Below are 72,089 nucleotides of genomic sequence, written 5' to 3'. Positions count from 1 at the left end.
GTCACTGAGAGAATTTGTGACCAAGAGACCAGCTCTGCAAGAAATACTAAAGGGAGCACTAGAGTCAGATACGAAAAGACAGAAGAGAGAGGTATGGAGTAAAGTGTAGAAAGAAGGAAAATCAGATATGATATATATAATACAAAAGCCAAAATGGTAGAGGAAAATATTATCCAAACAGTAATAACACTAAAAGTTAATGGACTGAATTTCCCAACCAAAAGACATAGAATGGCAGAATGGATTACGACCCAGCAATACCACTGCTAGGTATCTACTCAAAGGACTTAAGGGCAAAGACACAGACGGACATTTGCACACCAGTGTTTATAGCAGCATTATCTACAACTTCAAAGAGATGGAAACAGCCAAAATGCCCATCAACAGACGAGTGGCTAAACAAACTGTGGCGTATACCTACGATGGAATATTATGCAGCTTTAAGACAGACTAAACTTATGAAGCATGTAATAACATAGATGGACCTAGAGAACATTATGCTGAGTGAGTCTAGCCAAAAACTAAAGGACAAATACTGTATGGTCCCACTGATGTGAACCGACATTCGAGAATCAGCTTGGAATATATCATTGGTAACAGAGACCAGCAGGAGTTAGAAACAGGGTAAGATAATGGGTAATTGGAGTTGAAGGGATACAGACTGTGCAACAGGACTAGATACAAAAACTCAAAAATGGACAGCACAATAATACCTAAGTGTAATGTAACTAGGTTGGAACACTGAATGAAGCTGCACCTGAAATATGGTTTTTTGTTTGTTTGTTTGTGTGTTTGTATCTTTTGTTTTTGTTTTTTTCTTTTTCCTTTTTATATATATATATTATTAGTATTATTATTTTAATTCTCTTCTCTATATTAACATTCTATATCTTTTTCTGCTGTTTTGCTGGTTCTTTTCCTGGATCGATGCAAATGTACTGAGGGGTGATGATCATGCATCTATGTGATGATGCTGAGAATTGCTGAGTGCATGTGTAGAGTGGAATGATTTCTAAATGTTGTGTTAATTTCTTTTCTTTTTTTGATTAATAAAAAAATTAAAAAAAAAATATTAGCAAATCGAATCCAACAGCACGTTACAAGAATTACACACCATGACAAATTGGGGTTTGTACCAGGAATGCAAGGATGGCTCAAGACAAGAAAATCAATTAATGTAATACAACACATTAACAAATTAAAAGGGAACAACCACATGATCATCTCGATTAATGCTGAATAAGTGTTCAACAAAATTCACCATCCTTTTCTGATAAAAACAATCCAAAAGATAGGAATCAAAGGTAATTACCTCAATACGATAAAGGGAATACATGAAAAACTGATAGCCAGCATTGTACTCAATGGAGAGAGACTGAAAGCTTTCCCCCTAAGATCAGGTACAAGGCAAGGATGCCCACTGTTTATTCAACATTGTGCTAAAAGTTCTAGCTAGAGCAATCAGGCATGACCAAGAAATAAAAGACATCCAAATTGGAAAGGAAGAAGTAAAACTCTCATTATTTGCAGATGATATGAAACTATGCTTGGTGGGTGCTGATAAATCTACAGTAAAGTTACCTAAGCTAATAAACAAATTTCATCTAGCAAGCCATCTAGCAAGGTGGCTAGATGTAAAACTAATGTGCAAAAATCAGTAACATTTGTATACATAAGCAATGACCTAGCTGAGGAGTCAGTTAAGGAAAAAAATCCATTCAAAATAGAAACTAAAAGAATCAAATAATTAGGAATGAATTTTATTAGGGATGTAAAGGACTTGTACACAGAAAACTACATAACGCTAAAAGAGATCAAAGGAGACACAAATAGGTGGAAAGACATTCCCTGATAATGGATCGGAAGGCTAAATATAGTTTAGATGTCAATTCTCCCAAAATTGATCTACAAATTCAACATAGTACCAATCAAAATTCCAACAACCTACTTTGAAGATTTGGAAAAGCTAACTACCAAATTCATCTGGAAAGGAAAGAGACCCCAAATAGCTAAAAGCATCCTAAAAATGAAGAACGAGGTGGAATTATTAACATGCTCTGACTTTCAAACCTATTATAAAGCCACAGTTGTCAAAACAGCATGGTACTGGCACAAAGAAAGAAACATTGACCAATGGAATTGAATCAAGAGTACAGAAATAGACCAGGAAATTTATGGTGAACTGATTTTTGACAAGGCCTCAAATCCTCTGCACTGGGACAAAATAGTCTTTTCAATAACTGGACATGGAAGAACTGGACATCAATAGACATGAGAGTGAAAGAGGGCCCCTATCTTATACCTTGCACAAAAATTAACTCAAAGTGGATCAAACACCTAAATATAAGAACTAGCACCATAAAGCTTCTAGAAGAAAGTGTACAGAAACATCTTCAAGACCTCATAAAAGGAGGTAGCTTCCTAACATTTACACCCAAAGCATAAGTAACAAAGGAAAAAATAGTTAAATGGGAACTCCTCAAAATCAAATGCTTCTGCATCTCAAAAGACTTTGTCAAAATGGTGACAAGGCAGCCAACTCAATGGGAGAAAATATTTGGAAATTACATATCAGACAAAGGTTTCATTTCTTGTGTATTTAAAGATATCATAGAACTCAACAACAAAAGAGCAAATAATCCAATTATAAAATGGGCTAAAGATATTAATAGGCATTTTTCTGAAAAGCAAATACAAATGGCTCAAAAGCCCATGAAGAGATGCTCATTTTTGCTGGTTATAAGGGAAATTCAGATCAAGACTACAATGAGATACCACCTCACACCTGTAGGAATGGATGCTATTAAACAAATAGAAAACTATAAATTTTGGAGAGGATATGGAGTGTTCTAGTTTGCTAGCTGCTGGAATGCAATATACCAGAAAAGGAATGACTTTTAAAAGAGAGAATTTAATAAGTTGTTAATTCACATTTCTAAGGCCGAGAAAATGTCCCAATCATAACAAGTCTATAGAAATGTCCAATCAAAGGAATCCAGGGAAAGATACCTTGGTTCAAGAAGGTCGATGATGTTCAGGGTTTCTCTTTCAAGTGAGAAGGCACATGGTGAACACAGTCAGGGCTTCTCTCTTGACTGGAAGGGCACATGGTGAATATGGCATCATTTGCTAGCTTTCTCACCTGGCTTCCAGCTTCATGAAGCTCCCGGGGAAGCGTTTTCCTTCTTCATCTCCAAAGGTTGCTGGCTGGTGGACTCTCTGCTTCATAGTGTTGCTCTCTCTAAATCTCTCATTCTCCAAAATATTTCCTCTTTTATAGGACTCCAATAAACCAATCAAGGCCCACCCAAATGGGTGGAGACATGTTGTCTCCTAATCCAGTTTAACAACCATTCTTGACTAAATCACATCATCCAGGGAGATAATCTCATTACAGTTTCAATAATACAGTATTGAATACAGATCATTCTACCTTTATGAAATGGGATTTATATTAAAACATGGCTTTTCTTTAGGGGGCATACTTCCTCTCAAACCAGCACACGGAGAAACTGGGGCACTTATGCACTGCTGGTGGGAATGTATAATGGTGCAACCACTATGGAAGACTGTTTGGCGGTTCCTTAGGAAACTAAGCATTGAGTTGTCCTGTGATCCCCCAACAGCACTACTTGGTATATACACAGAAGAGCTGACAAACAGATATTTGCAACCCAATGTTCATAGCAACATTATTCATAATTGTCAAAAGATGGAAACAAACCAAATGCCCATCAACAGATGAGTGGATCAACACAATGTGGTATATACATATGATGGAATATTACGCAGCAGTAAGACAAAATGATGTCCTGAAGCCCATGACAGATGGATAAGACTTGAGGACATAATGCTGAGTGAAATTAGCCCAAAACAAAAGGACAGATACTGTATGATTTCACTTTTATGACCAGCAAAAAGGTATAATCAGGCTTATAATACAGAATATAGGGGACTTAGAGATACATAGAAGCAGATGGGTGAACTGTTAGCTAATGAGATTGAACTCCAATGGAAGGGAATAGATAGGATGATGGTGATTCTCTAGTGGGTCTATAAGTAATATTACCATATTGAAGATGAACAAGATTGAAAGAGGTTGTATAGACCTACATGTCCCACTGAATCACACTAGAAACATGAATGAGTTTTCATAAGAGTTACTTCAAAGATATGATTCTTGTATAAAAGTATTCAATTCCAGGGTACAGGGAAAAAGTGCTATTGCATTCTAGGGTCTATGTTCAAAAGGAAACCATCAGCATTACCACAGCAACAACAGAGGTAAATAATGGGGTGATGGACAAGAGTTAAGAGGATGTTTAGATTTCCTATTTGGTGAGGGTGTGCTTATTGGTTTTCTAACTCTTGGAAACAATGAAATTATCTAAAATTGAGAATGTTGATGGACTGTGGACTTTGGGACCTCTACATGATGCCCAATGAATGCAGGTGGTTGAAGGATGCACTGACAGAGAAGTAGATTGGCAATAAATGGTGTATACTTATGAATGAAGGTTGTGCTGCTACAAACAGGAACAATGTCATGAGGCATGCAACGATGTGAATGAACATGTGGGAATTTGGTGAGACAAAATAAGTCAGGAACAAAAGAACAACAATGGTCAGGTCACCTTTAGACAATGCTTATAAGAAACAGAGGCCTGGATTGTAAGCGTTTAGAGCAGACACATTAAGTCCAAGTGGTGATTATGATTTCTGGATTTTGAGAGGCTGTTTCATATATATAACCTGATATTTAGAGATAAGAATGAAGCTGAATAGCCTGGAGTGAAAGTAATTCAGGACATAGGGATAAGGAAGACAGTCTATGTTTTAGAACCACACATACTCTTTGAGACCAATGGAAAAAAGATTTATTTGATCTGTAACTGAAATTTTCTGTAGTGCATAATCCAATTCAACCTATCTGTATAGCTCATTTGAACAACTAAAATACAGGAGCATACAATGAGAAAAAGGTCCTTTAATCCTGTATAGATTATTGTAATGTCTGTATACATTCTAGAGTATATTAAGCATCTAAGCAGAAACTATTGGCAAAGTCCCCCGAGGGAGAGGAGAAAGAATATAGAACTATTAAACCTTACCAACACAGAATCTCCTGATACTGTGTCAAACCTTATGGATGCCCAAATCTATGGGCCATGCCCTCGATCATGAGGTTTACTCTTGTGAAGCTTATGTAGGTAGTGCAGAAGCTTAGACTACCTATAGGCATGCCTAAGAGTTACTACGGAGGACCTCTGTTGTTGCTCCGATGTGTCCTCAGTCTCTCTAAGCCCAACTCTGCAAGTGAAATAATTGCCCTCCACCCTGTGTGGGACATGACATCCAGGGGTGAAAGTCTCCCTGGTGACATGAGTGGGAGGGGACCCCCAGGGATGAACCCAGACTTGGCACCATGGGATCAGCAATCACATCTTGACCAAAAGGGGGAAAAGAAGTGTAACTAATATAGTATCAGTAGCAGAAAGAGTTCAAGTGGAATTAAGAGGCTTCTTTGGAGGTTGCTCTTATGCAAGCTTCAGGTAGACATTGCTACCTGTCATAACCTGCCAACCCCCAACCAGAACCATTCCAGCCAATCCTAAAGAACACCTAGGGCAATATATAAGATTCCATAAGAGTTCCAGGCACTAGAGTAGCTTTCCAGAAATCTACAATCTCCAGATGGGTCCCTGGTCCAGATAAGTTCTGAAACCTAGCCCAGCCTCTCAAGAACATCAGATAGTTCCATCTTCTTACTCTATATTAGTGACAGACCCATCCTAATAGTAAAAATTTAGAATTGCCATAGCCCAAACAACCCAAAAAAGAGGTATGGAAAGATCAAAGGTGATGGTGGAATTATGCAGAGAAGATAGGACTTAACAAATGAATACGAATGCTGAATCATTAATTTGATATCTCTTTTAGTTTCTGGTATTTTAGAGCAGCTAGAAGCAAAACCTAAAATTGTGAATTTGTAACCCATGTCAAATTCTGACATATGTGCTAGAACTAACTCTGGTGCTGTGCTTTGAAATTTATAGCTTTTTTGAATATATGTTGTTGTTCATAAAAAAAAGAAGGAAAAAAAAAGTCAATTGTGATGATAAGAAAGTATTTAAGCCATCTAGCCTCCTATATTCTAGAAGGAAAAGTATGAGAGAATCATATGGTAGCCCATGATAGACTCTGGGATCTGTCCTGTAACCACTTGTTGAAGAGTGCATTGAAAACTATTGCTTTTTATTACTTTGCTTTGTATATATTTTATACTATACAATTTAAAAAGTTGAAACGAAAAAATAACAAATATACTGTAGTACAATTAAAAATGATCTTAAAAAATAAAATAGAAAGATGATATAATTCAATTTCTTAACTTGGATTGACCATTTAGCACTTGTTACTTGAGTCAAAGGCAGATTAGTACATGCTAAATTGCATTTTAACAACTGATCTTCAAGATGATTGCAATGTCTGGCATAGCTTTTTTCACAACTGAGAATATCTCATCTACATTTACAGAAAGAAGTAAGCATCAATTCATTCATAGGAGTGGTGATATTCTTTACATAGATATGTTAATAGAACTTGCATTACAATGCATATTTAATATAAGTTCAAAATTGAAAAATGCATTAAGGAAACTTTCTAAAAATTATACTGAATTTGGCAAACACTGTCCTGCTGAATGTCTTATGTCAATAATTTCAGGAATACAACTTTTTCACAATATGTGCTAGAAATATATACAAATGAGGAAAATAACATGCATGGGTGAAAAAAAATGCATGGGCAAATAATCTAGAATCTTTATTTCCTCTGTTTTCATATGATATTTTAATTAAAAATAGTAAGATATTTATGTCCATTTTATTATTTGTCAAAGTGGCTATTGCTCAATAGACACAGAGTTAGTGTTTTGAAATGGAAGAAACACATTCTCTAAGATGATTCAAGAAAATTCCATTGCTTTTAGTAATCATTATTTATTCTTGAAAAGGACAGTCAATGCTATTACATAGAATTATCAGCTTTGATATTTTTATTTAAAACATGAAGACAGAAAATCAGAATTTTGGAATAGATCTCATACACTTTGGTTGTTTCCGATATGGTCAAAGGAGCATTTTCATCTTTCTTGGTATTGTCATCCTCTTTTCAGTTGTGCTGGTGCGAAATAAATACTAATTCAACTCACCCAAATGGGGACTGGATTCCACACTGCAATGTGCTCTCAACTCAAAGTAAAACAATTCTTGTCATATTCAAACATTCCCATTTTGGGGCCTTGGTAGAAATAAAATATTCCTTTATTTCATGTTCTTTTAATCAATATTTACTTATCTTTCCAACATAAGTTACACTGTAATCATTAGCAAAATGGACTATTTGTCCATGGACATATATACATGGGTCAGTGGTTCCAGCTTCTCTTTAATACAAGCTGTCATGTATTTTAACTTGTATGTTTTAGATTTTTGCTCCTTAAGCTGTTTTTTTTCTGTAACATCCGTCTCCTTATTGCCATTGGTGTCCTGAGTCCATTCCCATTACAGGTGTATCATCCGCTTAAGGGACTTCATACTCTGTTGCATCCATTCATGGACATTCTAGCTTCCTGTGCCCATATGTTTGCTCTAGTACTGCAGGTGAGCTCCATTAATGGTTGTTCCTCCAACCTCCAACCTGGCTGTGGTAAGTCTGTTGTATGGAAACATTCTCTCCCCTGATATGAGGGCACCTTCCCTATACTTCTGGGATTCTAAACTATGATTACACATTTTCTGAACTAATTTATCTAAACCTTGAGATACCAAGAGGCCAAGGAGGCCATGAAGAGATTTTGAGGTAATGAAATTTGTAACATCTGATTTTAAGAACTCCACATTGATTTAGTTCGTGGCACATATAATGGCTCAACTAATCTTCTGCCTGTAAAGACATGAATCTATTAGGTCCTTTTCTGATTTCCTGGGGGATGAGTTCCCAGAGATGGAATACCATGCAGTGGTTTGGCTGAACATCTGTTTCCTATGAAGATTAAGTATATGGCGCATGAATCCTGACAGCCATCTCTGAGGAAGACATGTGTGGAAATATCACTGCACTAGAAAGGATCTCTTGAAGATCCTGTAGTCCAACGACTTGGACCCATTTACACTTTCCTCAAAACCCAGAAGTATTTTGAGGATTTGTATGCGAAGTATTGCCTGCCTGGACTGAAAGGGATAGAGATGGAAAAAAAGGAAGGAAAATGACTTTAGAGCAGAACCATGGAAGCAGAGATCTATGCAAAGAAATTTACTAGGTTCAAAGAAGGGGGACTTTCACCTTGGTGTAGTGGAGGGTGTGGAGTGTGTGGTGCCCAAGACACAGTTGTGGTGAGACACAGGCTGTCATCTCAGTTCTTGTAGAAACCATCTGTTCTAGTTTGCTAGCTGCCGGAATGCAACACACCAGAGATGGACTGGCTTTTAATAAAAGGGGATTATTTTGTTAGTTATTCAGAGGAAAGGCAGGTAACTTTCCACTGAGGTTCTTTCTTACATGGAAGGCACAGGATGGTCTCTGCTGGTCTTCTCTCCAGCCCCCTGGGTTCCAACAGATTTCCCCAGGGTGACTTCTTTCTGCATCTCCAAAGGCCTGGGCTGAGCTGCGAGTGCTGAGATGAGGAATGCCAAGCTGCTTAGGCTGCGCTACATTGAGCTCTCTCATTTAAGCACCAGACAATTAAGTCAAATGTCACTCATTGCAGCAGACATGCCTCCTAGCCAACTGCTGATGTAATTAGCAACAGATGAGGTTCATGTACCATTGGCTCATGTCCACAGCAACAAAACTAGGTACGTTCACCTGGCCAAGTTGACAACTGAATCTAACTACAACACTATCACCCTTGATTCAAACTACTTGATTTGGGACTTATGGCTTCTAAAACTGTGAATTGAAAACTTCTTTACATGTCAGCGCATTGTGAACTATTGTCATAGCACCACTACTAAACTAAGGAAAAAACAACAATCATAAGGCATTGGGTAATAGCTACTGAATTAAATATGGAGTTTTTGTTAATCTGGCAAGGAAGTTGGCTGTTTAACATTTGCTATAGTTATTTATTCCAGAGCATTCAAATTTCTATATTATTCTTATTACTGTCTCACATGTTGTCTTTGGGTTTCCTAAGAACTTCTGAGATAAAATCTGCAGCATTCAGTATTTCAATAGTAAGCTACAAGAGTGAATCCCTATTGATTCATTGTTTATTAGCAGCAGAGGGGAAGCATTATAAAATTTTATCATTAAATCTCAGTCTTCACAAGGCTTTAGACTAGTTAATCCCATAAATAACAAAGTAAGGTTAGTGGTTGTGAAATTGAGTGAAGCCCATTAAACTCTGTGGTATGTCTCTAATAAACGTGTTCTTTTTGTATCATTTGTATTGTTTTAAATATGGATAACATAGGCATACCAGCCATCTCAAATTTTAACCAATTGTTATCCATAATACCTATATTTTTATTCACCACACCCCTAAGCTTATACTCTTTACACTTGAAGTAGGGTGTATGCACTACTTTGGGAGAACACAGCGCTCTCTGTCCTTAGATAATGTTTATCCTCCAGAGCAAAAACTTTGTACCACTTCTCTGGTGGTAAGAGTGGGGAAGGCGGACTACTTACTTCAGAGTGACAACACTGCTCTATGAAATGGATGCTGAGCAAGAGAGGTAGGACCTCTTCTTTTCCACTTGTCTTGGCTAGTATGGAATGGCAGATGTATGAACAAGCAAAGGCAAAACAGGTCAGTCTGTTTGGCCTCGGAGGGGCTTTCACCTCATGAGTGGAAAAAACAGATCCTAGCTCTCCTTGCTTGGAATAGAGCATCTGCAACATGGTGCTGCAGTGAGATGGGAAATTCTGGCAGCTACCGTACTGTGGAAAAACATTGCCCAAGTTTGGGATCTGGGGGATGAAGGAACCCCATATTCTCGCATACAGAAGGCTTTATGAGAGAATTTTAAACCAAAGGTCAGCTTGAGGGAGGTGAGAGTAGGTTTTCAAGCACATGCTCTAAACCCTTGCTGTCCTTAATGATAGTTATCAAATATCTTGAATAAATAATTCTCCATTTGCTTATATCAAAACACCTTTTTCAGATGCCTTAAATATTTAAATATCTACACAAAACCAGTTTACATCAAAGAGATTCATTACAAGCACAAAGAAATTCACAAGTTTATGCATTCTAGAAAACATTGATTTTACACTTTTCAGGTACTGAGTGGTATGTGAATTTATCTAAATAAAACTGCTTTTAAAAAGCACATGCAAAAGAAAAAAAAAAAAAGGAGACTTCCAGAGAAGATGGCGGATTAGTAAGATGCGCGGATCTTAGTTTCTCCGCCAGGACAGCTACTAGGGGAGTAGAAACGATACAGAACAGCTCCCAAAGCCACGACAGAGATAAAAAAAGACAGCAGACCCCTTCCTGGAATGGCTGGCTGGCTGAGAGAACCGCTCTGGTGAGATCACCGAGGGGCGCGGGCTTCACCGGGTGGGGCAGCAAGTGACCGGAGTCACTCCCTTCCCCCTTCCCGGACCAGCTGGGAGAATTGGACAGCGGTCCCCTCAAACCGCGGCAACTGGCGCCCACACCATGCACGGCCCCCCTGGACCAACTGAGAGAATTGGATCAGAAATCCCCAGGCCACAGAGAACAGCGACGGGGGGGGCCTTTCCAAACCCGTGACTCCCTGGGAATGTGCACTCTCCCGGGTGGGCCGCTGTGGCTGGCGCCCTCCCGCCAAGCTTGGCGCCCTGGGCCGACTAGGAAATTTGGATGGGCGCTTTCCCGGGCTGCGGCGGCCAGCGATCCTCCCCACGTTCGGACCCCGGGCTGGCTGGCACTCTACCAAGCCGCTTCGGCTAGCGAACCTCCCAGACGGCGAGAGTTTTCCAAAGTTAAAGGACCCACAGCATCTTCTACAGGTGGGACCCGCAGACAAACGTGTGCCACGAGCGCCACCTACTGGGCAGGAAAGAAAAACAGAACCCAGAGATTTCACATAAAAATCTTACAACCTTGTTGGGTCCGACACCCAGGGAAATCTGACTAAATGCCCAGATGCCAGCAGCAGAAGATAACTGTCCACGCTCAGAAGATTGAGAATATGGCCCAGTCAAAGGATCAAACCAATAGTTCAAATGAGATACAAGAGCTGAGACAACTAATGCTGAATATACGAACAGAAATGGAAAACCTCTTCAAAAATGAAATCGATAAATTGAGGGAGGACATGAAGAGGACATGGGCTGAACATAAAGAAGAAATAGAAAAACTGAAAAAACAAATCACAGAACTTATGGAAGTGAAGGATAAAGTAGAAAAGATGGAAAAAACAATGAATACCTACAATGATAGATTTAAAGAGACAGAAGATAGAATTAGTGATTTGGAGGATGGAACATCTGAATTCCAAAAACAAACAGAAACTATTGGGAAAAGAATGGAAAAATTTGAACAGGGTATCAGGGAACTCAAGGACAATATGAACCGCACAAATATATGTGTTGTGGGTGTCCCAGAAGGAGAAGAGAAGGGAAAAGGAGGAGAAAAACTAATGGAAGAAATTATCACTGAAAATTTCCCAACTCTTATGAAAGACCTAAAATTACAGATCCAAGAAGTGCAGCGTACCCCAAAGAGAATAGACCCAAATAGGTGTTCTCCAAGACACTTACTAGTTAGAATGTCAAAGGTCAAAGAGAAAGAGAGGATCTTGAAAGCAGCAAGAGAAAAACAATCCATCACATACAAGGGAAACCCAATAAGACTATGTGTAGATGTCTCAGCAGAAACCATGGAAGCTAGAAGAGAGTGGGATGATATATTTAAATTACGAAAAGAGAAAAACTGCCAACCAAGACTCCTATATCCAGCAAAATTATCCTTCAAAAATGAGGGAGAAATTAAAACATTCTAAGAAAAAAAGTCACTGAGAGAATTTGTGACCAAGAGATCAGCTCTGTAAGAAATACTAAAGAGAGCACTAGAGTCAGATACAAAAAGACAGAAGAGAGAGGTATGGAGAAGAGTGTAGAAAGAAGGAAAATCAGATATGATATATATAATACAAAAGGCAAAATGGTAGAGGAAAATATTATCCAAACAGTAAAACACTAAATGTCAATGGACTGAATTTCCCAATCAAAAGACATAGATTGGCAGAATGGATTAAAAAACAGGATCCTTCTATATGCTGTCTACAGGAAACACATCTTAGACCCAAAGATAAACATAGGTTGAAAGTGAAAGGTTGGGAAAAGATATTTCATGCAAATAACAACCAGAAAAGAGCAGGAGTAGCTACACTAATATCCAACAAATTAGACTTCAAATGTAAAGCAGTTAAAGGAGACAAAGAAGGACACTATATACTAATAAAAGGAACAATTAAACAAGAAGACATAATCACAAATATTTATGCACCGAACCAGAATGCCCCAAAATACGTGAGGAATACACTGCAAACACTGTAAAGGGAAATAGACTCATATACCATAAGAGTTGGAGACTTCAATTCACCACTCTCATCAATGGACAGAACATCTAGACAGAGGATCAATAAAGAAATAGAGAATCTGAATATTACTATAGATGAGCTAGACTTAACAGACATTTATAGGACATTACATCCCACAACTGCAGGATACACCTTTTTCTCAAGTGCTCATGGATCATTCTCAAAGATAGACCATATGCTGGGTCACAAAGCAAGTCTTAACAAATTTAAAAAGATTGAAATCATACACAACACTTTCTCAGATCATAAAGGAATGAAGTTGGAAATCAACAATAGGTGGAGTGCCAGAAAATTCACAAATACATGGAGGCTCAACAACACACTCCTAAACAACGAGTGGGTCAAAGAAGATATTGCTAGAGAAATTAGCAAATACCTCGAGGTGAATGAAAATGAAAACACAACATATCAAAACTTATGGGACGCAGCAAAGGCAGTGCTAAGAGGGAAATTTATTGCCCTAAATGTCTATATCAGAAAAGAATAAAAGGCAAAAATTCAGGAATTAACTGTCCACTTGGAAGAACTGGAGAAAGAACAGCAAACTCACCCCAAAGCAAGCAAAAGGAAAGAAATAACAAAGATTAGAGCAGAAATAAATGAAATTGAAAACATGCAAACAATAAAGAAAATCAATAAGGCCAGAAGTTGGATCTATGAGAAAATCAATAAGATTGATGGGCCCTTAGCAAGATTGACAAAAAGAAGGAGAGGATGCAAATAAATAAGATCAGAAATGGAAGAGGAGACATAACTACTGACCTCACAGAAATAAAGGAGGTAATAACAGGATACTATGAACAACTTTACGCTAATAAATACAACAATATAGAGGAAATGGACGGGTTCCTGGAAAGACATGAACAACCAACTTTGACTCAAGAAGACATAGATGACCTCAACAAACCAATCACAAGTAAAGAAATTGAATCAGTCATTCAAAAGCTTCCTAAAAAGAAAAGTCCAGGACCAGACAGCTTCACATCTGAATTCTATCAAACATTCCAGAAAGAATTAGTACCAACTCTCCTCAAACTCTTCAAAAAAATCGAAGCGGAGGGAAAACTATGTAATTCATTCTATGAAGCCAACATCACCCTCATACCAAAACCAGGCAAAGATATTACAAAAAAAGAAAACTACAGGCCAATCTTTCTAATGAATATAGATGCAAAAATCCTCAACAAAATTCTAGCAAATCGTATCCAACAACACATTAAAAGAATTATACATCATGACCAAGTAGGATTCATCCCAGGTATGCAAGGATGGTTCAACATAAGAAAATCAATTAATGTAATACACCATATCAACAAATCAAAGCAGAAAAATCACATGATCATCTCAATTGATGCAGAGAAGGCATTTGACAAGATTCAACATCCTTTCCTGTTGAAAACACTTCAAAGGATAGGAGTACAAGGGAACTCCCTTAAAATGATAGAGGGAATATATGAAAAACCCACAGCTAATATCATCCTCAATGGGGAAAAATTGAAAACTTTCCCCCTAAGATCAGGAACAAGACAAGGATGTCCACTATCACCACTATTATTCAACATTGTGTTGGAGGTTCTAGCCAGAGCAATTAGACAAGAAAAAGAAATACAAGGCATCAAAATAGGAAAGGAAGAAGTAAAACTATCACTGTTTGCAAACGATATGATACTATATGTTGAAAACCCGGAAAAATTCACAACAAAACTACTAGAGCTAATAAATGAGTACAGCAAAGTAGCAGGTTACAAGATCAACATTCAAAAATCTGCAGCATTTCTATACACTAGCAATGAACAAGCAGAGGGGGAAATCAAGAAACGAATCTCATTTACAATTGCAACTATAATAATAAAATACCTAGGAATAAATTTAACCAAAGAGACAAAAAACCTATATAAAGAAAACTACAAAAAACTGCTAAAAGAAATCACAGAAGACCTAAATAGATGGAAGGGCATACCGTGTTCATGGATTGGAAGACTAAATATAGTTAAGATGTCAATCCTACCTAAAGTGATCTACAGATTCAATGCAATACCAATCAAAATCCCAACAACTTATTTTTCAGAAATAGAAAAACAAATAAGCAAATTTATCTGGAAGGGCAGGGTGCCCCGAATTGCTAACAGTATCTTGAGGAAAAAAAACGAAGCTGGAGGTCTTGCACTGCCTGACTTTAAGGCATATTATGAAGCCACAGTGGTCAAAACAGCATGGTATTGGCATAAAGATAGATATATCGACCAATGGAATCGAATAGAGTGCTCAGATATAGACCCTCTCATCTATGGACATTTAATCTTTGATAAGGCAGTCAAGCCAATTCACCTGGGACAGAACAGTCTCTTCAATAAATGGTGCCTAGAGAACTGGATATCCATATGCAAAAGAATGAAAGAAGACCCATATCTCACACCCTACACAAAAGTTAACTCAAAATGGATCAAAGATCTAAACATTAGGTCAAAGACCATAAAACAGTTAGAGGAAAATGTAGGGAGATATCTTATGAATCTTACAATTGGAGGCAGTTTTATGGACCTTAAACCTAAAACAAGAGCACTGAAGAAGGAAATAAATAAATGGGAGCTACTCAAAATTAAACACTTTTGTGCATCAAAGAACTTCATCAAGAAAGTAGAAAGACAGCCTACACAATGAGAATCAATATTTGGAAACGACATATCAGATAAAGGTCTAGTATCCAGAATTTATAATGAGATTGTTCAACTCAACAACAAAAAGACGGCCAACCCAATTACAAAATGGGAAAAAGACTTGAATAGAAACCTCTCAGAGAAGGAAATACAAATGGCCAAAAGGCACATGAAGAGATGCTCAATGTCCCTGGCCATTAGAGAAATGCAAATCAAAACCACAATGAGATATCATCTCACACCCACCAGAATGGCCATTATCAACAAAACAGAAAATGACAAGTGCTGGAGAGGATGCGGTGAAAGAGGCACACTTATCCACTGTTGGTGGGAATGTCAAATGGTGCAACCACTGTGGAAGGCAGTTTGGCGGTTCCTCAAAAAGCTGAATATAGAATTGCCATACGACCTGGCAATACCATTGCTGGGAATCTACTCAAAGGACTTAAGGGCAAAAACTCAAACGGACATTTGCACACCAATGTTTATAGCAGCGTTATTTACAATTGCAAAGAGATGGAAACAGCCAAAATCTCCATCAACAGACGAGTGGCTAAACAAACTCTGGTATATACATACGATGGAATATTATGCAGCTTTAAGACAGGATAAACTTATGAAGCATGTAATAACATGGATGGACCTAGAGAACATTATGCTGAGTGAGTCTAGCCAAAAACTAAAAGACAAATAATGTATGGTCCCAATGATGTGAATCGACACTCGAGAATAAACTTGGAATATGTCATTGGTAACAGAGTTCAGCAGGAGTTAGAAACAGGGTAAGATAATGGGTAATTGGAGCTGATGGGATACAGACTGTGCAATAGGACTAGATACAAAAATTCAAAAATGGGCAGCACAATAATACCTAATTGTAAAGTAATTATGTTAAAACACTGAATGAAGCTGCATCCGAGCTATAGGTTTTTGTTTTGTTTTGTTTTGTTCTTACTATTATTACTTTTATTTTTTTCTCTATATTAACATTCTATATCTTTTTCGGTTATATTGCTAGTTCTTCTAAACTGATGCAAATGTACTAAGAAACAATGATCATGCATCTATGTGATGATGTTAAGAATTACTGATTGCATATGTAGAATGGTATGACGTCTAAAAAAAAAAATGGTCAGCACAATACTGCCTAATTGTAATGTAATTATCTTGGAACGCTGAATGAAGCTGCATCTGATCTATAGTTTTTTTTTGTTTGTTTTTTTTCTCTTATATATTTTTGTACTTTTTATTTTTATTTGTGTTTTCTCTCTGTGTTATCACTTTATTTCTTTTTCTGTTGTAGTGCTATTTCTTTCTCTAAATCGATGCATATGTACTGAGAAATGATGACCATACACCTATGTGATGATATTAAGAATTACTGATTGCATATGTAGAATGGATTGATTTCTATTGTTGTGTTAGTTAATTTTTTTAATTAATAAAAAAAAAGAATTACTGATTGCATATGTAGAATGGTATTATTTCTAAAAAAAAAAAAAACAATTGACAGCACAATACTACCTAATTGTAATGTAATTATGTTAAAACACTGAATGAAGCTGCATCTGAGCTATAGTTGTTTTTTTTCTTATATATTTTTGTATTTTTTATTTTTATTTTTATTTTTTCTCTATATTATCATTTTATTTCTTTTTCTGTTGTCTTGCTATTTCTTTTTCATATGTACTAAGAAATGATGATCATACATCTATGTGATGATATTAAGAATTACTGATTGCATATGTAGAATGGAATGATTTCTAAATGTTGTGTTAGTTAATTTTTTTTAATTAATAAAAAAAAAAAAAAGTAGGCAGGTCATGGTGGCTCAGCAGACAGAGTTCTTGCCTGCCATGCTAGAGACCTGGGTTCGATTCCTGGTGCCTGCCCATGCAAAAGAAAAAGCTTATGTAAGGCATTTATGTACATGTGTGTTATAGGTGAGCGTATATAGATTTATGTATTTATTCATTATTCATATGAATAGTAAAAAGAACAAATGATGGCAAAGCAATAGCATTGACATATGAAGACAAATTTATTAAAGTACAATGTCATAAAGTTGATTAATACAATAGAGTAGGAGATTTAGGAAATATTTCTGCACAAATATTTTAAAAATCATTTTAAAATAAATCAGCAATGCAAATTGAGAGATAAACTTTTCAAATCATGGTACCAAAGTAATTTTATAAACCATTGGAATAAAATATGAAACACTAAATATATTTGTCTTATGTAATGAAACCAAATGCTGTAATTTTATATGTAATATAAATATCAAAATATTTTTTCTAAATACAAATATAGGACATAACTTTGTGATCAATGTGTAGAAAACACCTTCATAACAGGACAAACACTATTAATTTCAAAGAAAATCTTTGAGAAATATTATCTGATAAAATTTTAAAATTCTATTTTTTGAAAGTCACCTACAAAAATTGCAAGTCACAGATAAAATAATTTATTTTTGCACATACAAAATAATGAATTCTCATAACTAAAATATGTAAAATAATATTCAAAATTCAAGAACAGCCATCATCACATACATTGTCCCAGAAGCCTACCATACTGCGCTGCAGGATGAAATGACCGACACACCCAAGCTCAACCCCCTCATCTACAGTCTTTGAAACAAAGACGTGGCTGCAGCCCTCAGGAGAGTGCTGAGAAGGTGAAGCTCCTTGAAATGCTGGTATCTATTCAGAAGGAGATAGGAAAGTACAGACCTTGTATACAGAACAGCATTATTGTACAAAGAGTGACAAGATACAAAAGCCAAACTACTACTTTTCTGGAGACAACATATGAGCAAATTCCTTCAACCAATTTTTGTTTACAAAAATTGATAATGGATCAGATCACACCTTCCTGCTGAGGTTCACTTGAGCTTCAGATGTCTATTAAAAAGAATGGTCTATGTCAAAAAGACACCGAAATGTGATGAAGAAAATGTTTTCCTGATAAATATTCAGAAGTGAAAATAATGCATTCAAATATATCACTATTTTATATATATTTCCAAATTAAATGTTACAGATTATGTACATGTAAGATGTGGCAAAGTGGATTTATTCCAATAACACACATTTTTGCAAAACTATTTTGTGCCATCCAGTTCACAACAAAACTTAAGATAATAGTTTTATAATTCTAAATTTTTGAAGTAGCTTCGTAAGTGTAGAAGGAAGCTTGCTAGAATTGTAATAAACATTTTCTTATTTACTATATACCATTGAGATGGCATATGTGTTTTGTAACATTATTTGGGAATGTTTTCAGAAGTTCTTAGGAAGCCCAGAAAACCACACGTGACACAGAAATAAGAAAAATATAGAAATTTGAAGGCTCTGGAATAAATAGCTATAGCAAATGTTAAACAATGTCTTTGCCAGATTAACAAAACCTACATATTTAGTTCAGCAGCTATTACCCAATGCAAAACAATTGGGTTTTTTCTTGGTTTGGTAGAGGTGCTATGACAATGCTACACAATGGCTGGCATATAAACAAGACTTTTTTAGTTCACATTTTTAGAGGCCAGAAGTCCCAAATCAAGGAGCTCAAATCAAGGGTGATGGTTTCTATGAGCACTGAGGTGTCAGCTTGTGTCTTAAGCACTGCATCCTCTGAGCACCAAGGTGGAAGGCCCCCTCCTTTGGACCTGATAAATTTCTACCATCTACTGGGTTTGGTGCTGATTATCAGTTTCCTCCATGTTTTGATGAACAGCTAAAAATCATGCCAAAATTTCTGGTGCAGCATTATTTATAGAACCATACAGAGCTGTTTCATTGCATCTGTACCTTCTTGTGTATCTTTTCTAACCTAATCCCTTTAGAAGCCTCACTCAGTAGTTCAGGAGAGAAATATGAGTGATTCACAGAGGGAAGGTGTGCTAGTTTGGAAAGATGTATGTACCTTAGAAAAGCCATGTTTTAATCAAAATCTCATTTTGTAAAGGCAGAATAATCCCTATTCAATTCTGTATATTTGAAACTATAATCAGATCATCTCCGTGGAGATGTAACCTAATCAAGAGTGGTTGTTAAAATGGATTAGAGTAGATGTGTCTCCACCTATTTGGGTGGGTCTTGATTGGTTTACTGAAGTCCTATAAAAGAGGAAACAGTTTGGAGAATGAGAGATTCAGAGAGAGCAGAGAATGCTTCAGCCCCACAAAGGAGAGAGTCCAGAAACCAGCGAACTTTGGAGATGAAAAAGGAAAATGCCTCCCGGGGAGATTCATGAAACAAGAAACCAGGAGAGAAAGCAAGTATAGCTAGCTCCGTGTCCGCCATGTGCCCTTCCAGCTGAGAGAGAAGTTCTGACTATGTTCACCATGTGCCTTGTCACTTGAGAGAGAAACCCTGAACTTCATCAACCTTCTTGAACCAAGGTATCTTTCCCTGGATGCCTAAGATTGGGCTTTTATATAGACTTGTTTTAATTGGGACATCTTTCTTGGTCTTAGAACTGTAAACTTGCAACTTATTAAATTCCTCTTTTAAAAAACTATTCCATTTCTGATATATTGCATTCCAGCAGCTAGCAAACTAGAACAGAAGGGGAAAAGGAGACAAAGAGAGAATGATTAACAAAAGATTCACTAGTTAATAACCTCTCCTTAAGATATATAGACACAGTAGGTTTCTGGTAAGGGTCCAGTGATGTTTAAGGTACAGGCTAGGATGAGTAGGCATATTTCGTTGACAAGCCTGAGATTATGAGTGGAACCTTTTTTGCTTACAACAAGAGTTTCCACATTCAGTTTTATTTCCCCAAGGGAAGACTTCAATGGTATCAGACAACACCTCTGGGAACACAGACTTTGGCACTGATAGTATCCAGTGCCCAGAGGTAATTTTAATGATATAATTAGCTCTAGATGATTAAAAAAAACAAGGGACAAGTACAATCTGTCCATGAACAAAAATTTTGTATATCAGAAATGGTAATACTTTTGAACCAATGAAAATATATGTTGAAGATTAAAGAGACAATAATTTAAACAGAAAGTGAATCACAGTTCTAACATTCTGAGGGCTTCTAAGGTGAACTATCTGTGGATCCTAGAAACCAGGGAGCAGAGGATACACACAGTTCAAACTTAGCCAGCACACCAGGTGTTCCTGCTTCTCTTCATGGTTTTCCTTTCAGGAAAAGGGTCACGTACACTTCTAATGGTTTCAGTGAGAAAACGGTCTTTCTGAAACTGCCCCAAGTACCTTTATGGGCCTGTCATCCAAGCCCAGCACAGGGGCTGGTAAAGCTCTAAGACCATCAGTACATCGCTTTGTCTTTGATGCCTCAATTTCTGGATCTTTTTCACATATTAGCCACAGTGTCCACCATCATGTACCATCTGAGAAGAAGAACGTGAAAAAGAAAATTAAACTAATACCCGACACAAAGTGTCTGTTAGAAATGCTGCAATTTCTATTGTTCAGCCTTTATAGTAATGCTTTGAGTGAATCAGTCAGATCCTGTAAAGAATGCAGAAGCCATAACATGTTTCCTAGAAGCAGCGACTCAACTGTCACTGTTTTCCAGTGTAATTCTACTCTGCTTAGATAACACACTTTGTGATTTAAAACTGATCAATGTACACTTGAAAAAAATGTGCATTCTGCATCATTGGGAGTTAGGCAATTGTAATATTTTATAACTTTGCTCATAGTTGTTTCACATTACTTTTACTGGCTGAATTGTATTTAAATATCCAGCTATGATTTAAAGAAAATTCTTGTGTTATGTCGTTTTATCCAGTATATATTTTGAAGCTATGTTACTGGGTACATATACAATTAGTATGGTCATATCTTCCTGTTTACCAACTTCTTTCCGTGATGCTAAATAACTTTTAATATTGAGGCATAGTCCTTGCATATAGGTCTAAAATGTTTGGCAAGAACATAGCTGCACAGCCATACCAGCCTTTGGTTTGTGCTTGCACCATATGTTTTTCCATGTTTTAAAGTTTTTTTTCAACGTGCATATTTGTATTTATTTTAAGTATTATTTATTATAAGCAGCATATCATTTTTAGGTCTCATATATCCTTGAATCCACTTAAACAATCTTTTTGTTTTTAATTGTATTTTTCAGTTTATTTACTTTAATATTATTACAAAATGTTGGGATTCTGTCTATGTGACTCATCTGTTCATTATTATATTTTAAGCTATATTTTCCTTTTACTTTTTTCTTGTCTAGTGTTATGATGAAGTACTAGGCTTCACTTTGTAGTTATCCCATAAAGATTTCTATATCCTTCTTCAACTTTTTACAATCTAGCTTACCTTGTTATTTGCAATTTCTAGAATCCATGTTTTTCCCTTTTCCACTATTCTTCATTCCCTACCTCTACCAGTACATCCATCTGGGATTGTTTTCCTTCAGCCTCTGGAACATCTGTTTACATTTCTTTTACTATAGGAATTTTGACATTACAGTTTTTTCTGTTTTACAAAATATATCTTTATTTGTTCCCACATTAAAATATTACTGTAGATATTTATTGCTTTAATTTCTGTAATTTATAAGTTCAAATAATCTTGACTAAACTTCAGTTTCATAAAAGTAGACTTAGGAAGTATGTTTTCTTCTGCAGCTGATTTTTTTTCTACCATAATATTTCCCGGATTCTTCCATGTATTTGTTGACTAGGTGGTTTTCCTTTTCCATATCAAGAGTATTCCTCATTTTATCTACCAATTCTCTTGATAATAGATATTTAACTACTCCATAGTTTAGCTATTAGGAAAATAAATCATCTATAAAAATTGGTGCATATGTCTTTTGGTAGCCATATGCTTTCATTTCTCTCGAGTGTATAATCAGATTTTAAAAACTGCGTCATATAGATAGGTATGTGCATGATTATAATTGATATTACCAAATAGTTTGTCAAAATTGATGTAAAGTTTATGCTTACACCAATCCTGTAAGAAAATTCCACTTGCTTCTCATATTGGTCAAAACTTTTACTGAGAATGGCATTGTGGAAAATGATAGAGTTGGGCTCCCCAAGAATGAATCCCTCCACTGAAGCAGTCATTAAGCTTGCAAAATGATCAAAATTAATTTTTTCATTTCTCTGGATATTGATCTTAAAATATGTTAAATCAATCTGGGGAAATGATTAATGATGAAAGAAGCTATGGAATTTTGTTTTTCTTAAAAAACAACAGTGTGCTGACTTATTAACCTGCTACCGTTTACCATTCCAAAATCTGGAAGAAGATATGAGCATAGTCGTCTGTATTCTTCTGGCAGATTATTGATGCCAAAGGGTTAAGATGGATTTGAATCTCATAAAAAAATGTGATTGTGCATTTGGACTTGTCTCTGGTTCCTTGATGAATTTGACTTTTTTTTTGCTCCCTCAGAATTGAGTGGCTTCTTCAGAGACAACTACTGAGCATTTAAAGATATATACTACCTGTAGCCTTTTGAGGCAAAGAAAGGCAATTGGAGTGTGGTGGTTTGGAGCAACTCTCCCCAGTAAAACATGTTATTAATTTTACTCCATCCCTTTGTGTGTGAAATCTTGCAAAAAGTAATTTTTGATGCTGTTACAATCCAATTAAAGTATAGCCCACCTTAATCAGGATGGGTCTGACTCCTGTAACTGAAGGCTTATAGGGAAAACCATAGAGGAAGAAAAACAGGGGGTGCACCCAGAAGCTGAAAGTCAACAGAACCTGGAAGAGAAGGAAGAAGGCTTGAGAGGCTGCCATGTGGACGTCCACATGACAGAAAAGCCAAAGATGAGGGATTGTGAGTAGCCATTCTTAGAATGACACAGTGCTCTGGGAGAAAGCACCGCCTTGATAACACCTTGTTTGGGAATTCTTCTAACCTCAATACAGTGAGCTAATAAATTCTTGTTATTTATAACAACTCACAGCAAGGAATTTGATTTAGTAGGCAGGAAATTTAATTGGATTTTGTACTGTACAATGGGGTACTGCTATTTCAAATAACTGAAATGTGGGAAGAACGTTGAATTCGGTAATGAAAAGAGGCTGGAAGAATTGTGAGGTGCGTGATAGAAAAAACATAGATTGTTTTGAAGAGACTGCTCATAGAAATATAGATGTTAGGGGTACTTTCAATGAAGCCTTACAAAGAAATCATGAATGAGTTATTGGAAACTGGAGGCAAGGTGATCCTTGTTTTAAAGTGGTACAGAACTCTGTCAATTTGAGTTCTTTAGTCAGTTGGAGGGCAAGACTTACAGCTTACAGTGAAATGAAAGAAGAAAGTGTTAGCTGAGTACTGAACTCCTAAGCACAAGGAAACCAGAAACTAATGGTTTGGGAAATTCTAATCCTATCCAAATAGTGTACATTCAGGCTAGGACCAGAAGTAGGTATATCAGGGACATCCATGAGCTTTTGGGAACTGAGTCCCTGGGGAATAGGGATCCATTTGAAGATTAAACTGGACACAGATCTAGTTAGTCATTTCAGTGTAACTAAGAACTGGAAATGCTGTTATGAATGAAGGATGTGTGGGAAGTTCTAGTGCCTGTTTTGGACCCCTGTGAATTACACAAAAAGTTGACAAAAGCTTTTGAAAAGTGTATATGAGCAGAACCACTCCCAGCCTGGACTAAAAGGAAAAAGAAGGTGAAGTGAAAAATCAACTTCAAAGGCAGACTCATAGTAGCCAAGATCTGGGCCAAAGTGATCTCCTTGGACCAAGAGTGTAGGCTCACCCATGTGTGTAGAAAGGATAGATTCATTTCTGCATTAGGAGATACCAGGCTGTGTGTCCCAACACATCGATGAGACAGGCCTTATGACCTATTGTTAAGGGAGAATGCTTTTAGACTACTGCTCAGAGATGATGGAGACAGTCCCAGCTTTTCTAGAGAGTCCAAGCACCACACCACTGCTCATACAGGTGAGAACTGTATCTTGGCACTTGCAGAGAACCTGGTCATGATTCTAGTACTTAGAGAAGGTGGCGCCTTTACCCCAATGTTTGTGGATATCACTGTGAAAGTTCTTGAAAGGGGTGTGGATGATGCTTCATCAGACCTAGAGAACAAATTATAAATTTACAAATGACTCTGAGACTTTGAAATCTATTTGAGATTGCCCTGCTGGGTTTTGGAATTATTCTGAACCTATGAACCTTGTTTTCCTACCAAATTTTCTCTTCTGTAATGGAATTTTCTATCCTATGCCTGTCCTCCCATGCCTATCGGAAACAGATAATATGTTTTTTACTTGTCATAGTGTCATAGCCAAAAGGCAATTGTGCTCCAGGACAGACCACAACCACAAGTGATTTTGGTGAAACTTTGAACTTAGCATTGTAACTGAAATGACTTAAAGCTTTTGGGATGTTGTGATGAAATTAATGCATTATTACAGTGGAAAGAACAGTGTATTGGGAGTCTTGAGGGTGAAAAGTGGTGGTTGCTGCTACACCCCAGAAAACCATGTTCTTAAATTAATAATATTTGTTGATATGAGCCCATTATAAGTACGACCTATAGATGAAGTTACTGTGTTAACATGTGGCTCAGTTTTTTTTTTTAAGGTGAGTCTTAACTGTATTACTAAAGACCTGCAGGGAAAATAACACACAGAGAGAAAGCAGAGGTAACAGCCAGAAGCTTAAATCAACAGAACCTGGAAGAGAAAAGACAAGTGAGGCCACCAGGTGAATTACCATATTATAGGAAAGACAAGGCTCAAGGATTGCTGGGCGCCAGCCCCAAAGCCTCACAGAACGCATGACCTGGATGATGCCTTGATTTTGGACTTCTCCTCATTTAAAAACCAAGAAAGAATACATTGCCATTGACTTGACATAGCTAGTCAATCATCATATGGTCACAAAAGCCTGCAAATAAAGATGCTGACAAGGAGGGTCATTGTGGGAATAAGGGCTTTAAAGGGATATCAAACATGTTGAGGAAGTAAAATAAAATTCACATGTTCAGAAAATACTTGATAGAATCTTAGGCTTTCATCTTCAACCAATCTTTGGGCTCTGTCCCAGCAAGAAGGGAAAGCTATGGCAGAGTTGTAGGTGGCCAGAAAAATTGGTGGAATGCAGCTCTGAAACTCAGAATTATTCCATGTAGAAACTGCTAATGAAGCTGAAAAAGAGATAAGATTTCAAATAGAGATATGAATTAATGGAGCTAGTTAGGACTAAACAAATCAGAATTGCAAGATAAAGGATGATATTGTCTGTATTAAAAAATTTCAACTTATGTGTCATACAAAAAAGAAAGAGATGCTTATTTGGTCCAAAACTTAAATTTTCTGTAGCACACTAATTTAACCTGCCTGTTCAGTTTATCTAAACAAACTAACTACATAAAACCTAGAATATGGAATGAGATCTTATTATTCTGTAGAGTTTAATGTAATAACCAGATGTGTTCTAGAGTATATATTTGGACAGAAATAGAAAAATATTTGCAAAGTCCCTGTGATGATTTCACATGTTAGAGTACCCCAGAAAAGCAAGGTTCTTTCGATACTAATTCACCCTTGTGGGGGAAGTCCTATTGCTTCATTAGAATCTTTTTGAATAAATGTTTCCATGGAGAGGTGACCTGCCACGTCCTCTTTTTCCTCCCTGGTTTGACAAGGTTCCCTGGAAGGAAGGGCGGTGGCAAGGCCTTCAACGCCCCAAAAGAGGATGAGGCATAAAATGGTGTAATAGAAAAATACTGGGATTAACGACACTAATTGTGTGTTTCTTGTTGCTGGTTGTGCTCCAAGCATTATATCAAAATGAATCAGAAAGCAAAAGAATTGGAAAAAATGATACAAATTGTACAAATTGCAAAACTTTATTAATGACTGTTTGGGAAAAATTAGGTTGGGATACCCCCATTAAGCATGTCATGCTGCAGATGCAGCAGGCAGAAGTGCTTTTAGAACAAGTCACAGAAAAGTGCCCCATAGAGAGTAAACAATTACAATTAAAAAACCCTGCATTGAGCCATCCTAGAAATTTACTCCCCCACCACGGCGCCAGTCCATTGCTATGAAACAATAAAAAATCTAAATAAACAATGTAACCTTTTAATCAAAACAAGCTAACCTTTAACCAGATTAAAATAGGTCTTGACATATAGCCTCACCTGTAGAATAATAGAAACAGAAAGTCTAAACTCAAAAAACTGCAAACACAATGTCTGCGGTTTAAGCCAATATCTTGCTGCTATTGAAATCTTGTGTAAATGTTCCTAAGAAAATCAGAATGTGTACTTTCGCTTTGCTTCCCTGAACCTGTAACTTTACCTAAAATGTAAGCCATGACACAACCATGATCCTGTGATACCTGTTTTCTTGCCAAGAATAAGGGTATAAAATCAGTTAAGCAAAAATAAATCTAAGCAACTCTTCCCAGAAAAAAATTCTCTAAGCTGTCTCTTGGTGTTCTCCTTGCGCTGACGACCCTCCACACCTTCAAGCCCATTCCCTCTGCTATGGCTGGACCGCGGCAGTGACCCAACTAACTTTTGATTAGGTGGTCTCCCAGGACATGTCTCTGCCCATTCAAGTTGGGTCAAATCCACTTACTAGAGTTTTTTTAAGAGAGAAGCATTTTGGAAAAAGTTCAGAGCTGAAACAGATGGAGATGTTGGAGATGTAAAAAAGAAAATGCCTGTGGGGAAGCTGTTTGAAACCAGGAGCCAAAGGACCAGCAGATGCCAGCCACATGTCTTCCCAGCAGACAGAGATGCTTCAGATGCTATTGGTCTTTCTTAAGTTAAGGTATCTTTTTCTGGATGCCTTAGTTTGGACATTTTTACGGCCTTAAATCAGTAAACTTTTAACTTAATAAATTCCCTTTATAAAAACCATACCCCTTTCCAGTATATTAATACTGACAGCATTAGCAAACTAAAGCAGACATTGATGCCACAGAAATGAGATGCTGTGGTTTGTAAACACCAGACATGTTGGAATGGATTTTGAAATGGATAAGGGAAAGTTTCTGAAGGAATTGTGATATTTTTTGGTAAAGATGGCCTGAATTGCTTTGAAGAGACTATAGAACTATGGACTCCAAAGATACCTCCAATGAAGCTCTAGACAGAAAGTATGCCTCTGTTATTGCAAACTGGAAGGAAAGCAATCCCTTTTTTAAAATGGCAGAGAATTTGGCAAAATTAAGTGCTGGTATTGGAAGGAAAGCTGAATTTGAGAGTCATGAACTTAGATATTTAGCAGAAGAGATTTCCAGACTAAATGTGGAACATGCAGCCTTATTTCTCCTTGCGGCCTATAGGAAAACATGAGAAGAAAGAGATAAGATGACAACTGAATTCTCGGGCACAAAGAAACCAGAAAATGATGGTCTGGAAAATTCTGGGCTGCAGAAAAATGAGACCCCAAATATTAGTGCTCCATATGAGGATTTAACCAAATATGGAACCAGTTAGCCACTTCAGAAATATCCAGAATTGGAAATGGAGTTACCCAGAAAGGGTTTATGGAAGGTCCTATTATCTGATAAGAGTATTCTGTGTATACTGCATGGAAAACTGATGAGTTCTTGTGAGACCTGTATAAATGAAACCACTGTCAGTATAGAATAAAAGGGACAGAAAAGGGACACATTGAAGGACAGATGAATGCAAGCTAAGAGCTGAAGCCAAGAAGTCATTGGCTAGGAGAGAAAACCCACCCATGCACTTGTACTGTGTGTTTGCCTAGAAGCCAGAGGTGGGCCTTCTGTCTTGATGTTCAAGAAGAGTTTTGGTGCTGCCGGTCTCAGAAAGGGTGGAGTACATTTTTGGGAATGGGGAGAGCCTGGTTGCTGCCCCAACGTTCTGAGGGAGTTGATAATGTGCACCAAAATGGAAAAGTGCCTGAATGCTGTTCTGATGCTTAGAGAAGGTGGAATCGAGGAAAAGGTGGTCTCCCAAAGTTTCCCAGGGTTGCGACTCTTACTCTACTGTTTGGAAAGAGCAGAATCATTGTGTAGGCCCTTAGAAAGGACTATAAATTGCCCAAGCTGTGGAGGCCTGTGTCCCTCCCCCGGGGACATGGCAAGCTGGTTCCCTAGGGGAAAGGAAACAGACTTTACTAGCAGCAAGGGCTTAGCTCAATGAAGATCCAACTGCAATTCTGAATACTGAAATGGGACCCCAGCACAGATAAACCTGGAATAAGACTAAAGCAACTAAGAATATTTACCCTGGAAAAGAGGGAGTGGGACTGATGGAAACAAACAAACAAAGAGAAGCTTTAAGGGCTGGGCTCCAAGAAAAGGGGGCACATAGAGTCTGAAGATATATACTGCTATATACCAACACAAGCTCTTGATTGACAAACAGGAGGAGCAGGGGTCTGGCTTTGAAAAGGCTTTTTTATTATTATTATTTTTATTTCTTCACAGCTCATTAGGTAGAACTGCAGGCATGCTCAGGCTCCACACTGCCCCGGGCAAGGACAGAACAAAGACTTGTTCAGGAGACAAAGTAACTAGTCAGGTGAAAGGAGTTAATTCCCCAAAGGGCTTATCTTCCCCAAGAAAAGGGGGGTGGGGCCCAGCCCAAGTGGAGTCCCTTCTTTAGGAAATACAGGCACCAGGGGCTGGAAACAGAAGCAATCAAACTCTGCCTACTCCTTCACCTCATCATCAACCACGTCCCCAGCAGGGAGAATCTGCTGAAATTAAAGTCATTGCATCACTCTTAGCTGGTGGGAAGCCACAGGCAGATAAGCACAATGTGCTGGGCAGGATAGAATAAGCACAGATATTACAAGTTTCATAAGAAAGTCTGACAACCAGCTAGGTCTTGCCCCCAGGATAAGCTGATGCCACCTATGCTGTCCTCCTGAGATGTGGGCCTGTTCAGTCTCAGAAAATCTGACTGGGGTCTATAATATCTGAGGACACGCTCCTCACGTAAAAGACTCCATATAGGCAAGACAAGAAACAGAAAAAACAAGAACAAAAACATTCTCATTAGTCAAGCATAACCTATGCTAGACGTCTAGAATAAGTTGAACTAAATGTCAAAGAACATATAGTAAACAAAACAATCCAGCAAGAAAACCCTAGAGAAAGAGTGTTTCAAAGTGTTTTCAAACAGTGAAAACAACCAACAGCACTAATTGTGAAATCAAATGCCTAGATGCCAGAAAAAAATACATACTAAGAAAATCAAAGATATGGCCCAGGAACAAACCAAGACTTCATTTGAGATGCAGGAGTTGGAACAACTAATTCAGGATGTTTGAATAGACATGTAAAATCTCATAAAAAATCAAATCATTGAGGAGGGGGGATATAAAGAAGACATTGGGTGAACATAACTCAAAATCTTTAAAAAACAAATTGAAGAGCTTTTGGGAATGAAAGGCACAACAGAAGAGATGAAAAACACCAATGGAAATCTATAACAATGGATTTAAGAGGCAGAAGAAAGGATTAGTGAACTAGAGCACTGGACATCTGAAATATGACATGCAAAAGAAAATATAGGAAAAAGAATGTAAAAATATGAGCAGAGCCTCAGGGAATTGAATGGCAACATGAAGCACATGAATATAGATGTTTTGGTGTCATAGAAGAAGAGAAGGGAAAAGGAGGAGAAAGACTAATGGAGGAAATTATCACTGAAAATTTCCCACCTCTTATGAAAGACATAAAATTACAGATCCAAGAAGTGCAGCATACCCCAAACAGAATTTATCCAAATATACCTACTCCAAGACACTTGCTAATCATATTGTCAAATGTCAAAAACAAAGAGAGAATTTTGAAAGCAGCAAGAGAAAAGCAATCCATTACATACATGGGAAGGTCAATAAGATTATGTGTGAATTTCTCACAGAAACCTGCATCCTTCAGGGACCGAAAGGTATAATAACCTTCCATGGCCACTGAAATCTGTATATCCAAACCTACAGCAATACATCAGCCTGGACTTTTCCTCTTTAAAAGTAATTTTGAGGACAGTACACTGGTGGTTCGGTTGGAGAACTCTCACCTGGTGTATTGGAGACTCGTGCTCAATTCCTGGAGCCTGCCCATGTCAAAAAAAAAAAAAAATGAATAAGGTAATTTTGATTGTTTTCATTTTAACTTTAACTGTTATCATTTAATTGATGTTACAAGTAATGATCTTATTGAACTTTGTTATTTCTATAATTTTTAGAATTCATAAAATTCTAAATTTATAAATTTAGTGGTGGGATAAACTGGTTTGGCAAGAAAGATGATGACCTACTTCTAAGGGAGTGTAAATTATTTCAATTCTGGCAATTCAAAACCAAACAGAAACTCAGAAAAAAATCAAGCACTGTTAGTGCCAACTTTCACAATGAAGAAATCTAAGCTTTACAGGAATATTTTACATGCTCAGAGCAGGGAAGCAGCAGTCAGGAAAGTCAGCCAAGATGATGGTTGCCTTGCCAAGTGATCTGTCCCCCAAAACAGGCTCACCCATAACAACTGATCACTGCTGAACATGAGGATCACTGCTGAACACAGATTCAGGTATAAACATCCTTATTCTCAAAGTTTATTCCTGCAAGAATCTATTTTCCAAAGAATACCCCCACAATTGAAATTGTTTTTAATTTGTGTAGGAATTCACTCACTCCAGGGTAAAGCTGGGATATTTTCCATGGGTGTAGTAAGACAGACCCTCCTGAAAACCCCTGATTTCCAGACTTCTGATGCTTTATGGTAGGTGGGGAAAGGCAGTGCAATCATTCATCCTGCCCAATAATCATGTCATCAGCCACAGCACTTTCAAATCCAGGAATCTCAGATGCAGGGTTTTGCAAAGGCTAGAAACACAGGACCCAACAGAGGAAAAGGTTCTCCTCTTCATACTGGCTGGATCCAGCATGCATCCAGAGGCTGAACTGTGCCTTACCACCAACCCTGAAAGGCCCAGCATCACTCAGTGAAGGATGTGGAAGTTGTGAGACACGAAAATCAGGATAAAGGGCATTTAACTTGAGGGAAATTGGCCTGTCAATGAGGCTGTTGAGCTGAGATTCCAGAACTCAGAGAGGGCTAAATCAAAGTCAAGCACCCTCTCAAATTCCAAACCAAGGGAATGGAGCAAAGGGGTAAACTACCTGTCAGGAATGTGGGTTCCTTGTGACTCTCCCAGTGGAATTTCCTATACCCCAACAGAGTGTTTCCTTCTCCCAAAATACCAACTTCAAAACAGTAAACACTAACAGTTTATGTTTGGGAGATATGTCTATATAGACATACCCTGTGGTTACTTAAATGGGTGAGTCCCATGGCATAATGGGTGTCATCATGGTAGCCCTACAATCATTGGTAGCAGAGTGGGTGCTTGCCCAAACACCTTCTGCTGTTCAAGATGAGCCTAATAAGAGAAAGAAAAAGGAAATGAGAACTGGATATACACACAGACCTCCCTGTAGAGGACTTTCATTGCTGGAAGGCCCGAGGCAGGGAGCCTGGAAACACCACGGCTCACATGGATAAACATAGGTTGGTTTATGATGGCCAGCTTTCCAGCCCTGAGTTGCCTACAGACACCATCCCTCACAAAACAACACTTGTTTCCCAGCGTTTTCTTCAATGGACATCACCCCCCACCCCACTCACTGGATCCATCCCATCCAGCCTGAGGTGTCTTCAATCTTGCCAGCCTGGTGTCGGAAGGTCTGTGCAGTGTCCACTGAACTTGGATCCTGGTGGCGTCCCTCCCTGGGTGCAGACTCTTGCGGCTCCAATCATAGTACATCACACTTTCTTTAGTATTGCCTTAGATAAGTCAACTTGCTTTCACCTTTACTTAGGAAGGATAACCAAGGACTTTCACCATGCTCCCACAAGGCTTTTTACATGGCCTGACTGTTTGCTACAGCCTAGTGACAAAATGCTTGTTCAATTGGGAGAATCACAGATTTGTGACTTTATTTCATTATATTGATGATATTATGTCGACCAGTAATTCTCTTTCAGAACTAAAAGAGGTGTCAGAAATGTTAACAGCATATCTTGAGAGCCAGGGATGGACAATCAGTTGTGACAAGCTTCAAGGCCCTGGCTGCTCTGCCAGATTCATGGGTGTTGTATGTGGGTACAATGAAAATTATTGTAATCATTGGGAAGGTATAATTTTTTCTATGTCTCTTATGTCAAAACAATTAGTGGCCCTTCCATCTCTGTGAATTTATCGCAGGCCTATAATTCCCCTTTTAGCTCAAATATTAAAACTGTTGTATCTGCTAATTAGAAAAGGTCATACTTCCGAAGGGAAGGACCTCCACCAGGTTGTTTTGATAAAGAAAAAAGGGTAATAATACCGGTTCAATCACTGAGGTCAGTAGAACCTGATTTTTCCTGTGAATTGGATGTGGCTAGCACTGGCTTTGGCTTTTGGTGGGGTTTGGGGCTGAGGCAACATTCTGGTATGAGTACCCCTAGAGTTCTGGTCACAGTTTTGGAAAGGGGCAGAATTAAGGTGTAGCCCTTAGAAAAGCAACTGTGTGCTGCTTATAATGCTCTATTATAAGTGGAAGGTCTGATGCACAAATGTCTTGTCATCTTTATGATCACCTTCCCTATATAGGGATTGATTATGGACACGATCAATAAGCCACACTTTGGAAGTGTGCAATTAAGTACCTTAACAAAATGGAAAACTTACTTGTTGCAATGCATTTTTCAGTACCAGCCCTCCAATGCCAAGGTGGAATTTTAAGACAGTGTCACAGGAAGAAGATTCAATGGTTAAAATTACTGCACCTGAAATAGCTGTTGAAATACCCACTACAGGGAGTACACAAATGATTCCAGAATCTTCTCAGTATACTTATGGACTTGCTAGTGGGCACTCTCCCACATGGACAGCAATGGTGGCACAAACCAGTCCTGACACCATAAAGGAGGAAGCTGGCACTAGGCAAAGCAGTCAATGGGCTGAATTAAGAGCTGCATGGTAAAAGTGAACGAACCAGCATATGTGCTAACTCTTTGTACTGTCATCTGAGCTATTAACAAAAGCCTCAGGACCTGTATGGCTACCTGAAAACAAGAACAATGGACAGTAGGTTACCCTTTATGGGGATAAGAGCTGTGATAAGCCATCTGGGACACCAGGCAACAATGAAAGGTAAATGTCTACCATGTTCCCTCCCCCACTCCTAACACACTACCTAGGAACACTGAGGCAGATGCCTTCATTCAAGTCTGGAGAGACACTACTGAAACTCCAGAAGCAGCTGAATAGTTTCATTGAAAAAATGGTGGTATTTCTTTATGGGATTTCCTGCCCTACGTGTTAGGTTATTGCTATTCTATTTTCTTTTATATTGCTGTTATAGTATATGGATGGATGTCTATCCTAGCATCAATGCAGCCTTTTATAGGAGGGTGGAATATGGTGACCTGATGCCATGCACTCTTGCAAAAGTCTGTAAGATACCTACTTTAGACAAGGACAAAGGACAAGAAAGTAAGCAATCTCCCTGGAAGGGGAAGAATGTAAAAATGGCAGTGATTTTATCTTAGTCCTAAACATTGAGTAAAATGTCAAGTCTTATTCCCCTTTAATGATTATCCTAGATACCTGATGCCCTCATACAATATGGAATATCTTTATTCTGAAATCATGTATTGCCTTATTCAATTCTGTTCCCTTCACCAAGTGCTGAAGTCTGGATAGCCACCACTGGAAAACTACTTTTCATAATCCCAATACACCCATGTCTTCTGTGCCTGGCTTATTTTTTACTCTAAATTCACACCCTCTTGGGCTCTGCACAAGCTCAGTTTGGCCCCAAACAAAGGGAGACAATGCTAAAGAGAAATGACTAAACAGAATTTTATAAATAGTTTTACTTTATTGGATAGAATGAAGGTTTTATGAAGAGTAAATACCAAAAGATATATTTTACTTTGGAAACTATGTATTCACTGAAGAGAAATCAAAATCATAAGTGTTTTGTATGAATTTTTTAACAAAAGGAAACTTGTACTTTTTTGAGAACAAACACTTAAGAAGTTAGAATCAATGTATTTGAGAAATTATGGCCAAATAGAACTCAACTGTCTGACAGTAATCCGAAGGAAACAAATAACTGTCAAAGGAGATGTTGCCACTTGATTGAACAACCTTTTATACAGTAAATTTAATCTATATTCTGATTATATATTATTAATTAGAAAGGAAGAATCGAATATGTTCCAAAATACATTTAGCGTCTAACCCATAATTGGAAAATTATCTTAAGGTCAATATCCAAGAACCCTAGAAGTTGCACTGTTCCTCTCCCTTTTAGTAACTTTTCTTCTGCCTTACAGGTAAAATCTCTCCTAACTGAAAATATAAGGTCACCGCATGATTTTAATATGTAAAGTCTAGTTAATATTATTATTTCAAATACCAGTTGCCTCTTCTGAAGTTCTCTTCTCAGAAGTATCTTCCTAATAAAGATTTTAGTCTAATTCATTAATATAAGACTTGACCAGCTGACAATCTTTCATCCATAAAATGTGAAGAAACATTAGTAGTGGGATTTAAGGGCTAATATATGTGAATTTGTTTATTTTTAATTTTCATTCTGGTATCAAACCTGTGCCATCCCATATAGGAACTCCAGTAGCCTGGCCATGGAATGTATATGCTGTGAAGCAAAACCAGTCAAAACGAAGCGACATGTGTCACAAGTGTGAAATTATCTTCATTGCTCCTATCACAAAGACTTAATATTTTTGGTTACTGCACCTTTACCTGGTTTTATCTATCTTATATAATGCCAAATGTTTTGTCAAAGCAGCTGTAACTACTTAAACACACACAACAGTGATATATGGGCATTTCCCTTGCCATCATAAACATATGGGGATTCCAGATTTATTTTTCCAATATACTGAATTTTTAGCAGTATCTCTTTGGGGTTCTTTCCACACAAATGGTGAAATACTATCATGTGCAAAGGATAAATTTGTGTTTGAGCCCCTGTGCTGGTTTCGAAGGAAGTATGCCCCCTAAGAAAAGCCATGTTTTAATATAAATCCCATTTCATAAAGGTAGAATAATCCCTATTCAATACTGTGTGTTTGAAACTGTAGCGAGATCATCTCCCCAATGATGTGATTTAGTCAAGAGTGGTTGTTTAATTGGATTAGGGGATGACATGACTCCACCTATTTGATTGGGTCTTAATTGGTTTATTGGAGTCCTATAAAAGAGGAAACATTTTGGAGAATGAGAGATTCAGAGAGAGCAGAACGATGTAGCCATGAGATGCAGAGAGTCCACGAGCCAGCAACCTTTGGAGATGAAGAAGGAAAATGCCTCCTGGGGAGCTTCATGAAACCAGAAGCCAGGAGAGAAAACTAGCAGATGACACCGTATTTGCAATGTGCCCTTCCAGATGAGAGAGAAGCCCTGACTGTGTTCGCCATGTGCCGTCTCACTTGAGAGAGAAACCCTGAGCTTCATCAGCCTTCTCGAACCAAGGTATCTTTCCCTGGATGCCTTTGATTGGACATTTCTATAGACTTGTTTTAATTGGGACATTTTCTCAGCCTTAGAACTGTAAACTAGCAACTTATTTAATTTCCCGTTTTAAAAAGCCATTCCTTTTCTGGTATATTGCATTCCGGCAGCTAGCAAACTAGAACAGCCGCATTCTAGGTGGTCTTTCCCTTTCCTTCTATAAATACTTACTTTTTATTTATTTTGTGTTTATAAGTTGCACTAAACACTAGTAACAGAAAATACATAACAAGAGCTGCCTAAAAATTGGAAAAAATAATTATAAATACTGGAGAAATTGGTCTTATTAACATATTTACAGACTTGTACTTAATACAAACTCCATTGGGAATTAATTATATGACATTTATACAAATATCAACATTTACAAACCACTCTGAGCAATGAGTACTACAGTTCTTCCCTCTCTGTAGCCAAAGGTGAAAGTTTTTCAGTTTCTGACAGCAGAACTGACAACACAAATGGTCAGTCTGAGATACTGTTATAATGTTCTGCTCCTTCACCTAAAGATGTTTCTGTTGAGCAAGTGTCCTTGTGCTTCCTTTTCTCTTTGCTTTGATCTTCCTGTAGCTTTAAAATTCTTCAAATTTCCTCTCTTTTGTTCTAATTATTTTTTTTTCTTACCATATGATCATTCCATTCTTGGTGTATAATCAGTAACTCACAATATCATCACATAGTTGTATATTCATCACCATGGACATTTCTTAGAACATTTGCATCAATTCAGAAAAAGAAATAAAAAGAAAAAAGAGAAAAGAACTCATACATACCATGCCCCTTACCTCTCCCACTCACTGACTGCTAGTATTTCCATCACCCAATATATTTTAGGCTTTGTTTCCCTTGTTTTTTTTCTATACACCGTACCACTCCCTTTCATTGATCACTAGCATTTCAATCTACTAAATTTATTTTAACACTTGTTCCCCTTATTATTTATTTATTTTTAATCCCTATGTTTTAATCATTTGTCCATACCATAGATAAAAGGAGCATCAGACACAAGGTTTTCACAATCACACAGTCACATTGTGAAAGCTATATCATTACACAATCATCTTCAAGGAACATGGCTACTGGAACACAACTCTACAGTTTCAGGCAGTTCCCTCCAGCCTCTCTAATATACCTTAACTAAAAAGGTGATGTCTATGTAATGCATGAGGATAACATCCAGTATAACCTCTTGACTCTGAAATCTCTCAGCCATTGACATTTTATTTTTTCTCATTTCTCTTTTCCCATTTTTGGTCAAGAAGGTCTTCTCAATCCCTTGATGCTGAGTCTCGGGTCATTCTAGGATTTCTGCCCCATGTTGCCAGGAAGGCCCACACCCCTGGTAGTCATGTTCCATGTAGAGAGGGGGAGGGCAGTGAGTTTGCTTGTCATGTTGGCTGAAAGACAGAGAGGCCACAGCTGAGCAACAAAAGAGGTTCTCTGGGGGTGACTCTTAGGCCTAATTTTAAGTAGGCTTGGCCTATCCTTTGTGAAGATAAGGTTCATATGAACAAACCCCAAGATTGAGGGCTCCACTTATTGCTTTGGCTGTCCCCACTGCTTGCGAGAATATCAGAAATTCTCCACATGAGAAGTTTAATTTTTCCCCTTTCTCACCATTCCCCCAAGGGGACTTTGCAAGTACTTCTTTATTTACTGTTCAAATCACTCTGGGAATTATCAGGGCATCACTCTGGACAAGCCTACAAAATCTCATGTCCTACTCAAGGTTCCATGTACTTATGGTGTTCAATTAAACTGTGTACCTAAGTTATATTAGGAAATACACTAGTCAAATGTGTTCTAATTCTTGAAGGAGGAAATCAGATTGTCAAATCCATAGGTAGTTCAAATTGAGAACGGATTCTCAAAAAAGCCCTGCACATCCTGCAATATATACACACAACAGTCCCTGAAGCTGTCTTGCTGTGGTGCTTTTGGATTAGAGCCTTTCCTAACATCTTTGGAAAACTTCTTTTACTTCCATTTTTAACTTCCCATTCCACCTGTAGATAGTCTCTTAAAATCTTTACAATGTTTGACAAAGAAGGGCCTCTGGGTGGGTCTATAAGCAAGATGCAGGGTTGCTCACAGAGAGTAGGTTTTAAATGCCACTGCCCTATTTCTGAATTGCAGTGGCCATCAGCAAGAATCTATCATTACGGCTATCATCCTGGTTGTTGCGATCTTCTGAGAAGTCGAGGAGCTCATCTTCAAGCACTTTTCCACCTTCAGCTGACTCATCACTCTAGTTTAGTCTGATTTTCCTGTTATTCAGTTTCCGAAGGCAGAACTGACAACATACTTGTATCATGTATAGAATTTAAATATTCATTCCGTAGGCCTGTCTCGCTTTTAGTCCTATCAACAACTTTCTGGCAAGCAGATTCTCTTTTGTTTGATTCTTCTTTTTCACTTGCAGTACCATTTATTATTTTTCAGACTGCATTTCACACTGCATTTTTCTCTGATAACAAAGGTCACTTTCTTCTCGTCCAGCCCTGCATCAGTTACAGCTATGCCATATTTTCTGTTTAGAATCTTCTTAATTGCAGGCTTAATAGAAAGGCTTTGTGAGCAACTACGCATTTCACTGGCTGAAGGAGAAGAAATACAACTGTCCTCTGCAGTGGAACATGCATGCATGAGTGTATTTTCTCATGAAAATATGGCAGTGAAGAATAGGCTCTTACTTTGGTTTTTCCAAACCAGAGAAACAAACAACAGTCAAAAGCCATTGTATAGCTTCATTAAGGGGAACAAAAATAATACCCTTATCAAAAATATCTACCTTCTCGGTCCATGTTGGTTTTGTTGTATTGACAGATTAGTTGTTTCGTGAAGATTTCTTCCCTCTCTGATTAAGGCCTTCACAGAACGAAGAACTGAATATATGAATTCATCATATTCTTCTTCAATTTTTCAAGCACCAAATATTTCAAGTAGAGTCTATAATAATATCATTTAAAATTTCTCCCATACTTAGACAGTTCAGGTCCTCATTAGTAACAGAGATGCCTCCCTTAGCTGGAGGTGGTGTATTTACTATCAATTTTTGTAAAGGACAATTTAAGCTGGTGTGACTCTCTCCAGTTTCTTCCTCATAAAAAAATGAAATTTTTACCTGTTTTGAAGTTGCATTTTAGATTCAAAAGATGCATTTTTTAATTTTGTTTTCTTTTTACACGCAATTTCCTTTGATGTTCTCTTTACAGTTTCTTGTAGAGGCAATAAGTGTGCTATTGGTTTCTTTGAAGAGAATTTTTGCAAAAAAAATTGGAAACATCATTCTTTATACCAATGTCAATAATGATACCTTCAAATACCATACTTGCGTGAGGATAGCAAGCGACTTTGAAAAATTAAAATAATATATTGTTGACACTGTTGTATACCCCAGAAAGCCATATATTTTTAGCCCTGTTTCAATATTGTTGGGTAGTATCTTTTTGATTAAGTTGTTCCTATGGAGATGTGACCCACCAAAATGTGGGAAGGATCTTTTGATAAGGTGGTTTCCATGGAGATGTGTCTCTACCCATTCAAAATGCATCATTTACTGGGGTCCTTCAAGAAGGAACCATTTTGGAAAAAGCTTCAGAGCTGACAGACAGAGATGTTTGGAGATGCAGAAAGAAAATGCCCCCAGATAAGCCACATGAAACAATAAGGCAAGAGAGAAAGTGAGCAGACGCTGCCATGTGCCTTCCAGGTTGACAGAGACTCCTCGAACGTGACTGACCATTTCTTAGGTCAAGGTATTCTCTGGATGCCTTAGTTTGGACATTTTTATGGCCTTAGAACTATAAAATTTTCATGATTAAGCATGCATTTTTAAAATTTATATATTATTTCAAAAGGAAATCCATGTCTTTGCCAAGATAAAATTCATATTAATTTGTAATATTCTTCCCTACATTTTCTCTGATTTCTCATTTTATCCAGATATTGTCAAATATCAGTCCTCCCTGTGAGAGGGAGTTATGAGTTTTCTGTGTGATCTTTCATTAAAACTACATATACTCTAATACAAAAAGAATATACCATAATGCAAACACATGTCAACACCTTGGCACACAATATGAAAAGTGAACTTTGTGGGAATGCAGAGGTAACTAAAAACATCTGCTTTCACAGTAGCTAGATTTTGCATATATTTTGCTTTATTTTGTGTACAGCTCTGTAAATTTTCTTGACATCAATTCTTCTTCTTTATGTGACTCCTTTCAACCATCAAATTTCTAGTGTCTGAGAAATTAAATTTTTTCATTAATCCTTTTTCATTTCATCTTGTTTTTCATTTACTGTATACATATATGCACACATATAAAAGATAGATAAATATATGTATATATAAAAGATACCTATGTATGTGTATACACCACATACTGAGTTTATTGAATAGGGAAGTTTTGAATTACCTCTATATTTCCAGAAAGTTCAATTTTCATTTTGTGTGCCAATATGCTGATGTGTTTACATGGAAGTATATTATTTTTTACTAGCGTAGATATAGGTTTAATGAAAGATCACACAGAAAACTCATATAAATCCTTCTCACAGAAATGTTTTCCATGAAGTTTATATTTTACATTATTGTTGTAGCTTTGTTATAAGTCAGAAACAAAATTATTATAATTATGCTATTGATTTTAAGCCATTGTTTACATTAGGGATCACTCTTTCGTTGCACTGTCCTATTGTTTTTTGTGTGTTTGTGTTTTTGTGGTAACCTATAAAATGTAAAAGTTCCCTTCTTTTTCCATTTCAATATACAAATCAGTGATTTTAATTATGTATGCACATTTGTAACTACATTCTTATCATCCATTGATGATAATTTTCTACCACCCCAAACAAAAATTCTCTACTTTAATCATTATCACCATTTCTTTCCCCCACTAGGCCCCTGAAAACCTGTATGCTACTTTCTGTCCTTAAGAATATTCATATTCTGCTTATTTATTGCAAGTTCAGTACATACAGTATTTATCTTTTTCTGTCTGGCTCAATTCACTCAACATGATGTCCTCAAAATTTATCCATGTTGTTTAACCCATCAGAATTTCATTCTTTTATAAGCAAATTAATATTCCATCATATGCATACCATACATTTCGTGTATCCTTTCTTCTCTTCATGGACACGAGGGTTGTTTCCACCTTTTGGCAATTGTCAATAATGCCACTGTGATAATGTGGATTCAGATGTCAGTTCAAAGTCCCTGCTTTCAATTCTATCAGTGGGCTGGCTGGTTCATAAAACCATTCCAGACTTAAATTTCTGAGGAATCCTTAAACAGCTTTCTCCAGTGGCTGCACCATTTTATACTCCCACGAACAATGTAAGACTGTTTTTATCTTTCTACATCCTCTCCAAAGCTTTTTATATCCAATTGTTCAATATTAGCCATTTTAGTAATTTTGAGACGTTAACTAATTGTGGTTTTGATTTGTATTTCTTTGTTGGCAAATGATGCAGAGCATCTTGTAATGTGCTTGTTGGTGATTTGTATATCTTCTTTGAGTAAATTTATTTTCAAGTCTTTTGCCTATTTTAAAATTTAGTCATGCATCTGTTTGTTGCTGAGTTGTAGGTGCTTTATATATTCGGGGTATTAAACCCTTATTGGATATATAGTTTCCAAATAATTTCAACAATTTTACATATTGTCTTTTTAGCTTCTTGATAAAGTTCTTTGATACACAATTATTTTCAATTTTGATGAAACCTCATTTATTTTTTCTTGTTTTGTTGCATGTTTTTTGTGTAAATTCTAAGAAGCAGCACATAACACAAAATTCTGGAGTTGTCCCTTATGTTTACGTTCCTTTCAAGTGGACTTCGTAACTTGGTCATTGTACATTGGTCTACCTGTGATACACTCCAATAGTGTTGTTGCCCATAGTAACATTGATTTTAAGCTTGAGTAACACGCTCAGAATCAAACCAAACTATTTGGTCACAGTAATCATTAGCAACCTCTTTCATGTACAGCTGTTCATATTTTTAACACAGACGGGAAAAATTGTCCTCCAAATTAGTACACTCTCTATGGGGAGCCCTTGGACTTTGAAAGTTATCTTCCATGTCCAGTTGAGTGGACAGTCATTGTTAATATAGAAACTTCCCTATGAAAATAGATCATGCATCCAGTAGGCTACTGAGGACCACTGTGCTGCCAGGTGGGCTCTAATGATGTGGAGAAATGGCCTGTCATAGTGATGCAAATGCTGACAACCAGTTGGTCTGGTTGGTAGCTTTTACAGAAAGCCTACATCATTGCTGACTATGGGTGATATGGTTGTCCATCACTGTGAGATAGCCTGGGGAGGGAAGGAGGCAACATTACCAACCCCCTATGCATATCCCCTAGGGGAGGAAGATACTCCTGCCCAAAAACTTGAGGTGAGAATTGCCTGGGTATGGCCAACTAGGTTGCCTGTCCAAGCTTCAAGGCCACAACTTTTATGTGGACCCATTGACCTGTCATTAAACCTAGTCTTTTTGGTTCTCATGGGGGAATCTAGTCCGTGGGGGAAAATTCATCTTGAACAAACTTAACATAGCCTATAATGTTGCCAATCTGTTTCAAAGAATTGGGAATCTAGATACAATCAGAAGAACACTAGCGCCTCAATGTTTTATCCTCTTTTCTCTGGTTTCATTGGAGTTTCTCCTTCCAGATGGAAGCATCTGAAGGTAGCATCACTTTCAGGTTAGAATTGGAGTGACCTTGCATAAATGTGGCAGTAGCCTATACCACAAACAACCCTTAGTGTATTAGTTAGGGTTCTCTAGAGAATCCACAGGGAACTCTCGCAAATATAAAATTCATATAAGTGTCTCACGTGACCGTGGGAACACAGAGTCCAAAATCCACAGGGCAGGCTGTGAAGCTGACATTCCGATGGAGTGTCCAGATGAACTCCACAGGACAGGCTCACCAGCCAAGGCAGGAAAAGAGCCTGCCTCTTCTGGATCCTCCTTAAAAGGCTTCCAGTGATTAGATTATGCATCATTCATTGCAGAAGACACTCCCCTTGGCTGATTACAAGTGGAATCAGCTGTGGATGCAGCTGATGTGATCATAATTTAATTCTATGAAATGTCCTCATAGCAACAGATAGGCCAGCATTTGCCCAATCAGACAAACAGGTACCACCATTTGGCCAAGTTGACACATGAACCTGACCATGACACTTAGGGAAAAAAAAAGAGCAGTGAGCTATACAGAGATGCTTCTGTGGGATAAAACAAAGAGCAGTGAGCTATACAGAGATTCCTCAGGGCTAGCCTAAGCAGGAGATTGCCTGGTGTGATACACCCATCTAAGCCAAGTATTTCCTTTTTCTGGCATGCACTTTTTAATATCTGCATATTTTAAGTTAGATAAGAGTACCAATTATTTCTTTTGTCCCATTTTATGTAGGGGTTATTGGAAATATGCAAAGTCTATATTATGCCATGGAAATTTGCCAGTTTTAGGGTGACTTGCACTGTAAATGAGGCATCTTGATTTGACTGAAATCCAGTTGAGTATCTGACAACCAGGTGCAGGTGTTTCTCTAAGGTTGCAACACTGGTCCCAGTTTCCAGATGGTGCATGGACTTGTCCTATATCTGGAGTATGTTTCTACAATATGGAGACATTAATAGATACTGTGTTTAATTGCAATAATTTATGTGCTCAAGCTGCCATATCCAATGGGGCCTAGGCTTAGCTGTTGTGTCTCAGTTCACTTTGTATGATCTGGGCTCATTGGCAGGAGTTGCATAACTCTGTTGCATATTTGACTTTTACTTCCTCTAGTGTGAGTTTTTGTGATTTAGCTTACTCTCACATCTGAGGTAGGCTTCCATGTTCCATTTGGTATTGATCTAGCAGGAAATTATGGTGACCTTTTGGTGCATACTTTGTCAATGCGGAAATTATATTTTTGTTCTGCTTTAAATGGCCTTTTGTCATTGACATCAACATGGGTGAGAAATGGACCTTTCTTCTACCTCATAGGCTGTTTCCATACTCTTTGTCCCCATAGATGGGAGCCTCTAATAGTCTAGTCATTTTGCCAGTCTCTGAACCATAAGTCTAGCCCATTTGCAATAGTGCCTACGTTTGTAAATATGTAGCAGGAAATTTTACTTGGAGTGGACTGCACGGTCCTCACGCATTGGGCAGAATGTCCTTATTTAGCCTCAGTATATGACCATCCTTGAAACAGATGACCACAGCAGTTCAATGGACCCTATTGACCCTGAATTCTGTAGATATGCCGCAGACCATGGGTCATCACTTTGCCAAGGGAGGGGCAGAAGAACCTCCTGCAATCCGTTTCACTGTCTTTTGTAAAGCAACTACTTATTTATGGAGTAGGCTGAGTTCCTGGTTTCATTTGTTCTTGGCTATACCAATTTTATTAATGATGAAGCATTGTTGAACTTGTCCTACTTTATTAGCAGAGTTCGTGAGTAGCCATTTGAAGATGGGCAGTTTTGGACTTAAAGTTATAAATGGCAGATCAGCAATTAAATGTGTGGTCTCCAGTAAGCCCAAATAACAGGCTAAAAGTTAACACTTCACTTGAAGGGAATGTCCCTAGGTGTGGTCAAGGGTAATCTGTGTTTCTAAAACCCTAGGGCTAAGCATATCCTGTGGCATTTTTATATTGCCATGGTAGGAGATGCTGAGACCTGGAGTTTTATAGGACTGGAGTCTCCATTGGCCCTAGTGGCAAGGCTCATATTACATGACCTCTAGAACCTGTTGTCGTTGGGGACACCCTTGAAAGGTAGCTATGCTGTGGGTGACCTTTAGTAGAGGGGTCAAAAATGGCAAGATATGGTACCTGTTGATGCTACTGACTGTATAGGACTATCAGCTATTTGCCTTCTCTCTTAGTACTGATAGCTGCCAGTGACCGTAACTTCTATTTGTCTTTGATGCTGCTGGTCCATGTTGCAGTTAGCCAAAATGGCAAAATTTATAATGCATTCAGAGGCATGTACCATGATCACAGGCACCCAAAATGGCCCTACCAACAAGGAACTGTACTTGCCTGTTATGTGTCAGTGAGTCCACTCAAAGCCCCTCTATGTCACTATGTCACTAGTATTTTGTGACATAGTGAAGCGCCCCTTGATTATTACCACTTGGTCGCTTATACCTATTAGACACATAGTAGTCTTGATCTTCCCTATTCTTTCCCTTTTCCCAAATAGGAATATAAGGCTCCTGAAAGTGTAATAGAGACCCTTACCCTTACCCTTAATAATTTTTTTAAAGGAATAAGATCAGAGTGCAGGCAAGAGGGATCGTCCTTCCTGTCTGACACCTCATGCTCACAGTTGGAATTTCTTCTTCACTGTTCCAGTTAGAATGCAGGGAGGGCTTATGAATTTTGCTTCCCTTCTCTCCCATGTTCAGAGAATCAGAGAGTGGGGCTTCAGGAATCTAAATTTGTTCAATCCTTTGAGCCTTCTTATTCCTAATCTTTTATGGTTCATACTCAGGTATTAACTCTTAACTTAAAGAGACCATCCTGTTGTCCAGTAGTGTTGGTACAGTTATTCCTTAGGAATTCTATTAAATTTTGCCTTATTTAACTTTGGCTTTGTAAGTAGGCCACATGCCAAGCAGGTGGGTCATGACTCCTTCCTTCCCTCTTCCTGGTTGTTCTTTGTGTTCCCTTAATGGTCCTTTATGTGGGGCAACTTCTAATTGTTCAGCAATGGAGTCCAAGATTTCTAGCATGCTTCAGTGAAGATGGTGGTCACCTCCTCATTATTTCTATCCCTAGGGAACACTTTATGGTTGAGCTTTCTGACTGATTTTCCCACTAACATTCTTGGGAATGGCAAAATAGAGAAGCTGGTCTTCAACTAGGCAAGGTTTCTTTTCTGAATGCTTCCAAGTTGTCCAAGAATTTGATCAACATCCTGCATGGGGCAGGGTCCCACAGGCAAATGTCTATCACCTTTACCCTCAGAGGATTCATAGACTCATAAGCAGTTTTCCATTGGGTTTTCCTTTTTGGGAAATCTGTCATGCTCATAGAAACTCAAACTGAAAGTGTCACGGGCTTGCTCATATCTCTATCTTAAAGGCTGTTCTGTGCAATGGTGGCAAAAATGTGTTGAGAAGGGTAAATAGTTAATTTTCACAGACTCTGACTCTCTGCCCTAGATAATTTAGTCTGAAATGTCCCTTCATTGAACTGACACACCAACTAAGCCATATGATCCCCTTTGGCTTCTGCCAATATTTGTCTTTTAACAGTGGTATTCTGCTCTCAGAAAATGAAAGAATTGTAACAGTTTGGATTTGAGAAATGCCATTGGTAGCTCAGTGTTGAGTGCAAATGGACCTAGCCTAGGGCTTGCAAACATATTAGACAAGGTGGAATTGCTACCCTGGGGTCCCAGACTCTCCTCTGGAGTCCTTTTGACTTACTGAGACATCATGGCGGTTGGCAAATGGCAGAGGAGTAAGCAGACAGCCAGGAGCCAGGGTATAATTTCCCAGAACCCATATCAGTCATCTTCGCCCTTATCTCCTGCATTAATTCATCCCTGTCAACAGAAACACTGCCTATATCAAACTTTGCCCCACATGGTTACAGTGATGCCAGCTCCTCAGTCAGCAATCCCCCTGTTGAAGCTGCCACCATCCTGGTGTGACTGAACTGACAGTCACTTAAGCCTCCACTATGGCAAGTTGTGCATTTTTTTTTCAATCCAGCCAACTACACCAATCTGTTGGGCAGAAAGAGAGAGACCCCTAAGGAGAGGTCAACCCATTCCAAAATATGTGTTGGGGTCATCAAATGAAACATGTTTCACACATCACTGGAAGGACACAATTTTACTCACATTGAGAAAAGTCAGCAAAGTGCAGTTTCACTGGTGGGCTTTGGTTCCCATATGCAACAAGTTACAATTCTTGACTAGCGCAGATACATAATTTAAATATAGCACATCTCTACATAGGTGTTCTAGTGGAGGAAGCTAGCTTCCTCCATGCTAGGGATAGATATATGACCACAGCATGTGCTGGATGTCATTAAACATATCCAACAGAATAAAATGCTCAGGACAATAAAGGAAGGAATGTACTTACAATCCCCATATCTACTAGGGAATTGTATTTTATCATGCCAACCCAGTACACATGATCCTAAGACAAGAAGTAATTATGCGTCCAAGGAAAAGGCAAGAAGTCATGCTGAGACTGGCTGCTATCAGACTCTTCCCTCAAGAATTACTTGTTCTTCATCATACAGAATGATTAAATGAATTGAGTATACATGCCCCTTTTCACTCATCACATGGAGAGTAAAAGAGGATCCAAAGGATATTTTGTATTGAGGGATAGACATGTATTGAGGGAAAGACTTCCAATTTTCAATAAGGAAGACAGATTTTGTATGTGTGCAGTGCTATAGCATCTTTGCTTTCTTATTCTGCAGTTGTGTCCCAGTTCTAAACACTTTATTGTTTGTAAAGATGTTTTATAAAGGTGAACACAAAAATGCAATTTTAATTGAATTTTCTAATTCAAAACACTCAATATTCTCTTCCCAGTTAGCAGTATCCAGTAACTTGAAACTGTCTCAAATTAAGGTACTGATGCATGGTCTTCTCCATGTGATATTGCTTGATTTCTGCTCAAAAGCATCTGAAACATTATCCAATTAACAATATAGAAATTTTTTCCAGAAGAATGTATAAATTATGCAAGTTTGAGTTTGAAAAACTAGGATACAGAAATTTATAGCTCTCTATCAAATATTCAAAAAACCACAGAAAGATATATGTCAAAAACGATATTTAAGTGGAGATAGATTCAACTTAAAAACACATATTAAATATGTATGAACCTTAAATCAATTTTATTCTGAACTTTTTACTTAACAAAACTCATTGGAAGCTCAAAATATCTGTGGAACATTTTGCGTAGGGCAGTGTTAATCTCTCTGTTCCTCAGGCTATAGATGATGGGGTTTATGAATGGAGGCACCATGGAATAGAACATGGCTGTAAGAAGATTACCCAGAGATGCTTCATTTGAAGTGGGACCAAAGACAGAGGTCAACAAAGAAATTATTAACAACATGAGAATTGCCAACTGTGGTGTACAGGTGGATAGGGCTTTGTTACGGGCTTCAACAGAATGCATCCTAAGCACCATTGAAAATATATCAGTATAGGACTTACATAAAAAGACAAAACATACTAAGATAATACAAGCACTTATGGGCAAGCCTATCGACTCTGAAAACTGAACGTCAGATGAAGAAATCCTCAAAATCTGAGCTACATCACAGAAATACTGCTGGATGACATTGGTCTCTGTGAAGGGAAGCCTGAACATGGTCCCGGTGTGGATGGCAGAATAGACCAGGCCACTTGCCCACGAGCCACCAGCCGCCTGTGTGCACAGGTGTGGGGTGATGGTGAGCCCATAGTGCAGAGGGTGGCAAATGGCTACATAGCGGTCATAGGACATCACCACAAGGAAGGCCAGTTCTGTGGATCCGAAGAAGATAAACAGGAAAATCTGAGAGGCACAGGCTGGCAGGGAAATCAGTCTACTGCCTGTCAGAGAATTCACGATCATTTTGGGAAGAGTGACAGAAATACAACAAAGATCCATGACAGATAAATTGCCTATAAAGAAATACATTGGAGCATGTAGATGTGGATCTGTTACAATGGCAGTAAGAGTTAAAATATTCCCGGTCAGGGCTCCTAGATAAAATCCTAGAAACATCAGACCTTGTAAAACTTGGAGCTCCCGAGAGGTTGAGATATCCATGAGGAAGAATTCTGTGAAAATAGTGAGATTGTCCATGTCTTCTGATATCTTGCTGTCTCCCTCTTGTCAAAATATAATATAATGAAATGTGCCAAATTTAAATGGAGATAATCCTCATTACTCACAAATAAAATGCCACCACTGGTATTGATGTATGGCCTTCATCTGGAATTCAGTGTAAAGGAAATGGAAAAAGTATTTGAAATCAACAAATTCATATATTTCTGTTTTCATTTTTTCCTAACTGTAATGACACGTTAGCTTCAACATTCACAGTATCAGAGAATCGATGTCCATTAAACGATAGAAAATAAAATAAAAACCCATTAGCACGTCAGTTTTTGAAACTGATTACTGAGCTATTTATGTACCAGCTAACTTGGAGAATTGCTGGTATTTCTTTTTCTTTGGCCAGCTGACTTAGAAACTATTCCTATAACAAAGTTAATCAATAATACTTTAGATAGTTTATCTAAGGGAGATCAAATAGATTATGTCCCATCTGTCTTTCATTGTGAGAATCAAATATTTTCATTCAAGACTCTTTCATTTCTTGTACTCTTGTAATACAAGACCTCTACTTGAACCTTTTCTTCCATAGTCCAAAAATGATTTCATTTGATTCAGATAATAATTGATTCAATTTCTCTGTCGCAATTTGCTCCAATTTCCCTTGCTGTCTCTCTAGTTTACCTTCTCACCTACATTCAGTGACTTATAAAAGCATTCCATGAGATATTATTCCTTCTCAAAAGACTCTTCCTGCAATCAGGTATGAATTCCAATATTTGATGAAGGAATAATTCCTGTCTAGGTATACTGCCTACATGCTTTCTAGATATTACTGAAATATCATTGTCCAAAAGCCTATTGTAAGGATGCAAGGTTAGTTCAGTGGTAGAATTCTCGCCTGCTATGAGGAAGACCTGGGTTCAATTCCTGGTCCATGCACTTCCGAAAAAACAAGAAATAAGCAAAATAAACAAACAAAAAACAAACAGATAAAAAATTCCACAAATAGTGCTGCAATGATGGGCTACTCACATGGAAAAATAATGAAATGTGACCCCACCATACAGGATGCAAACAAAACAAAACAAAGCAAAACTATTATAACCACAAATATTTCACTTGAAGTATTGTAAATTAAAAATACTCTGTTTCAATCTTAATTATACTTGTAACTTTAAAACTACTTATTTTGAGTGGTATCAGTTCAGAATTACTTAATTTTTATATGTGGTAAACTAAGAATAGACATTTAACTATAAAAATGTGAGAAATTATATTCTTATTAATGTTTTATTTATATAAATATTTTGCAATTTAAAATAGTATACAATTTAGCTAATATTATATGAGATGATAATAGAAATATCAGTTTTTATTTACTTTCATTGAATATACACATATGAATTTCCAGTATTTTTAGAAAAAATTTTATTCAAGTTGTTTTTCTGTGACAACTTTCCAGTTATGCTTATTTATTCTATCAAAATTTTTATCAGGATGACAAGTCCTTTCAACAAATAATTTTATTATATACCAAATACAATATTCAGGGTTAAATATGGTACCATTGACCTAAGGGCAGATTATTGGACATATCCAAATTTCTAAATAATTTTTTTAATTTTCTTCATCAAAATTACGTATTTTTATTTGATCCTCATTCCTCTCCACTATCTCTCAGATTGTATCTTTCTCCTTTGTCCTTAGAAATTCACAAGTTTCCCTAGGCTAAATTCATGTCTTCTACTTTAGAGTGCATAGTGACTGATAAATATATAGCTTTGGGTGTAAGAGATATGAGAGAGAAAGCTCAGAGTTTTCTCTTTGCTCCTTTTTACCTCAGGGGCATTTAGAAAGTATTTGATCTACAATTACAAAATATGGGATAAAACACAATGAGAGGGGCGGGCCGCGGTGGCTCAGCGGGCAAAGTGCTTGCCTGCTATGCCGGAGGACCTCGGTTCGATTCCCGGCCCCAGCCCATGTAACAAAAACGGAGAAACAGAATACAATAAAACAAGAAAATGTTTAAAAGATGTTTCCCTTTCTTCCTTCCTTCCTTCCTTCTATCCTTCCTTCCTTCTCTCTGTCTTTCCTTTAAAAAAAAAAAAAAAAAAAAAAAAAAACACAATGAGAGGGAGAATTAGTCTTCACGAATTGTCAAACAATGATATATAATCATATTTTCCAAATTTATATAGAACAATTCTATTTCATAATATCTAGAAAATAAGTATAAGAAAATGTCCATGGGAAAAACTTCACTGAATATCTCCAGTGAAACTATTTTTGCTTATGTTGACTGATATTTTAGCTATCCTTTACAATCTAGTTCAAATAATCTTTCATTATTACTGCACTGCTAATTCATTTTCTTAGTAATTTCAGTAGCATTATCTTTTCCGTATTTTTAGTAGAGCCTACGTATCACACACATGTCATTAGGTACCCTTTTTTAAACCAATAACCAAAACTAAAAGCAGACTCAGTAACATTCAAACTCTCTACAAACATTAATTTATAATGTGGAGCAGAAATTAAGTATGCTAATCATCTTGAGACATATCACAACTATTTCAGTGAATTTTCCTTTAGTCATTTTAAAGAAAAACTTGAATTTAAACATACAAATATACCTCGTAAGTGAAGAATCAGGTTTATGTTCTGTAACATGAATATTTCTTTTGCACAATTATAGACTCTTCACAAAACTCATGATCCTGCCTCATTGTCAGATAAAATTCATGGCGCCCCTTTACAGGGAGATCTACATTTAGCCTTAGTCATATGAACAATTCAGCCTTTAGGTTCTTGTACACACGGTTATTCCTTTTGAAGCACACATGAGGGACACTCCTGTCAGGAGACCTGGGGGAATGTATTCAAACTCCAGAGAGAGCCCAGTTTTCCCTCCAATCCTGATTGGTAAGGATTCCTTGACAGTGCTTTTCAGATTACTTAAATTTGTAACAGTGCATATTGTCAATAAAATCAACAGTTTTTTGTATTAAAATTAATAAAGAAGTGTATGCAAAGGAGTTTCATAGTTCAGTGGTGTTTCCATATATTTTCAGTTTTATGTCACATTTTAAATATGATTAATTTGCATTTTAATATATCCATAATATCATCAAAATCCCAACAAAATATTTTTCTAAGTCTTGGAAACATTTGGCAAGAAGGAAAATCATATTATGTTTAAAATTATCAACAACAAAAACATGCAAAAATTGCCTAGTAGGTACTAAATGAAAGAAAAGTGGAATACATTTCAGAATGGATTTTAAAATGGAAGCACCATGTTGGATTCTAACCAAAAGTGCTTCTAAGAGATTCTCATACAAAATATGTGACAATAATGAAAGTTGTCTTTCAGGTTTTAATTTACTATACCCAAAGTCAATTTTGAGGAAAGGAGTCCATTTGTCATTTTCTGAACATTCCTATTAGTAGTTGACAATCAAGAGACATTAAGAATGTGGGAAAGTTTAAGAGATCCCAGGAAAGACTTGGAAATAAAAGCTTAAAAATAGAAGACTTCACATACATGCTTACAGGTCATTGACAAAGTTACGTATTTCAGAATGGAACATTTGATGAGCAGGGAAAAGAAGTCAAATCGAAGAAAGCAGTATTCTCATCCTAGAATAGGACATCTCTGACTTTACCAGAGCCAGGATTACTCAGTTCCACAGAGCCCCAGAAGAGCTTTTTACCTGCTTTCATAATCCTTCCACTTCTCAGACTCTAGGCTTATTTTGGGTAAAAAAAAATAAAAAGTAACAAAATTCTGAAGATTTCTTCAGTTTGATAGAGGCTACAAAAAAGTTCTGATATGGTAAGAACAATTTGAACTGAGTCAACATATTTATAGTAACTAGGAAGATTTGCGTCTGGAGGTGAGTAAGTGGGAAAATGATGGCCAGATATCTAATAATTTTATACCATTATTTTCATGGAAATTTAGCATAAAATTTCCCATTTTAAACACTTTTCAGTGTGCATTTCAGTGGTGTTAAGTACACACACAATGATGTGTCACTGTTGCCCCCACCCAATATCAAAATTTTCCATTTTCCCAAACAGAAACTCTATACCAGGTAAGCACTAACTCCTCATTCCCTACGTCAGACCTGATAACCTATATCATAGTTTCTAGCTTTATGATTGGAACGTTCTCATTATTTTCTAATGGTGATTTCATACAATATTTGCACTTTTGCATCTGGTTTTTTTTTTCACTAAAATTTATGCCTTCAATGTTTATTTATGTTGCAGCATCTATCAGAACTTGATTCCTTTGTTTCCCATTATGAATATACCACATTTTTTTTTACCCATTCTTCAGTTAATGGGAACTTGAGTTGTTTATATCTTTCGTCAATTGTGAACAATGTCACTATGTATATTGGTGTGCAAATAGCTGTTCGATTCCTTGCTTTTATACTTCTGTGTATATAACTTGCTGTGAGATTGCTAGGTGTTTGGTAATTCTATAATTTACTTTCTGAGGAAATGCCAAAATGTTTACACACTGGCTGCACAATTTTACTTTCCCAAAAGGAAACTAGAAATCCTATTTCTCCATATCCTCTCCCAAACCTATTTTCCAATTCTTTTCTTGTAGCCATTCTATTAGGTATGAATTGGTATCACATTGTGGCTCTGATTGGCGTATACTGGATGGCTAAGGATGTTGATTAAATTTTCATGTGATTTTTTTTGCCATTTGTATATCTATTTTTTACTGTGGAGAAATATCTATTTCACATATTTTGTACATTTTTAATTGAATTGTTCAATTGTTTTAATTAAATTTTCTGTTGAGTTGTAGCATTTCTTATATATTCTGATGTCAAACCCTACTGGATATGCTGTTTCCAAATATTTTCTCCCATTTATTATGTTTTCTTATTCCATTCATGAGAAAGATCTTTGATACACAAAATTTTAATTCTGTTGAAGTTCCATTTAACCTGTATTTTTTCTCTCATTGCTCATGATTTTGGTGTAAAATCAAAGAAACCGTTGCTTAGCAAAATGTCCTGAAGATGTTACCATAGGTTTTTTATCTAGGAATTTTTTAGCTTTATTTATTCTATTTAGGACTTTGATCAGTTGTGAGTTGAATTTTGTATACGGTGTTATTAAGCCTCCAACTTTGTTTTCTACATATATCCAGTTCTTACAGCGCTATTTATTGAAGATACTATTCTTTCCCCAATGACTAGACTGTGAACACCTGGCCAATATTAAATGTCCATAGATATGAGGGTTTATTTCTGCACTCTAAGTGCTATTTCTTCTGTCTGTATGCCTTCCCTTGTGCCATCACCACTTAGTTTTAATTACTTTAGCTTTGTAAAAAGATTTAACATAGGATATTTCAGTACTTAAATGTATTCTTCCTTTTCAAGAGGTTTTGGCTATTTAGGACTGCTTACCACTCCATATATTTGATGATTGGCTTACACATCACTGCCAGTAAGACTGTTAAATTTCTTTGGGATTGCCTGGAACCTGAAAATCAACTTAGAATCGACATCTTAACAATATTTAGTCCTCCAATTAGTGAACAACAATTTCTATCCATTTATTTAGGTTTTTCTTCACTTATTTCTACAGTTTTGTGAGATTTCTGTGTGCAAGTTATTTACATCCTTGGATAGATGTTATTTCTACATATTTGATTCTTTTGGTTGCTACTGAAAACGGATTTTTTTCTTGAATTACTCTTCAGTTTGCATCTTACTAGTGTATAGAATGACCACTGATTTTTACATATTAGTTTTGAACCTTGTCAATTTGTTGAATTTATTTATTTTCTCTAGTGACCTAGTTGTAGATTTTCAGAATATACTATATATGGGACCCTTCCATTTGCAAATATACAATGGTTAACCTTTTCCTTTTCAATTTGGTTGGTTTTTCTTTATTTTGTTTGTCTAATTATTCTGGCTAGGACTTTTAGACAATATTGAATAACTGTGGTGATACTGGGCATTCTGGTCTTATTTCTGATCTTAGGGGAAAACTTTCAGTCTCCAAAATTGAGTATGATGTTACGTATGGGTTTTTCAAATAAGTCTTTTATCATGTTAGGATGCTTTGCTTCTATACCATGTTTTCTGCACTTTATTCATCAAATAATTGTGCTGCAATATGTCAAATGCCTTTTCTACTTCAATTGATATGATCATGTATTATTTTTAATTCCTTCATTTTCTCACTTTTTTTCCCTCAACATAATATCCTCAAAGTTAATTCTCTTGGTTGCATGCCACCTGACTTCATTCCTTCTTGCAGCTGCTCATTATTTCACAAATACATAAGCCCTGTTTTTCCCTTCCAGTCTTCAGTCAATGTACCCTTAGGCCATCTTGAGCCATTGGAAATCATGAAAAATGCCACCCTAAACACCAGTGTGCAAATGTCTATTCATGTCCCTTATTTCATTTCTTCCAAGTCTTTGTGTTTTAACAGGTGCAGGATCATGTGTCAACCCTACATTTAGTTTCCTAAGGAACCACCATGCCATCCTCTAGAGGAGCTGTACCATTCTACTTCCCTACAGGATAATCACATATTTATCCTTAAAATATAATCACATAATTATGCATTCACCACCACAATCTATATGAGAAAATTTCTATTTATTCCACAAAGAAAGAAGAGTAGAAAAGAAAAACGCAAAGAACAACAACAACAAAAAAAAAACCAATAACGACAACAATATGTATCCCATATGTGCTGGTTTGAAAGTATTATGTGCCCCAGAAAAGCCAAGCTTTAATCCTGAGTCAATCCTGTGGAGGTAGCCATTTCTTTTAATCCTGATTCAATACTGAAATGAGAGAAGTGATAAAAGCCTCAGAGCCAACAAGAACTTTAGAGCAGAGCTGACAGGTGAACAACTGAGACGCAGATATTTGGAGATGGTTGGAGCCCAGCAGATGTTGCTATGAGATGCTAAGCAAGCCAGGACCTGGAGAGAGTCAAGGGAAGACAAAACATGAAAGCCAGCCCTGGAGAAATAAAGTGAGGAACCTGTCAGGAACAGAGGCTGAAGGCATTGGAGCCCAGGAGCAAGGGACCAGCAGATGCCAGCCACATGACTCGTCAGATGATGAAGGTGTTCCTGACCCATTGGCCTTTCTGGAGTGAAGGCAACCTCTTTTTGGTGCCTTAAATTGGACACTTTCACTTCCTTAGAACTGTAAACCTGTAACTTATTAAATTCCTGTTTTGTAAAAGCCATTCCAATTCTGGTATGTCGTATTCTGGCAGCTAATAAACACACCATATTCCTCCATTATATCCTCTCATTATTGACATGCAACTTTGATATATTGCCTTTGTTACAATTAATGAAAGAACACTACAATAGTACTGTTAACCATAGACCTTATTTTGCATTAATTGTATTTGTTTATGTACCATCCTTTGTTAACGCCTTAAAATGGTTACCTTCATTTTAACGTCTCCCTCAAGTAAAATCTTTTTTATATTTGCACATTTAAGCATCATCATTGTCCCCTATAGATTTTACTTACATTATTCAGTCCTGGTTTTGATCTTCTGTCTTTTCTTCTGTGATCTTACCTACCCCTAGCCTTCCTCTTTCAACCATAGTCACCTTCAGCATTGTTTAATATACTTACAATATTGTACAACCATCACATTGTATTATGCTGTTCATTTATGAATCTTTGCAATTGAACTGGAGAACCCTCCACACTCCTTCAGCAGCAACTCAATTTATTTTAAGAGGCAAACATAAAGAAAATTTTAAGTATAATATTCTAATATTGGGGCAGAGAAGGAGGATTTTTCATTTGAAAAATGATAGAATAAGAAGCATGAAATAATGAGATTTCAGATTCCTTGGTTCCATGATGAACAAATGTGGATGTGAATCTAAAGGTTGGAAAAAATCCTTTTTACTATATCAGTGTATGAAGACTGGTGAGTGAGTTCATATGTCAAAGTAATAATACTCTTGCACTTATACCAATGTAACACAAGCGCATGTGTACTACCTTTTATTTCTCCTATAGTCACTTGATATTTGCCCTCTGCTGTATCACTCTAAGAACTGTCATTAGAGAATTAAGTCGTCAGCAGAAACAAAATAATTGGTTGATGATGTATGGAAATGTTGGAGTGTGACCTTGAACTCAAGGAAGAAGAACAATATCATTATCCATTCTGATACTGACATATGGATTTTAAAATGTCAGCACCAATTCTATCCATTATCCTTTCCAACTCAGACATGCACCTACAGTGCCTGACTAAGAAAAAAACATGTCACATACCACTTTCACTCAACTTCCTCAGAACTCAAAGAATTTGGAAATCCATGAATGTAAGTTTGGATAGTTCATAGTTAAATATCTGCAGATGAGAAATGAAGACAAATGAGATGTATCTGAATTCAATGCTTCTGAAAATTTTCTCCATTTTGCAAATCATAATAATTCACAGTTTTAAAGGAAATTGATGAAAACAGAAAATGACAAGTGCTGGAGAGGATGCGGAGAAAGAGGCACACTTATCCACTGTTGGTGGGAATGTCAAAGGGTGCAACCACTGTGGAAGGCAGTTTGGCAGTTCCTCAAAAAGCTGAATATAGAATTGCCATACGACCCAGCAATACCATTGCTAGGTATCTACTCAAAGGACTTAAGGGCAAAGACACAAACGGACATTTGCACACCAATGTTTATAGCAGCGTTATTTACAATTGCAAAGAGATGGAAACAGCCAAAATCTCCATCAACAGAAGAGTGGCTAAACAAACTGTGGTATATACATACGATGGAATATTATGCAGCTTTAAGACAAGATAAACTTATGAACCATGTAATAACATGGATGGGCCTAGAGAATATTATGCTGAGTGAATCCAGCCAAAAACTAAAGGACAAATACTGTATGGTCCCACTGATGTGAACGGACATTCGAGAATAAACTTGAAATATGTCATTGGTAACAGAGTTCAGCAGGAGTTAGAAACAGGGTAAGACAATGGGTAATTGAAGCTGAAGGGATACAGACTGTGCAACAGGACTAGATACAAAAACTCAAAAATGGACAGCACAATAATACCTAATTGTAAAATAATCATGTTAAAATACTGAATGAAGCTGCATCTGAGCTATAGGGGTTTTTTTTTGTTTTTGTTTGCTTGTTGGTTTGTTTGTTGTTGTTTTTTTTACTATTATTACTACTTTTATTTCTTTTCTTTATATTAACATTTTATATCTTTTTCTGTTGTGTTGCTAGTTCCTCTAAACTGATGCAAATGTACTAAGAAACAATGATCATGCATCTATGTGATGATGTTAAGAATTACTGAGTGCATATGTAGAATGGTATGATTTCTAAATGTTGTGTTAATTTCTTTTTTTTTTTTCTTTCCGTTAATAAAAAAAAAAAAAAAACAGGGTTGGAATTCAGTAAGCGCAGAAAAGCGAGGACCCCCTAGGCCTGATGAAGGGAGGTGAGTTCTACCGGTTTACAGGATAAGTAGTATGTTCGGGAACCTTGACTTGCTGAGCCTTTCTCAGCCACAATATGGACTGCAACAGAGTAACAAGAAACATGGGTGAAAACACAATGTGTCAAAAGACAAAAGAAGAAACACAATGTGAGACATGGACTTGGTACTTTATCACCTTGTAGCAATTTTGAAGAAACACCTACCATCTTTGTCATAAGCTATCTTTCCTTCAATATTTGAACTCAATTTCACTATTTTGCTGTCCATTTTTGGTTGTCTCCTTTAAAGCAAGAAATGTGGATTTTCCCCAATAATGAAGGGCTAGAGTCCATAGACAACGTCCTTTCTCATCCCCCAAACAAGTTGAATTCTTAAAATAGTTTAGTAACTCAAAGAACTGCCAGTCATGACGAGATGCCCCAAGGAAAGAATGCTTTCTCTGTTTCTACATTCCCAAATTGAGTTGTCTTCCTTTGCCCCTCTCTTGGAAAGAACGCTTCTGAAATGTCAACTGCCTATGGCAGCACTGGGTGAGCAACTATTCCCCAAGCTGGGTAAGCATGGTTGTGTTCAGAGAATTTTCCAAAATAAGACTTGTCTTTCTGCAAGGGTGGAAATCGACTCTGTGGCCTGAGGTAAGACATTTGGTGTCTCCCCCTGGTTTCCATAATCTATGAAGCATGGCCCACAGCTGTCAGGAACTTCCTGGAAGGGCTGGAGAGAGTAATGAGATTACATCCACGGAGTCCTTTGGGGCTTTCAGAAAATGTACTGCATTCATAAATGAACTATAATTTGACATTAACCTAAATGTACTTATGCTTCTATCAACTAGATTGTTTAACAGTGACAGAAAACAAGTCCTTCTCAGGGTTCTTTATCATTTCATCAAAATAATCTTTGGAAATAAATGATGTATCAGTTAAAAAAAAAAAAGAAATTGATGAGAATTGTTCAACTCTTTTAATTCAAGTAACTGAAGATCTCAAATTTTGTTTTCAAAAATTAAGAGATTTTCCCAAGATAACTATTTATTACTGCCTTTCAACCTACTAGCAAATGTATATATTTTATATCAATTAATTTTCCAAAAAATTTGGTGTTAGTGTTATAAACTCCATTTTGCAGATTATCAAGCTGTGTCTTCAAGTATATAACTTACCAAATTTTCACAAGTGTTAAATGTCAGTTTCATTTCTGGAATCCAAAAAATTTTCGCTACCAAGTGTAGAGAATGAAAAATAATATAATTTGATAGCTTTCCATTTCCATCTTACCTAAATTCTTTAGGAAGGATGATAACTCTAAGTGTTATCAAAATATAAGAAAGGGGTACTCCTATAGCTTTCTTGGTATGATACTTAAGTGTCCATCTAGTTTGAAAATCCAAGTCATTTCTACTTCCAGGTACCTATGCAAGAGAAATATCTAAAAGGCGACATATTCAAAGAAGTTAATGGCCACAGTGACTGAAATACCACAGTGTTGGAAACAATATACTGGATATCATAACGGAAATAAACATGAACTGCAATTTAATCATAGAATATTATAAAGTAATATCAATGATTTAGATGCACCTCCATATATCGTCTTTCTTCAATCTAAGACAGACAATATTGAATTAAAAAATTGTAAAAGGATAGCTGTAATATGATGTTATTTATATTACTATTTAAAATATTAATTCCTTAAATAACACAGTGCATTATATAGATAAATACATATAGAAATCATAAAAATAGACTTGGAGATGACACATAAAGATTTAAAAATACTGCTTCACTCTGGAAATGGATAATGCAAAGTTATTGTGAAGGTGATTTTAGATGAGCACATAATGAAGTATTTGTTTAAAAAAGCATGACAATTTATTTTCTCCTTATCATTTTTCTTATATTCAGCACCATATATCCATGTGCTTTTTTACTGTTTATAATATCATTACATACAGTTCATCCCATTTGTGCCTCACAACTGGCCTGCAGGGCACCAATCTGAAACCTATTTGATTGCATATTCCTATTGGTTAAAAGAAAATTGAATCTATGCCACTCAGGTAAATCTGCCAGGCATACCTGTCAAAATAGAGTAGCATCTAAGAACATTCCAGGAGGCTGAAAATCCCATAAGGAGAAATTCAGTAACTTCAGTTATGTTCAGTTCATTTGTGGTTATTCTCTTTCTTCCTATGGAGAGAGTAGAGTGAAAATGATTAGTATAAATATGTTGAATGTGACTACTAAAAATAATATGTCTAAAGTAACTGAATTTGTGAAAATTAGATGAAAAGTCATTCATAAACTAATGTGTATACTATCTTCCTAAGCCTGAATCTTAATGACATTGTGTATGGTTCTGTGCATACCATATTCTCAGTGAATGTACTTGCCATCAAAGATGAATGGGAAAAAAATCAATAAAACTATAAATTTATATAAAATACACAAATAAAAATGAAAAACTAAAATAAATATGGAAAAATATATTTTAAAGCTGGGAGTATAGTATATAGTATTCAACATTGCACTAGAATTTCTAGCTAGAGTAATCAGACAGGAAAAAGAAATAAGAGGCATCTGAATCAGAAAGGAAGAAGGAAAATTTTCATTATTTGCAGATGACATAGTAGTATACTTGGAAAATCCTGAGGAATCTATGACAAAGTTTCTTGAACTAATAAACAAATTCAACAAAGTGGTGCTATATAAAATTAATGTGCAAAAATCAATAATATTTCTATACACAAGCAATGACTTCACTAAGGAAACAATTAGAGAAAAAAGTCATTCAAAATAGGAACTAAAACAATCAAGTATCTAGGCATAAACCTAGCCAGGGATGCAAAGGACCTATACCCAGAAAACCGCATAACATTACTAAAAAAAAATCAAAGAATTTCTTTTAAATATGGGGAAAGACATTCACTGTTCATGGAAGCTTAAATATAGTTAAGATGTCAATTCTACTAAAAGTATCTACAGATTCAATGTAATACCAATCAGTATTCCAAGAACTTGCTTTTAAGACTTGTCAAATCTAGTTATCTAATCCATTTGGAAGGAAATAACCCTCAAATAGCAAAAAAAAAATCCCTAAAAGGAAGAACAAAGTGGAAGGATTAAGACTTTCTGGTTTCAAAGCTTATTATAAAGCCACAGTGGTCAAAACACAAAGATAGAAGTATTGACCAATGGAATTGAATCAAGAGTGCAGAAATAGACCACCATATCTATTGATGGTCAACTGATCTTTGACAAGGTCCTGAAATTCAATGAACTTGGATAGAATGGTCTTTTCAATAAGTGTGTGTGGGAGAACTGGACAGCCAAAAGAACGAAAGAGGAAATGACCTTATACTCTATACAAAAATTAACTCTAAGTGAATCAAAGACCTAAATATAAGAGCCAGTAACATGACTTCTAAAAGAAAATATAAGGAAACATCTTTAAGACCTAGAAATAGGAGGGAGCTTCTAAACTTTACATACAAAGCACAAGCAGCAACAGGAAAAGGAAAAGATAAATGGGAACTCCTCAAAAATCAAATGTTTCTGTGCCCCAAAAGAATTTGGCTAAAAGGTGAAAAGGCAGCCAGTTCAATGGGAGAAAATAATCAGAAATCACATATCAGATAAAAGTTTGATATCCTGTATACATGATAAAATCATACAACTCAACAACAAATGAATAAACAACCCAAATATATAATGAACTAAAGATATGAATAGATATTTTTCCAAAGAGCAAATACATTTGGCTAAAAAGCACATAAAGAGATGTTCATTTTCATTAGCTGTAAGTGAAGTGCAGGTCAAGACTACAATGAGATACCATATCACATCTATAAAAATGGCTGTTATTAAACAAACAGGAAAGTACAAATGTTAGAGAAATGTGGAGAAATTGAGGCATTTATGCATTGCTGGAAGGAATGTGTAATGGTACAGACACCATGGAAAACACTTGAGCAGTTCCTTAGAAAGCTACCACTACTCAGTATATACCATGAAGAACTGAAAAACGTGACACAAACATTTCCACACCAATGTTCACAGCAGTATTATTCACAATTACCAAAAAATGGGAACAATCAAAGCATCTATCAATAGATAAGTGGGTAAACAAATTGTGGTATATACATATAATGGAATATTATACTATAGTAAGATGAAATGAGGTCCTGAAGCAGTTGGCAAAATGGATGAACCTTGAGCACATAATGCTGAGTGAAATGAGTTGGACACAAATCAATGGATAGTGTATGATTATGCTATTATGACCTTGGTAAAGCTAAATTCAGAGGCTTATAATATAAAATACATGGGACCTAGAAATATATGGAAGCCAGAGATGAGTTAGCTAATGAGGTTGAACTTAAATGTAAGGGAATGGTTAGAAGTGAAGGTAGTTCTTTAGTGCGTCTGTAAGTAATACTGCCAAGTTGAAGGTGAACATGACTGAAAGGGGTTGTACAGAGCCATGTCTTATACTGATTAACACTACAAATATAAATATGTTCCTGCATGAACTACTTCAAAAATATGAGTCTCGTACAAACAGTAAATAATATCAGTGTATTGGGGGAAGCTACATATATTTCATGTTGTGGTCTATGTTTTACAGGAAGATATCAACTGCACCACAGCAATACTAGGTATAAATAATTGGAGGGGAGGTCATAATTAAGGGGATGTTTAGATTTTCTATTTAGTGAAGTTGTGTTTATAATTTTTTTTCCTGGGATCAATGAAAATTGTCTAAAATTGAGAGTGTTTATGATTGCACAACTCAGTGAGGATAACATTAGACATGGATTGCTGACCTTGGACATTATCCCTGATGCCCAATGGATGGAGGCGGCTGTTGGACACCCTGACTGAGAAGCAGAATGGCGCACTCTGGTGTATGCGTATGATGGAGCATTGTGCAGCCGCAGAAAGGAATGACATTGTGGGACCTGCAGTAGAGGTGAATGAACTTGGGGGACATTATATGATGCAAAATAGGCCAGAAACAAAAGAGGGAATATTGTATGCTCTTCTTTGAAAAATACTTATAAGAAAAACGGGGCCTAGATTGCAAGCTCTTATAGTAGTCACATTTAGTCTGGACCTGTAATTTTTATTTCTAGATTTTGAGAAGCTGTGCTATATATGTATGGCTTGGTGTTTCCCTGGAACTTTGAGTACTTGTTCAGCACCTGGGACTCAGGTTAGGAGTTCTGCAGGTCTGAGTGTCAGCATTGCTATATACAATGACTGCTAAAGAAACAGAAGGAGAGAAAAAGCTACATTCAGGACTAAGGTAAATCAGAATACAGGTATGAGGAGGACGTTGTCTGTATTTTGGAACTTCATTTTCCCAAGAAGACCAAAGGAAGAGAGTTTTTTTTGTTCCAAACCTAAATTTTCTGTAGCACATAATCTAACTCAACCTGTGTGGATAGTTCATTTAAACAGCCCAAACACATGGAGCCCAGAATGGGAATGAGGGCTTGTGGTTCTGTATAGCTTAATGCAATGCCTGGATACATCCCAGAGTATGTAAGCAGATAATTAAAAAGTATTGGCAAAGTTGTTTGAGGGAAGAGAGAAAAAATATGGAACCATGAAACTTTACCACTGGGGAAGCCCCTGATACTGTCTCAAACATTAGGGATTCCCAAGTCAATGGGCCAAACCCTTGATCTTGAAACTTGCTCTTGTGAAACTTATTTATGTAGCAGAGAAGGTAAGCCTACCTACAGTTATGCCTAAGAGTTATTTCCAGAGGACTGATTTTGTTGCTCAGATGTGTCCTTTCTCTCTCTCTCTAAGTCTAGCTCTGCAAGTAAAATCATTACTCTCCTCCCTACATGGGACATGTCATCCAGTGATGAAAGGCTCCCTAGAAGCATGGAATATGAATCCCAGGGATGAGCTTGGCTCTGCCACTGTATGATCAACAATGCCTTCCTGACCGTAAGGAGAGAAGTTGTAACAAAATAAGGTATAAGTGGCTAAAAGAGTTCAAGTGGTGTCCAGAGGCTATTCTGGAAGCTACTCTTATGCAAGCTTCAGCTAGATATTGCTATTTACCATGGTTTGCCATACCCAAACCAAAACCTTTCCTGCCAACCCTAAAAAACACCTAGGGCTCTAGCTGAGATTCTGCAAAAGTTCCATGCACTATTATTACTTTCCAGAAACATATAACCTCCAGATGATCCTAGGACTGAATCTCCATTTTTCATGTTTTCTTTCTAATATTTTCCACTACAGAATATATTCTTCTACTCACAGCACTTCACATCCCAAACTACGGGGTACACAGCAAGGACACTTTTCAGACACAAAAATTAACATGCTACTCTTGCTTTTACGTTGCTTCAGTGAATTTCTTTGACATTAAAAGTGTAACTTGTTAACGATGCCTATGTATCTGAATATTCTGACTTATACTTAACACACTGTCTCATTTAATGCCATTCCTTACCCGCACATACACTGAATAGGCATTTGGATTTCTTCTTTTGCGGATTCCTCACCAAATTTTTTCCTAATTTTTAATCAAGTTTGTTTTTTATTGGTAAGTGTTAAGTATTTATAAATTATGAATATGAATTTTTATTGAAATAGGTTATAAATATCTTCTTCCAGGTTGGGATTTGGTTATTCTGTTTTTTTTTTATTAAGCAAAAAAAATTAACTAACACAACATTTAGAAATCATTCCATTCTACATATGCAATCAGTAATTCTTAATATCATCACATAGATGTATGATCATCATTTCTTAGTACATTTGCATCGATTTAGAAAAAGAAATAGCAAGACAACAGAAAAAGAAATAAAATGATAATACAGAGAAAAAAATAAAAATAAAAAATAAAAAATATATATAAAAAACAAACAAAAAAACTATAGCTCAGATGTAGCTTCATTCAGTGTTTTAACATAATTACTTTACAATTAGGTATCATTGTGCTGTCCATTTTTGAGTTTTTTTTATCTAGTTCTGTTGCACAGTCTGTATCCCTTCAGTCCAATTACCCATTATCTTACCCTGTTTCTAACTCCTGATGGTCTCTGTTACCAATGACATATTCCAAGTTTATTCTCGAATGTCGGTTCACATCAGTGGGACCATACAGTATTTGTCCTTTAGTTTTTGGCTAGTCTCACTCAGCGTAATGTTCTATAGGTCCATCCATGTTATTATGTGCTTCATAAGTTTATTCTGTCTTAAAGCGGCATAATATTCCATCGTATGTATATACCACAGTTTATTTAGCATTCTTCTGTTGATGGACATTTTGGCTGTTTCCATCTCTTTGCAATTGTAAATAACACTGCTATAAACATTGGTGTGCAAATGTCCGTTTGTGTCTTTGCCCTTAAGTCCTTTGAGTAGATACCTAGCAATGGTATTGCTGGGTCATATGGCAATTCTATATTCAGCTTTTTGAGGAACCGCCAAATTGCCTTCCACAGTGGTTGCACCCTTTGACATTCCCACCAACAGTGGATAAGTGTGCCTCTTTCTCCGCATCCTCTCCAGCACTTGGCATTTTCTGTTTTGTTGATAATGGCCATTCTGGTGGGTGTGAGATGATATCTCATTGTGGTTTTGATTTGCATTTCTCTAATGGCCAGGGACATTGAGCATCTCTTCATGTGCCTTTTGGCCATTTGTATTTCCTCTTCTGAGAGGTGTCTGTTCAAGTCTTTTCCTCATTTTGTAATTGGGTTGGCTGTCTTTTTGTTGTTGAGGTGAACAATCTCTTTATAAATTCTGAATACTAGACCTTTATCTGATATGTCGTTTCCAAATATTGTCTCCCATTGTGTAGGCTGTCTTTCTACTTTCTTGATGAAGTTCTTTGATGCACAAAAGTGTTGGATTTTGAGGAGCTCCCATTTCTTTCTTTCTTTCTTCAGTACTCTTGCTTTAGATTTAAGGATCATAAAACCGCCTCGAATTGTAAAATTCATAAGATATCTCCCTACATTTTCCTCTAACTGTTTTATGGTCTTAGACCTAATGTTTAGATCTTTGATCCATTTTGAGTTAACTTTTGTATAGGGTGTGAGATACGGGTCCTCTTTCATTCTTTTGCATACGGATATCCAGTTCTCTAGGCACCATTTATTGAAGAAATTGTTCTGTCCCAGGTGAATTGGCTTGACTGCCTTATCAAAGATGAAATGTCCATAGATGAGAGGGTCTATATCTGAGCACTCTATTTGATTCCATTGGTCGATATATCTATCTTTGTGCCAATACCATGCTGTTTTGACCATTGTGGCTTCATAATATGTCTTAAAGTCCGGCCTTGTGAGACCTCTAGCTTCGTTTTCTTTCCTGAAGATACTTTTAGCAATTCAGGGCACCCTGCCCTTCCAGATAAATGTGCTTATTGGTTTTTCTATTTCTGAAAAATAAGTTGTTGGGATTTTGATTGGTATTGCATTGAATCTGCAAATCAATTTAGGTAAGATTGACATCTTAACTATATTTAGTCTTCCAATCCATGAACACGGTACACCCTTCCATCTATTTAGGTCTTCTGTGATTTCTTATAACAGTTTTTTGTAGTTTTCTTTGTATAGGTCTTTTGTCTCTTTAGTTAAATTTATTCCTAAGTACTTTATTCTTTTAGTTGCAATTGTAAATGGAATTCATTTCTTGATTTCCCCCTCAGCTTGTTCATTGCTAGTGTATAGAAATGCTACAGATTTTTGAATGTTGATCTTGTAACCTGCTACTTTGCTGTACTCATTTATTAGCTTTAGTAGTTTTGTTGTGGATTTTTCCGGGTTTTCGACGTATAGTATCATATTGTCTGCAAACAGTGATAGTTTTACTTCTTCCTTTCCAATTTTGATGCCTTCTATTTCTTTTTCTTGTCTAATTGCTCTGGCTAGAACCTCCAACACGATGTTGAGTAATAGTGGTGATAATGGACATCCTTGTCTTGTTCCTGATCTTAGGGGGAAAGTTTTCCATTTTTCCCCATTGAGGATGATATTAGCTGTGGGTTTTTCATAATTCCCTCTATCATTTTAAGGAAGTTCCCTTGTATTCCTAACTTTGGAAGTGTTTTCAACAGGAAAGGATGTTGAATCTTGTCAAATGGCTTCTCTGCATCAATTGAGAAGATCATGTGATTTTTCTGCTTTGATTTGTTGATGTGGTGTATTACATTAATTGATTTTCTTATGTTGAACCATCCTTGCATACCTGGGATGAATCCTACTTGGTCATGATGTATAATTCTTTTAATGTGTTGTTGGATTCGATTTGCTAGAATTTTGTTGAGGATTTTTGCATCTATATTCATTAGAGAGATTGGCCTGTAGTTTTCTTTTTTTGTAATATCTTTGCCTGGTTTTGGTATGAGGGTGATGTTGGCTTCATAGAATGAATTAGGTAGCTTTCCCTCCACTTCGATTTTTTTGAAGAGTTTGAGGAGAGTTGGTACTAATTCTTTCTGGAATGTATGGTAGAATTCACATGTGAAGCCATCTGGTCCTGGACTTTTCTTTTTGGGAAGCTTTTGAATGATTGATTCAATTTCTTTACTTGTGATTGGTTTGTTGAGGTCGTCTATTTCTTCTTGAGTCAAAGTTGGTTGTTCATGCCTTTCTAGGAACTTGTCCATTTCATCTACATTGTTGCATTTATTAGCGTAAAGTTGTTCATAGTATCCTGTTATTACCTCCTTTATTTCTGTGAGGTCAGTGGTTATGTCTCCTCTTCCATTTCTGATCTTATTTATTTGTGTCCTCTCTCGTCTTCTTTTTGTCAATCTTGCTAAGGGCCCATCAATCTTATTGATTTTCTCATAGAACCAACTTTTGGTCTTATTGATTTTCTCTATTGTTTTCAATTTCATTTATTTCTGCTCTAATCTTTGTTATTTCTTTCCATTTGCTTGCTTTGGGGTCAGTTTGCTATTCTTTTTCCAGTTCTTCCAAGCATACAGTTAAGCTCTCGATTTTTGTTGTTTTTTCTTTTTTTAATATAGGAATTTAAGGTAATAAATTTCCCACTCAGCATTGACTATGTTGCATCCCATAAATTTTTATATGTTGTGCTTTAATTTTCCTTTGCCTCGAGATATTTATTCATTTCTCTTGTAATTTCTTCCTTGACCCACTCATTGCTTAAGAGTGTGTTGTTGAGCCTCCATGTATTTGTGAATTTTCTGGCACTCTGCCTATTATTGATTTCCAACTTCATCCCTTTATGATTCGAGAAAGTGTTGTGTATGATTTCAATCTTTTTAAATTTGTTGAGACTTGCTTTGTGACCCAGCATATGGTCTGTCTTTGAGAATGACCCATGAGCACATGAGAAAAAGTTGTATCCTGCTGTTGTGGGGTGTAATGTCCTATAAATGTCTGTTAAGTCTAGCTCATTTATTGTAGTATTCAAATTCTCTGTTTCTTTACTGATCCTCTGTCTAGATGTTCTGTCCATTGATGAGAGTGGCAAATTGAAGTCTCCAACTATTATGGTAGATGTGTCTATTTCCCTTTTCAGTGATTGCAGTGTATTCCTCATGTATTTTGGGGCATTCTGGTTCGGTACATAAATATTTATGATTGTTATGTCTTCTTGTTGAACTATTCCTTTTATTAGTAGATAGTATCCTTCTTTGTCCTTTTAACTGTTTTACATTTGAAGTCTCGTTTGTTGGATATTAGTATAGCTACTCCTGCTCTTTTCTGGTTGTTATTTGCATGAAATATCTTTTCCCAACCTTTCACTTTCAACCTATGCTTATCTTTGGGTCTAAGATGTGTTTCCTGTAGACAGCATATAGAAGGATCCTGTTTTTTAATCCATTCTGCCAGTCTATGTCTTTTGATTGGGGAATTCAGTCCATTAACATTTAGTGTTATTACTGTTTGGGTAATAATTTCCTCTAACATTTTGCCTTTTGTGTTATATATATCATATCTGATTTTCCTTCTTTCTACACTCTTCTCCATACCTCTCTCTTCTGTCTTTTCATATCTGACTCTAGTGCTCCCTTCAGTATTTCTTGCAGAGCTGGTCTCTTGGTCACAAATTCTCTCAGTGACTTTTTGTCTGAAAATGTTTTAATTTCTCCCTCATTTTTGAAGCACAATTTTGCTGGATATAGAATTCTTTGTTGGCAGTTTTTCTCTTTTAGTAATTTAAATATATCATGACACTGTCTTCTTGCCTCCATGGTTTCTGCTGAGAAATCTACACATAGTCTTATTGTGTTTCCCTTGTATGTGATGGACTGTTTTTCTCTTGCTGCTTTCAAGATCCTCTCTTTCTCTTTGACCTCTGACATTCTAACTAGTAAGTGTCTTGGAGAACGCCTATTTGGGTCTATTCTCTTTGGGGTGCGCTGCACTTCTTGGATCTGTAATTTTAGGTCTTTCATAGGAGTTGGGAAATTTTCAGTGATAATTTCTTCCATTAGTTTTTCTCCTCCTTTTCTCTTCTCTTCTCCTTCTGGGACACCCACAACATGTATATTTGTGCACTTCATATTATCATTCAATTCCCTGAGCCCCTGCTCAAATTTTTCCATTCTTTTCCCTATAGTTTCTGTTTCTTTTTGGAATTCAGATGTTCCATCCTCCAGTTCACTAATTCTAGCTTCTGTCTCTTGAAATCTACCATTGTAGGTTTCCATTGTTTTTTTCATCTCTTCTGTGTCTTTCAATCCCATAAGTTCTGTGATTTGTTTTTTCAGATTTTCTATTTCTTCTTTTTGTTCAGCCCATGTCTTCTTCATGTCCTCCCTCAATTTATTGATTTGGTTTTTGAAGAGGTTTTCCATTTCTGTTCGTATATTCAGAATTAGTTGTCTCAGCTCCTATATCTCATTTGAGCTATTGGTTTGTTCCTTTGACTGGACCATATCTTCAATTTTCCTGGTGTGATTTGTTGTTTTTTGCTGGTGTCTGGGCATTTAATCAGATTTCCCTGAGTGTGGGACCCAGCAGGTTGAAAGACTTTCCTGTGAAGTCTCTGGGCTCTGTTTTTCTTATCCTGCCCAGTATGTGGTGCTTGTCTGTCTGTGGGCCCCACCAGCAAAAGATGTTGTGGCTCCTTTAACTTTGGAAGACTCTCGCTGGTGGGTGTGTGGTGGAGACAGAGGAAAGTTTGTAGGTTGGTTTTAATGGCTTCAAATTGTGAAGTCCTGGGATCTGAATTCTTTGAGAGAGGGATTCCACCTGAGTTGCGTTTCACCCCTTCCGCGGGGAAGGTTCAGGTGGTAGAGAGCCCTGAAAGCAGCCTGTTTCTGCGTTCGGGGCAGTTGCAACTTGTGTAATCCCAGCGCTGAGCCCAGAGGCAATGAAGCCTCCGTAGAAACAGCCACAGAAGGCTCTGTTTCACCCTCTTTCCTCTTTTTCAGTTAGCCCAATTGGCGACTTCTGCCTTGATCAGTTTTGCCTGAGCAGAGGGCCTATTTTTAGTAGTCAGAAGTTTTTCATTAATGCCACTATTAGTGTTAGGTTGGGCTCAGTTTCTACTACTGTTGGAGACTCTTTCCTTTCCCTCCGGGAAGTCACCTGCAGGGGAGGGTCGCCAGCCGCCGTGGCTTGAGGAACCGCTGTTCCGAGGCTCCCAGTCGGCCCGGGAAGCCACGTGTGTGGAAGGGGCTGCAGTCGCCGGCCACTGCGGCTTGGGGAACCACTGTTCCAAGTCTCCCAGCCGGCCTGGGCAGGTGCATGTGGGAGGGCCGCTGAGGCTTGGGGAACCGCTGATCCAAAGCTCCCCGCTGGCCCGGGAAGCCGCGCGTGGGGGAGGGGCGCCGGCCACCTGCGACTTGGGGAACCGCCGATCCAAAGTTCCCCACCTGCCCGGAAAGGAGGGAGGGCGGGGCTCCGGCCACCAGCTGCCGTGGCCTGGGGAAGCGCGTGCCTCTTGGGGACCTCACCGCAGTGGAGTCTCTTAGCCGGTCCAGCCAGTCCAGAATGGGGTACGCTGTGTGTTTGGTCTCTGTCGTGGCTCTGGGAGCTGTTCTGTACTGTTTCTAGTTCTTTAGTAGTTGTTCTGGAGGAGGAACTAAGACCCGCGCACCTTACTAAGCTGCCATTTTCTCCAGAAGTCTCTGGCTATTCTGTTTTATTATGAAGTCTTGAATAAATAGAAATTTTAATTTTAATGTAACTTTTCTTGGATTCTTCAACTTTATTCTTGTTTTGTTTTGCTTTTGGTGTTTAAGAAATTATTCCATATTGTGAAATTGATAATATAACCTACCATGTTGTTTTCATATTTTTAGAGATTGCCTTTTACATGTAGTTCTCTAATCTGCTTGGAATTTAATTTTTACTCTAGATGATATAATTTTTTTTTGCTCTTTTCCCCCAAATTTCTTAGCAATAGTCCAGAAATATTTGCTTTAGAGTTTATTTTTATATGCTTTTCATTGTAGTAACATATATACAACCCCAAATTTTCCATTTTATCTACTCTCAAACATATAATTCAGTTATATTAAGTAATTTCACAAATATGGCTCCACCATCACCAATATCCATTACTTTTAATTACCTCAAAAAGAAACTCTTCACCCATCAAGTAATAACTCCCTCTGCCCACCCCCAGCCTTGTGCCCTGGTACTTAAAAACTACTCACTGTCCATAGAAATTTACACTTCTGGCTACTTCATATAAACAAGAACATGCCATATTTGTATTTTTGTGTCTGCTTATTTCACTCATCATGGTGTCCTCAAGTTACATCTTAAAATTATTATTGCAAATTAATATTATTAAGATGTCAGCACTACCAAAGGCAATCTACATATTCATTATAATATCTATCAAAATCCAAGAAGCCTTTTTTGCAAATTAAATCCTCAAATTCATGAGGAATCTCAGACAACCCCAAAGAGCCAAATCAGTATTGCAAAAGTAGAAAAAAATTGGAGAGCTCACATTTCCCAATTTCAAATTCACTACAAAGTCACATTATTCAAAACATTGTGGTACTGGAATTAATTTTT

At 37.0% G+C, this 72,089-nt stretch overlaps 1 pseudogene; it reads right to left on the bottom strand.

The window, feature by feature from the left end:
• Window positions 1–36,230: 36,230 nt before the first annotated feature.
• On the bottom strand, window positions 36,231–48,618 carry LOC143664802 (sentrin-specific protease 6-like; annotated as a pseudogene).
• Between the last annotated feature and the right edge of the window lie 23,471 nt (window positions 48,619–72,089).

Source organism: Tamandua tetradactyla, chromosome 20, assembly GCF_023851605.1.
Source record: "Tamandua tetradactyla isolate mTamTet1 chromosome 20, mTamTet1.pri, whole genome shotgun sequence".
Classification (NCBI taxonomy): Eukaryota; Metazoa; Chordata; class Mammalia; order Pilosa; family Myrmecophagidae; genus Tamandua; species Tamandua tetradactyla.
The sequence above is the reverse complement of the archived record's forward strand: the minus strand, read 5'-3'. Positions and strand labels throughout refer to the sequence as shown.